General features: G+C 47.4%; 1 protein-coding gene across 1 annotated transcript; it reads right to left on the bottom strand.

The window, feature by feature from the left end:
• Window positions 1-23,517: 23,517 nt before the first annotated feature.
• On the bottom strand, window positions 23,518-38,486 carry PRDM14 (PR/SET domain 14). The gene is made up of 7 exons (XM_004602578.2): window positions 37,793-38,486; window positions 36,787-36,840; window positions 36,542-36,699; window positions 35,085-35,355; window positions 28,328-28,530; window positions 25,816-25,917; window positions 23,518-23,778 (listed from the first exon to the last, which is right to left on the bottom strand). Exons 1-7 carry the CDS (start codon window positions 38,484-38,486, stop codon window positions 23,518-23,520), a joined length of 1,743 nt encoding a protein of 580 aa, XP_004602635.1.
• Between the last annotated feature and the right edge of the window lie 16,085 nt (window positions 38,487-54,571).

Below are 54,571 nucleotides of genomic sequence, written 5' to 3'. Positions count from 1 at the left end.
TGACGGCGAAGCACCACACAGGCTGCAGTGCCCAGTCCTGGTGATGTCAATCATAGATATTGCTTCTTTTTTCCAATATGAAGTGTAATGGGGATTCTTATTCTAAGGACATTTTAAAAATCAACAAATCAATTTCTAGTAAGAAGGCTTTAGCAAGAGTTAAATGTTCCATTAGCACCCACCATTGGCTCCGACGCACCAGAGGGAGACATAACGCAAAATACAGACCAGACTGATGAAAAATGGTCACGATTATATTTATTGTGTCTCAAATTCATGTAGCGCTCAAATTTATGTACTGCTCAAAAAAAATTTAACATAATCTCCACCAAACTACCTCAAACGTTAGATCAGCAACTCTACCTGAAATTCTTTGGGGGGGGTTTCAGTGGGAGGACAGCTCAGCAATGCTCGGGGTTTATTCCTGGCAGTCTCTGGGGGCTCAAAGTGGTGCTGGATATCGAACCCCACTAGACTGTGCACAGGCAGTTTCTTACCAGCTATTATACTATATGTCCAGCCCCTGGAATTATTTTGTTTTTGTTTTTGTTTGGGGGCCACACCCAGAAATGCTCAGAGCTGACTCCTTGCTCTGCCCAGGGATCACTCCTGAAAGTGTTCACTGGATCATACGGGGTGCTGGAGACTGAATCTGGGTAAACTGCATGCAAAGCATGTGCTCTACCTGCGGTACTGAATCTCCAGACCCAGAAATTTGTGATTTTATTTATGTACTTACTTATCCATTTATTTATTTTTGCACTGCCAGAGATGGAAACTATGGCCTTATTTATTTATTTGGCTCTTTGGGTCACACACCCAGTGATGATCAGGGGTTACTTTTGGCTCTGCACTCAGGAATGACTCCTGGTGGTCCTGGGGGTAGGAGTGGGGGGAATATATGGAATGCTGGAGGTCTCTCTGGACTCTAGGACCTCTTTTATACAAGGCTAGTATCTCTGAGCAACATCCCTGGGCCCCAAGCCTATAATCTTGCTTTGTTTTATTTTGTTTGCAGAGGTTGGGGATTGGATCATATCATGTGGTTCTTGGGACTACTCCAAGCTCTGTGCTTGGGAATTGCTCCTGGCATGAGATGCCAGGAATAATAACACAGTTTGGCCATATGCAGGGCAAGAACCTTAAATCCTGTAGTGTCTCCCTCGCTGCAGAGTTGAAATTTTTTTTTTCTAATTGAACCACCACAAGATGCAGTTACAAAGCTTTCGTGTCTGAGTTTCAGTCATACCATGATTAAACACCCATCCCTCCACCAGTGTACATTTTCCACCCCCAATGCCCCTAGTATTCCTCCCACCCCTCATCCCTCCGCACCCGCCACCACCACCCCTCTTCCTGCCTCTGTAGCAGACAATTTCCTTCTTAATCTCTCTCTATTTTGCATTATGATTTGCAATACAGATACCAAGAGGCCATCGTGTTTGGTCCTTTATCTACTTTCAGCACACATCTCCCATCCTGAGCGATCCCTCCAAGCAGCAATTTTTTAAAAAGGAAAAATAAAAGAAAAAAATCTAAAATCTAAGATGAAGGAATAGTGCCCCAAACAAATTAAAAGAGAAATACTGGGCTGGAGCGATAGTATAGCAGGCAGGGCATTTGCCTTGCATGTGGCCAACCCGGGTTCGATTCCCAGCATCCCAAATGGTCCCCCAAGCACCGCCAGGAGTAATTCCTGAGTGCAGAGCCAGGAGTAACCCCTGAGCATCTCTGGGTGTGACCCAAAAAGAAAAAAAAAGAAGAAAAAGAAAAATGCTATGTGGAATTTGAATGAATAAACTGAAAATTGCATGGCAAATAATTAAAAGTAAAATTACTTAAAAGTAATTTTAAGGACTGACTGTAAACACAGGACACAAAACCCCTCTTCTTAAAAAACAGGCAAGTAGATTAGTCTTGGTCAGAGAGATAGAGAAGTTAAGGCCCTGGCCTGGCATGTGGCTGAGGCCATTTCAGTTCCAGGCACCACATATGTTCCCCTGAGCACCTTCAGGAATGTTCCCTGAACAGAGGAGCGAGTCTTGAGCACCCTGGGTATTGCCCAAAAACCAAAACCAGGAGCCGGACAGCCAAGCACTGCCTGGAGTGAAACCTGAGTGCAGAGCCAGGAGTAACTCCTAAACATTGCTGGGTATGGCCCCCAAAACAAAATAATAATAATAAAAATAAAAATAAAATAAAACAACACCAACAAAAATCAAACTGGGAATAGCCATGAATAAAGGCAAAATAAAAATCATTTACATAAGAAGTGAAAAAGCCACTGGTGGTGAATGAAAGAGAGAACTTTGGTATGTGAGTGGACTGGAGGCTACGGTAGAGCGGTAGGGTGCTCGCCTATGGTCTCTCAGCCCCCAGGGTGATCCTTGTAGAGGGACTCAGACCGTCTTCCCACAATCCCTGTGCACAGCTGGGTGAGTGGCCCCCAAACAAAGTGGGGGGCACAGAAAGAACTAAACCTATTACTAACTGTTTTGTAAATCATGGTGCTTAAATTTTTAAGCCATTTTTGTTGTTGTTGTTTTTTCTTTTTGGGTCACACCCGATGATGCACAGGAGTTACTCCTGGCTTTGCACTCAGGAATTACTCCTGGCGGTGCTCAGAGGACCATATGGGATGCTGGGGATCAAACCCCGGTTGGCAAACACCCTCCCGCTGTGCTATTGCTCCAGCCCCTAAGCCATTTATTTTAAAGAGAGAGAGAGGATTTGGGGCGAGGGTGTGTTTCAGTGGTGGAGCTCCTTCTGTGTGTGAGTCCCTGGGTTTGATCCGTGGCTGCCAAAGGAAAGAGAGTGAGAACGAAAGCGAGAATGACGGAGGAACAGACTACCATTAGTAATAGGAAAAATCAGCCAGGGGCCAGAGTGGTAGGACAGCAGGTAGGGAGCTTGCCTTGCATGAAGCCTACCTGGGGCCCATCCCCGGCACCCCACACAGTCCCCCTGAGCATCACAGGAGTGATCCCTGAGTGCAGTCAGGAGTCAGCCCCTGAGCACCACTGGGTGTGACCCAAAGCCAAAACAGAACAAAGTGAGAAAATAGCCCAGCTCCCCTGCCACTTCCTTCATTGGAAGAGAATGGTGCATACAAGTTCTATCAATACGAAGTAAAGCAGGCCCTAGAGCTTCCTGTATTTTTGTTTGTTTTCTTTGCTTGTTCTTTTTCTGGTTTGGGGATCACAAAGCAGCAGGGATTCCCAGCTCTATGTTTAGGGGTCCCTACTGGAGGGTACTCAGGGATCACAGTGGTTTCAGGGATCAAACCCATGCCTTCTTTCTGCAAAACATGAGCTCAACCTGTCGAACTTTCTCTGTCTCTGGCCTCAAAACAAGGTTTTCAGGGGTTGGAGTGCTAGCACAGCAGGTAGGGCATTTGCCTTGCATGCGACCGACCCAGGTTCGATTCCCAGCATCCCATATGGTCCCCTGAGCACTGCCAGGAGTAGTTCTTGAGTGCAGAGCCAGGAGTAATCCCTGTGCATCGCTGGGTGTGACCCCCCCCCAAAAAAAAGAAGGATCTAAGACAAGGTTTTCAGACCCGCCACCCCACACACCTTTTATTTCAATACTATTCTAAACAAATCAAATCAAAAATATTTGTGCGGATGGGGCACATCTGGTTCTTCTCAGGGGCTGTACTTGGAGCTGGGGATTGAACCTAGGGTTCTCACATATGCAACTCTGCTCAGTTGACAACAATTTTGGGGACCAGAGTGAGTGATAGTAGAATGGAGAAGATGTTTGCTTTGCACAAGGCTGACTCAGGTTGCATCCCTAGCACCCCCTATGTCCCCAGAGCCCACCAGGGGTGACCCCTTAGTGCAGAACCAGGAGTAAGTCCTGAACACCACTGGGTGTGGTCAAAAAACAAACATATACTTATACATATGAACATATATATAGCACTGTCGTCCTGTTGTTCATTGATTTGCTCGAGCGGGCACCAGTAACGTCTCCATTGTGAGGCTTGTTGGCTTGTTGTTACTGTTTTTGGCATATTGAATACGCCACGGGGAGCTTGCCAGGCTCTGCCATGCGGGCAGGATACGCTCGGTAGCTTGCCAGGCTCTCCGAGAGGGACAGAGGAATCGACCCATGTTGGCCGCATGCAAGGCAGATGCCCTACCCACTGTCTGAACACACACACACACACACACACACACACACACACACACAAATATATACACACATATACATTTACACACAAATATATGATTAGATACTTAATAGCATTATAAAAGTTTCAGCTGCCTGTTTGGGTTTTTTTTTTTTTCTGTTGTATTTGTTTGATTTGGGGGCTACCCCTGGTGGTGTTCAGGACTTACTCCTAGCTCTGTGCTCAGAGGCCATTCCTGAGGTACTCTGGGGGTCACGTGTGGTGCTGGGGATGGAACCTGGCCTGGCCTGGTGCAGAGCAAGTGCTTAAACCCTGTACAGTCTCTCTAGCCCCTGGTTTTTGTTTAAAGAGCTCCACACCAGGAATGCTTGGGGGGGTGGGTGGGAGCAAGACAGTGCTCGATTTCAGTTGGCAGCCCTGGGGGCCAATCGCTTGCTTCTGGTAAGTTCTGTAAGATGTTGCTGTTGGCAGAAATGGAATGGATTTACATGGGAACTCTCGTATTTTAGCGCCTCCTCATTAAGACTTGACTATTCCAAAATTAAAAAAAGTATTTTGAAACTCACACTGTTTTGCAAAATTAACCACAGGTCATCATTACTTTAGCCCTCCACACCTTCTCTCTAAAAGGAAATTATGCACAATTGCCACCCCCTCTTCTATTAAGATGCCTCCATTGCCAGTTCTTTCCCTTTATTTTATTTTATTTTATTTTATTTTATGTTTGCTTTTTGGGTCACACTGGCAATGCACACGGATTCCTCCTGGCTCGTGCACTCAGGAATTACTCCTGGCGGTGCTCAGGGGATCATATGGGATGCTGGGAATCCAACCCGGGTCGGCCACGTGCAAGGCAGACGCCTTACCCGCTGTGCTATCGCTCCAGCCCCCCAGTTCTTTCCCTTTAATGTTAAGTAGAAACTACTGTCTCCCTGCTGTGGATGACCATCATCTCTCCTGTCTGGTGTGTGCCTTGGATGGGTCAAACCCAGGCCCTCACACGTGCATGGCAAACGCTCTGAAACATGACAGTTGCTCCTCTCCTTTATTTCCCTTCTCTCCACCTTACAGTCTGTTCACATTGTCCCTTCAGCTTCATGAATATTGTTCATTATTGGGGCTGCAAGTGCAAGTCCCAGCTGAGTTGAATGGTGGACAGGGGGTGGTGGACATGTTCTTCCTTGCAACCTTTTCTTTCTTTCCTTATTCCTTAGCCGAGGAGCGGGTGTCAGAGTGACTCCAGACAGGGCTCAGTCAAGCTGTGTGGTGCCAGGGACGAACCCAGAGACTGACACGTGGAGGCACGTGCTCTACTCCTGAACTGTCTCCCCAGCACTCACACCATTTCTTTTCATACTTGGAGTTCATAATTTTTAGTCATTCGCTTGCATGTCTTTTCCACTCCCACCCAATGAACACTGCTTGGGTACTCCTGAGCACAGGTATAGACTCTAACACTAGAGGGTGTGGCCCCGCCCTCTCTCCCCCAGTGCATTTTAAAGGCTACTAAAATTTGTGTGGAACTATAAAGCTCCCTGATGAGCCAAAGCAATTTTGAGATAAAAAGAAGATGAGCTGCTCTTCATTTTCTGACTTTAAATGATACTGAAAAAAACTATAGTAGGGGGGCTAAAGCGATAGCACAGCGGGTAGGGCATTTGCCTTGCACGCAGCCGACCCAAGTTCGATTCCCAGCATCCCATATGGTCCCCCAAGCACCACCAGGAGTAATTCCTGAGTGCAGAGCCAGGAGTAACCCCTGTGCATTGCTAGGTGTGATCTTTTTAAATCTTTTTAATCTTTTTTTTCTTTTTAAAAAAGAAAAAAAAACTATAGTAATCTAAACTATATGTAATACTGGAATAAAATTCTCTCAGATCAATGAGACAGAATTAAGAGCTGATACAAACCTCAGGTTTTTGGACAATGATAAAGAAATTGGGCGCATGAAGTAGAGCAAGGAGAGATTCTGGAATAAACTATGCTGGGAAAACTAGAGACCACATGCCAAAAACTGGGGCCATAACTCACATCATTCACAAGGTCAATTCAATGGAGTTTAAAGACCTCCTAATGAAACAAGCATCCATAAAAACACATTGAGGAAAACAGAGAAAAAATTTCAGGATATGGGCCTGGGGGTATCTTCCTTGATTTGACACCAGAGGGAATGACAACAAAACCAACAATAAACAAATGGGACTAAGGCTGAACTAAAAAGCTTTTAGCTTTTGCATTGCAAAAAAGATACTCTACTGATAGAGAAAAAATATCTGCAAACAACATCTCAGATAAAGGGCCAAAACCCAAGTTATAACAAAGTACTCACAAAGCTCAACAACAAAAAAACTACTTTTGGTGGTGGTTGGGGGGGCACACCCAGCAATTCTCAGAGCTTACTCCTAGCTCTGTGCTCAGGGCTTACTCCTGGTGGTGCTCAGGGAACCATATGGAGTGCCAAGGATTGAACCTGAGTTAGTCTCATGCAAGGCAAGCACTTTACTTCTGTACTATCTCTTTGAAGGTTTTTTTTTTTGGGGGGGGGGTCACACCTGGCAATGCACAGGGGTTACTCCTTGGCTCTGCACTCAGGAATCTCTCCTGGTGGTGCTCGGGGGACCACATGGGATGCTGGGAATCGAACCGAGTCAGCTGCGTGCAAGGCAAACGCCCTACCCGCTGTGCTATTGCTCCAGCCCCCAGTACTATCTCTTTGACACCACAAAACACACACACACACACACACACACAAACCCCTATTAACCCATAAAAAAAATCAGGAAAACTAGATGAACAGACATTTACCCAAAGAAGACATATAAATAGTCTATAAGTATATAAATAGTCATAAAATATAAATAACTCATTACCAGGGAAATGAAAATCAACACAAAGTGTTATCACCTCACACCAGTGAAAAGGGTATTTATGAAAAAGACTAAAAACAACTAGGATTGGTAGAGATGTGGTGAAATAGGAGTCCTGAACCCTCTTCCAATACTGGTGAGAAGAATGTCATCTGGCTTAGCCTCTGTGAAAGAAGTATGGAGATTTTTCATGAAAGTAAGGCCAGAATGCCCATATAACCTAGAGTTACACCTGACATCTACCACCAACACACAAAAACATTAATTTGAAAAGACACATGCTCACCTAAATACTAAATACAAAAGCAAGGGTATGAAAACCTCCCAAACTGATGAATGGATAAGGAAGCTGTGGCATATATACACCCAGAGGAGTACCTGCAGTTGTAAGAAAAGGTAAAATCATACCATTCTCTTTTGAAGATATCTTTTTGGGAGATGGGGGCTCATTTTCCCCAATGCTCAGGGGTTACTTTTGGCTCTGTGTTCAGGGATCACTCCTGGTAATGCTTAGGGATCACTTCTGGTAGTTCAATGTCAAGGATTGGCACTCAAATTGGCCACATGCAAGGTAAATGCCCTACCAGTGTACTATCCCTCTAGCTCCATGAAGGGCATCTTGTTAAAATAAGTCAGGAGAGAAGAACAATTACCACATTATCTCACTCATCTGTGGACTAGAGTGACAGACTAAGGGAACAGGTAGTAGCAAACAATGACAAACTTTTGGCCTTGGATTATAAAACTGATCATCAAACAAAAACTGATCAAGTGAGGGGAGGCTGTGGGGGATGAAGATCCAGAGGTGACACAAGGATGGGCTAGAGGGACACATTGGCAGTGCTGATGTGTGCAGTAACCTTGTACATCAATATTATAAGGTTTCATGTTAGTGTAACTTCATTACCTCGCAATGATCATTTTAAAAAATGAAATGAAAATGTGTTCTCTGCATATCCCTCTATCAAGGAACCAAGTTGTGAATGCCCCTTGCGTTCAGTAGTTTACAGAGTAGTGAAGTCCAACCTTGGTAGAGTGACTAAGGGAGGGAAATGTTCAGAAAATTCCATGGAACCGTCTGTTGTTAAGGGCAGTGGGGCAAAACCAAAAGCCTTCCCTCTAAGATCAGGCACGAGACAAGGTCGTCTGGTTTAGCCCTGTGGAATTGTTCGATATTATTATTAGTCATAATAGTATTACTATGTTTGGGTTTGCACTCCACCGCTTCTATTCAACAGAGTCCTGCGAGTCGGGGGCCAGTGGCTGCAGAGAGGAGAGCCCATTAGCGGGTCAGTCCTTCCCGGGGCTCCGTGGAGAGCCCTAACTCCACTGGGGTTAGACCCTTTTCCCCAAGGCTGGTCTCTAGGTGCAGTCCCAATAGCTCCCCGGGTTCGCCGGTCGAGTAGAGGGTTGGGTGGCCGCCGCGCGCTCTGGGAGCGGTCTCGGTCTCGGTGCTGCAGGACGCTGGGGGTGGGGGGTGTGGGGGTGTGCGGGGTGGGACAGAATCCGTGTCCCAGGCGCAGAAGGCGCGTCCGCAGCACTGACCTCGTCGGGCGCGGGGGTGCCGCAGCCCCTGGCTGGGGACAGGGCTGGGGAAAGGCGCGGGTGCGAAGCAGGGGACAAAGAGTGGTCTTGGCAGCGGACCGCACAGGGATGACATGGGGACAGGGACCGGGTCCCCGGCACGGGACAACGAGCCGGACCGCCGCTGCCTCTTCCCCGCGGAACCCGGGGACTCCGGCTCATCTTCCCTCTCGGGAAACTTCCGGGGTGGTGCAGGTGATCCGGGGTACAGCGCGCGGCAGGCTAGATGCAGGGAAAGGCTGGATACGAACGAGAGTGGAGAGGGGCTCAGACGGTGAGTCTGAGCTACTCGCCAAGTCTGTCCCGGGGTGTCGTGCACACCTATTCCCCACACCTTCCCGTTCCCGCGCGCCCAAATGCGGATTAGGGGGCTGGAACGATAGCACAGCGGGTAGGACGTTTGCCTTGCACGCGATCGACCCGGGTTCAATTCCCAGCATCCCACATGGTCCCCTGAGCACCGCCAGGAGTGATTCCTGATGCAAAGCCAGGAGTAACCCCTGAGCATCTCTGGGTGTGACCCAAAAAGCAAAAAACAACAACAACAACAACAACAAACCACCAAATGCGGATTAGAATGAAAAGCAATTTGGGATGTAGGCAGAAATATTCATCCACTCAAAATAAAATTAAAAAAATTAAAATTTTAATAAATTCATCCTTTAAGATCTTTAGCACAGCGATCCGCAGTAGTGCCACTGCGAGGCTGAGAGCCTGCCCGCCGGCGGCAATCTCTGAATGACATCCAGTTTGTGTTTGTTCGTTTTTTGAAGAATTCTTGCAATCGACAGAAAGTGCTCACTGTATTTAGGGAGGATGGAGGGCGCAATTTACAAGAGTTTCTGTCCATTTAATTTTTTTCGTTTCAGGCACCGTGATTTACAGTATTGTTAACGATAGGGTTTCATAACACGAAGTTCCCGTACCACACCCTCCACCAGCGGGTGTCCCCTTGTTTAATAAAGTACAGTCTTACAATCTGAATAGACAGAATGTTCGATATTATTAGTAGTGGAATTAGTATTGTGTTTCGGTTTGCAGAGGCCACACCCAGTGGTGCTTCGGGGCTATTCTTGCTCATTGTTCCTGAGAGCCTTCAGCCCCTGCACTCCAGCCCTTAATTACCCTCCACCACGTGCAACGCAAGCACCCTACCTGCTTTACTACCGTTCTGGTCCATGTTAATGTTATTATTTTTTTATTTTAGAATTTTTTTTCTTTTTTGGTCACATCCAGCGATGCACAGGTGTTACTCCTGGCTCTGCACTCAGGAATTACTCTTGGTGGTGATCAGGGGACCATATGGGATGCTGGGACTCGAACCCGGGTCAGCTGCATGCAAGGCAAACATCTTACCCGCTGTACAATCACTCCAGCCCCATGTTAATGTTATTTTAAAAACAAACAAACAAAAACACAAAACACCTCCCTTCTGGGCGCCCGAGAGATAGTACGCGGGTAAGGCTCTTGCCTTGCGCGCGGACACCCCTTATGGTCTCCCCCAGGACCTTCGGAGTGATGCCTGAGCACAGATGCAGGAGTAAACTCAGAACAGAGCCAGGTATGGCCCAAAAAACCAAGAGAGAGAAGGAAAAAAATCCGTTTTACTCCTCTGCAAATTCTTTCTCTGGGGTGTAGGTTTCCAAGGTGTAGCGGGGGCTCAGGAAAGGCGCTCGCCTGAGATCCCGGCCCCACCCCCAGTGAACTCTCCGCGCACCCCTGCAGTGTCCACTGACAACGGGCGGTGGGTGGCCGGCTGTGTACACACCACACACACACACACACACACACACACACGCACGCACGCACACACGCATACACGCACACACGCACACACGGCCCTTCCCCAAAGTCCGTTGAATTCGGGAATCGATTGGAAATTACAAGGCCAATTAAATGCCCTCCGGATTTAGAGCTCTGATTATGCCTGAGAGGTTTCAAACAACCCCTCAGTTCCTTGGAGATCTTCGCTGTGACCTTTTTTGCCCCCGGGCCCCCAAATCTTTGCCCCTTCGCCCCAATACCGAGGCGATCGTCGCGCGTGGGCAATGCTTGGCCGTCTCCCCCGGCCGCGCCCCCGGGCCGAGAAGAGCCGCTCAGCCCTGCAGAAACCCGCCCGACTCCCACTGCGGACACTGCGGGGAGGAGGAAGCGAGGCTGAGCGGGGCTCCCGGGGGTGCGGAGCCACGAGCGGGGGTCCCAGCCATCTGCTGGCTATGAGGCATCTGCCAGGGGTCCCTGGGAGCGGCGAGCATTTCCCCTCGGAATCTGCTTAGCTGCTCCCCCCCACCCCTTCCATTCCGCTCTTTTGTTTCTTCGTCAATTGCCCCCTTGGAGGCTAAGGGCCGTTTCTGGAGTTTTCCCATTCAAATGCTTATTAGCTAAAGCACCCTAACCGGGCCTTTTCCTAAGGGGCCGAGAAAGAAAGATAACTGCAAGCTGACGAATCGCACCTAGCTAGTCTGCGGGCTTACCGATGCCTCCCACCTCTTCTTTGGACGTGCAAGGCCCCTGAGGCCAGCGGAGTGCAAAGCTGGGCGCGAAGGTAGCCGGGAAGAATTCCACCCTGAGACGCTCCTGAGGAAGGTTTCCTGCATAATTTGCCTCGTCTGGTTGTTTTGTTGTTGTTGTTGTTTTGTTTTTTTACTGTCAAGCTCAGTTTCTGAGCACTCCACTCAATCTTTTTTAGTTAGCTAATTTGTTGGGGGTTGGGCCACACCTGGTAATTCTCAGAGCTGACTCCTGGAGGGGCTCAGGGAACCATATTTGATAAAGGGGATTAAATCCTAGTCAGCCACGTGCAAGGCAAGTGCCTTTTTATACCCACTGGCCCTCTAGCTTTTCTCCAAACTTAAAGAAGTTTCCAAAAGGAGTCTTAAACTGTTCTTTTTCTTCTTGTGTGGGGGGAGGGTCACATCCAACAATATTCAGGGATTACTCCTGGCTCTTCACTCAGGAATCACTGCTAGGTAATTTGGGGGACCCTATGGGGTGCACACCCTACCCGCTGTACTATGGCTCTAGCCATTCTTAGGCCATTCTTAAAAAAAAAAATAGGAAACTGTTTAAGTGTATACCCACCCCTAAACCCATATTAAAATATATTATTCTTCTTGGCCATGAACATTTTCAAGATAAGACCTTTTATTTTGCTCAAGTAGCTCATATTTATCATTTAAAAAACATAGTTGCGGGGTCGGAGAGATAGTATCTCGGTGGGCCACTTGCCTTGCATGCGGCCAACCTGAGTTTGATCCCCAGCAGCCCATATGGTCCCCTTGGTCCTGCCATGAGTGAGCCCTGAGCACAGAGCCAGAAGTAAGTAAGCTCTCCCTCCCTCCCCAAACCGGTATCTCATTAAATGAGGGCAGTGTGCTTGTTTCCCAAGAAGGTGGCTGAAAAGAAATCTTTATGTGCTCTAGCTCAAATACATATGCAGATATATAAAATGTTATCTGAGATGAATGACTTTTTTCTTTTTCCTATAGCGCTGGGAATTGAATCCAGACTTACATACGTTCAAGGCGTGTGCTCTACCACCGAGCTACATCCCCAGCCTGAAATGAACCATTTTAAATAAAGTATAAAGACAGAGGCTATAAGTTCGAAATGAAAATAAATAAATAAATAAATACTCAGCCGGATAGCAATGCATCTTGAACATTGCATGAGAGCATGAAAACCAATTTCCACATCTCTGCTTTTTAGCAGTTTATCAGCCAATCATTAAGTGAGTTAACTCTACACCCAGGGAATGCTGATGGCAGCATCAGCCATAAATAAATAAGCTAATATGTACAATCGCTAAATGAATAGTCTGCTCCTTGGTGTTTTATGGCCTGAAAAGAATGCAGCTTTTCATTAAAGGGATCTTTCGAAAATGTGGAAACTGATATGGCCGCAGTTCAGTGCTCCCGGCCCATTGATAATGGCTTCTGTATTAGTCGTGGGGGCGGGAGACTGATGTCCATTTACTTTAGCTAAGATTGTTATTGAATGGAACCTTTAATGGGGGCGTTTATGATCCCACTCAGCTAAGAGCTCAGGGCAGCCTTAGAATAGTCTTTCCCTCCACCTTGACAGCTCTTAGGGAATCAATACAGGTAATATGTCAGCTGGTGGCCAGCAGCCCTGTAAGTAGGAAGGTAGAGCTGAAATGGAAACTGACAGGTAGCCACTTAGAGAGAGCGCGTGGAGTAAACACTCTGAAAGTGAAGCTCCTCTCGGGAGCGCGGGGCTGTCCAGTGCTCACATTACAGTTAGTGCTGGGATCAGAGAGGAAGCGATTAGGAACAAAGATGAGATAATGAACCCTTCGGAGTTTAGGAAAGAGTTTCCTTCTGGGAGGTACTTTCAGTAGCCCAGAATTCCTATGGCCTGTGCATTTACAGCCTCTATAATGGTTATCTCCTTCTCTGTCTTTTAAAACTTGTGGTAAAATCATATAAAATTTACATCTTGGGGTCAGAGTGGTAATACAGTGGCTAGAACGCTTGCCTTGTACATGCCTGACCCGGGTTCAAATCTCTGGCATCCCGTATGGTCCTCCAAGCCCCACCGGGAATGATCCCTGAGCACAGAGCCAAGAGTAAATCCTGGGCACTGTTGGGTGTGGTCCCAAAACAATAACAAAAATAACAACAATTTAATAGCTTAATCATCCTTAAGCATCATTTAGTGGTACTACGTATATCACATGGTTATGCAGATACTATCCCATTCAGTTTTTCTTTTTTTGGGGGGGGGTCACACCCAGCAATGCTCAGGGGTTACTCCTGGCTTTGCACTCAGGAATTATTCCTGGCAGTGCTTGGGGGACCATATGGGATGCCGGGGATCGAACCCGGGTCGGCCACGTGCAAGGCAAACGCCCTACCCGCTGTGCTATCGCTCCGGCCCCTCCCATTCAGTTTTTCACCTTGCCCAGTGGAAATGTACCTATGGAGGCCAAAGAGATAGTACATTAGGGAAGGCACTTTCCTTGCACATTGCTACTGACATAGGTTAGATCCAAGGCATCCCAGGCAGTCACCTGAGCCCTGCCAGGAGTGGCCCCTGAGCATCACTGGGTGTGGCCCCCAAATGAAGCCAACAAACAAAAGACTGTTTTGAATGACTAGCAGCCAGTCAGATCTGTGCCAGAGTTTGGATCTGGTGGTTGGGAGGGTGTGTAGCTCTCAGCAAAGGATTTGAAGACTGATAAGTTATCATTTCCCCAGCCACATTTTATCTTTGTGTTTTCAGTCAAGTTTATAAACCTAGCTGTTATCATTCACTTTTTTAACTGCTGTATAGTGACCGTGGCCCCAGTGGAGTCTAAGTTGATGAAAGATAAAAGTGGGAATACTGTAGCAGTTGAAACCAAGCTGGCGGTCAGCTATCTCCACTAGCAAACTATGCCAAGAGCCAATTAGTTACAGCAGCAAAACTGCCTGTGGCAAAGAACTCACAGCATCCTACTTCAAACTTTAAATAACAAACATTCCATTGTATGTATTTACCCCATTTTTGTTTATCCATGATGAACCTTCAGTTCATTTTCTCCTTTGCTATTGTATTAGTCTAATTTTAGAACCTTCAATTCATTTTGTTTTGGGTTGTGTGGGTGGTTTTGTTGCTGCTAACGCTGATTTTTGGTGTTTAAGGCTTACTCTTGGCTCTGGGAACATATGCCATTCAGGGGATCTGAACTGTAGCTTAGTATAGTACCTTAACTCCTGTACTAGCTCTCCTCCCCTCATTTATTTTCTTCCTCAGACAGAAGTTTGCAAAACTCTGAGACCTGGGGCTGGAGTGATAGCATAGCGGGTAGGGCGTTTGCCTTACACGCAGCGACCCAGGTTTGATTCCCAGCATACCATATCTTCCCCCAAGCACTGGCAGGAATAATTCCTGAGTGCAGAGCCAGGAGTAACCCTGGGAATTGCCGGGTGTGACCCAAAAAGCAAACAAACAAACAAAACCCCAAACTCTGAGACCCAAAAAACCGTTCTGAGCTGCCAAGAAAAATTAGTTTAGAGCCTTCTAATCCTCTTGCCTTTCCCCACTCTTGTCCCTCAGACATTTGGAAATTAGAGTACATAGAAATTAGAGTACATAGCACAGAGAAAGCCAAACTTCCGCTGAAAGTTGATAGAAAAGCAGATACTGTACTAGTTGATAGTAGAGTGATAGTACAGCAGGTAAGGCACTTGCCTTGCAGGCAGCTAACCTGGGTTCGGTCCCCAGCATCCCATATGGTTCCCTTGAGCCCTACCAGGAGTGGTCCCTGAATGCAGAGCCAGGAGTAAGCCCTGAGCCCTGGGTGGGTCCTCAAAACAAAACAACAATGAAAGATGACCAGCATTTCTCAAATGTTTATGAGTTGTTTGGTCCTTATTAAAATGTCAGATTCTTGGTCTTTTAATTCAGGGATTAGGCATTTGGGAGGCTGGTCCTGCACATCTGAAGTTTAGGCGTCCGGGTGACTTAAGTATAGGTAAGTTTGAGGGACCTGGGCATTACTGGGACAGAGGCCCCTTGCTAACTCCACTTGGCAGTTGAAACATGAATGAAACCTGATAAATGAATGATGGGCAGTTAATTTTTTCCCCCTCCAAAATGTGAATTATCCAGTCCTGCAGTATGTTATCATCTCCAGGAGTAATTCCTGAGTGCAGAGCCAGGTGAGACCCAAGCAGCCAAATAAATAGATAAAAACTGATTTCAGATGAAAAAGAAGAGATGAGAGACTGGGCTGTGAGACTCTGTGGTAGTGTCAGACCCTAATTTTCTTTTTTCATTTTAATTTTGGGCTGCCTACCTGGTGATGCTCAGAGGTTACTCCTGGATCGGGGACCACATGGAGTGCCAGGGCTTGAACCAGGCTCAGCCATGTGCAAGGCAAGCACCCTGCCCACTGTACTCTTACCTGGCTCTGTGACCCCTAATTTTCTATTAGTTTTTTTTGCGGGGGTGGGGAATACAACATCTGGCAGTTTGATCACTGCTATCACATTGGCCCCCAGAACATAGTTAAGCATCACCAGGTGATGATGCCCATCCCCTCATTTATATTAACATTTAAAAAGTTGCTGATATAGTGATGGCAAACACAATATACCATGGGAGCAAATAGAATACTTTGTTTTTTACATTTGTTAAAAGTTAACAGTTGAATTCCAATCCTTTGATACATATCTTTATACCTATATCATCTATATCTATACCTACATATGTTCGGGGCCAAACCCAGCAGTACTCAGACTCAGTCCTGGCTCTGCACTCAGGGATCACTCCTGGTTGGGCTCCTGTGAGATCCTGTCTGGGGCTGGGGATTGAGCCTGGGTCAGCTGCATGCAAGACAAGTGCACTTTACTATATTTCTGAATATATATTACACATAATTCTTTATCTTTTTTTTTCTTTTTGGGTCGCACCCAGTGATGCACAGGAGTTATTCCTGACAGTACTTGGGGGACCAAATGGAATGCCAGGAATTGAACCCAGGTCGGATGCGTGCAAGGCAAACGCCGTACCCACTGTGCTATCACTCCGGCCCCTCTTTATCTTTTTTTTTCTTTCTTTTTGGTTTTTGGGTCACAACCGGCGATGTGCAAGGGCTACTCCTGGCTCTGCACTCAGGAATTACTTCTGGCGGTGCTGGGGGACCATATGGGATGCTGGGAATCGAACCTGGGTCAGCCGTGTGTAAGGCAAATGTCCTACCTGCTGTGCTATCACTCCGGCCTCTCTTTATCTGTTTTTAATACAAAATATATACTAGAAATTAAAAATTGTAATAATTTTATCAATTTTAATTTGTGAGGGTTCTTTTTTGTTTTTTGGCCATACCCTGAGTTCAATATTAAATTGAGGGACTGGAGAGATCTTGTAGCAGGTACATGATGCAAAACATTGGCTGTTTTGCATGCAGCCAATGCCTGACACTCTATATGGTCTCCCAAGCCCTGTCAAGAATGATTCCCAAAAAAAAAAAAAAAAGAATGAAAGAAAAGATTCCCAAGCTCAGAGCCAGGAATAAGCTTTGAGAATTGCTGGGTATGACCACAAATTAAAAAAAAAAAAAAAAAGTCTCCCCTTCCCAAAAAGAAAAAAATCCACCACAGGAAAAAACAAGAGATTTATGCCACTCTTTTTTTTTTAATTACTTTGGGGGGGGCAGGGAGGCTTGGGGGTGTTACTCTGCAATGCTCAGGACTTACTCCTGGCTCTGCACTCAGGGATGGGGGTGCTCAGAGGACCATATGGGATGCTGGGACTGAACTCAAGTTGGACATGTTCAAGGCAAACATCCTCCTACCCTGTACTATGGCTCTGGTACCAATTGTTTCATTTTTGGGCTCTCCCTGGCAATGCTCAGGGGTTTCTCCTGGCTCTGCACTCAGGAATCAGGGGAATATTCATTCAGGGGACCATATGGGATCCTGAAGATCAAACCTGGGTCAGCCGTGTGAAAGGCAAGTGCCTTTACCACTATATTATCTCTCTGGCCTTGATTTATGCCACTTTTAAATATATGAAGATAAAGATTCTGAGATAATTTGTTTTTTTAAAGTAACAATGACAAAAAAATTGTATTTTGGTTATACATAAAAAATAAAATAAAATGATAATTTTTTTCTCAACCACTGTCTACCCTAGTTTTACTTAGGGCTAAACATCTCAACTCAGGGACTGGAAATATATTGTACAGTAGTAGGGCAGATGCCTTGCACATGGCTGACCTGGGTTTATCCCTGGCACCCATATAGTCTCCCATGTACTGCCTAGAGCAATTCCTGAGTGCAGAGCTAGAAGTAACCCCTGAGTATCACCAAGTCTGCCTCTCTGACTCCCCCCTAAAATTTTCTCTTCAAAATACTATAGGTGTTGGGGTTGGAGCAATGGTTGGGCAGTTTGGGCAGTTTCTCTGCACGGGCTGACTCAAGTTGGATCTTTGGCATCCCCTATGGTCCCCCAAGCACAGCCAGGAGTAATTCCTGAGTCCAGTGCCAGATGTAACCCCTGAACATTGGAGGGTCTACTCCCTGCAAAAAATTAGTATAGGTTTTTTGTTTTGGGGCCACACCCAGCTGTGCTCAGGGAACCCTGTGGGGTACTGGGGATGAGTCTAGGTTGGACCTGTAAGATCATTGCTTTTTAACTCTATTATAGGTTTTTTTTTTTCACTAAAGTTACTTGAAGCCATCAAAGCAATAAAGTGAAAATTGTTTCCTGCAATAGGAGCATTGTGGCATTTTAGTCTCTCCCCAAACAAAAAGTTTCTTATAATATATAGAAACTACTGTTTTGAGTATCCTATACTTTCTCAGATTGTTATTAATGAGAGAGATTTGTCTCTATTTTCAAGCACTATTTTCCTCCAAAATGAAGGTAACTGTATTTTGATGTATGCCAGTCAGCAGAAAAATACTGTGATACAATATTCTAGTTAAATGTTTCTACTGAAAAAAGAATTCAATGCATAAATCCATTCTCAAGTTTGGATTAGGTCCAAAAAACTGACAGTTCAGTGCAATTACTGCCTCAGAGAAGTCATAAAACAAGACCAAAAACCAGTCATAAAGCACTTAAAAGTACTTAAAACTGCCATGGATAAATGATGGTGCAACCTGTCATGTTAAAATTAGGCCCTCCTTGGGGCCAGGGAGACAGTTCAAAGGACAGAAGGGCTGCTGTGCATTTGTGAGGCTGGGTTCACTTCCAGAACCTTGAGGATCCTAATGAAGGCTGGGGGTGATTCCGAGCAATATGGCAGACCACCAAGGTGTGACAAATAGTCTTGGGTAGGACCTGTGGCTTTCTATCAGATTGTGGTTTTCTTTCTTTGTTTTGTTTTGGTTTTGGGTCACCTACCTGGTGATGCTCAGGGGTTACGCCTGGCTTTGTACTCAGGGATCACTCCTGGCAAGCTCAGACCATATGAATACGGGGGATCAAATCTGGTTAGCAAGTATCCTACTACTACCTGTACTCTCTCCAGCCCCATCATTTTTTTAAATTAGCTTTAAAATATATATATATATATATATATTTTTTTTTTATCATATTGTGCATGGTAGTTTGCATGCCCCAACCTCCCTGCATCCAACGACAAACTGAACCATGAGTTTGTGGTCATCGTGGAAGCCCCAAGCATCTGTCTACTCAATTGCTTTGTTCAATGCAACTGGAAATTTTCCCAAGTACTAGGACACCCTGAAGACCTATTAAAGGCTCCATCAATATTGCAGATACCACTTTAAGCCTAGTTATTTTTCCAGGGTTCAGATGTACCCCCATACAAATTTGCATGAAGACTCTAAAGAGTGAATGAATATGTATCATTAGAGACACTTAGGTTAAAAAAAAAATGAGCAAAATATGCCATTTGAAGTCATCTATATTCTGTGACCCGGGCTTTTAGCAGTGGAGTCTGGTATTCCCAGCACAATGATGAAACTCGGCTACTGATATCCATTATTCCCGAAAAGAACACCGTTCTGTCTGTAACCTGCCTTCTAATAAACGGCTTGGTGATTCTGCGAAGTCACTGAGCAGAGGTTTGCCTGCCACACTGTTACAGGGACAGGAAGGATAAATAAAGCAGTGCAGTGGTTCTCAAGCTTGAATGCAGGTTGTTGTGCCCACCCTGAGCATTTTTGATCCATGTACATAAGAGTCAGAGTAGGGAATCAGGGGCCAAAGGATAGTGCAGAAGGTAGGGTGTCTGCCCAGCACTTGGCTGCCCCAGGTACAATCTCTGGCATCCCATATGATCCTCTAGCCAACCAGGACTGATCTCTGAGCTCAGAACCAGGAGTAAGCCCTGGTTACTGAGAGGGATCCAAAATTCAACTCTACACTCCACCAGCTCCCCCGCACCTCCCCCTCCCTTCAAAAAAAGATTAAGAAATCTGAGCAGTGTGGTGCTTCTGGTCCAGGAATCACTCTGAGAATCACTGATAGCACTGCCAATAATAAAACTGGAATTAAAACTGAAATTTTCCTCCTTTGCCACGAAAGTACAAGTTAAGAGAAAGAAAGTAACTTTCTTTCTTTTTTTTTTGCTTTTTGGGTCACACCTGGCGATGCACAGGGGACCATATGGGATGCTGGGAATCGAACCCTGGTTGGCCGAGTGCAAGGCAAATGCCCTACCCGCTGTGCTATTGCTCCAGCCCCCAAAGTAGCTTTCTTAAGATTCATCCAGAACACATTTTATTTCATTCTCATAAACTCCTACAATAAAATCACTATATCATTCTATGGATGGGGGATGTTCAACCTGAAAAATTAAAATTAAATGACTTGCTTTAATATAAAATAAGGAAATGGTGTACAAATATAATGTAGGATATAATGTAGGTGGGTTTTTGGATAATGGTGCTACACCCGGTGATGCTCAGGGGTTATTTCTGGATCTGTTCTCACGGATTATTCCTAGTGGTGCTCAGGGGACCACAAGGAGTGCCATGAATTGAACCTGGGTTGCCCACGTGCAAGGCAGGCATACTGTTGTACTCTCTCTCCAGCCCTTAAAATTTAACAAACTCAGTGGCTTATACTGTGAATTTTATTTCTAAGTTTTGTTAGATTTGAATATAATTTTCATTCTTTTCAATGTGGTAGTTTCTCTCCTAAACTTTGAAGTCTTAGCCTGTTTTTAAAAAATCACTCTTATAAAAAAGTTATTCTTATAAACTGGCTCCAAATATCTTCAGAAATACTTAAGATATGTATCTTAACTAATTTTTTTTCAGGTCACACCTGGTGATGCACAAGGGTTACTCCTGGCTCTGCATTCAGGAATCACCACTGGTGGTGCTCAGGGGACCATATGGGATGCTGGGAATCGAACCCCGGTTGGCCACGTGCAAGGCAAATGCCCTACCCGCTGTGCTATCACTCCAGCCCCATTAACTTTATTTTTTTTTCCAACCACACAAGATTAATATTCTGTCAGAGCAAGAACACTTTGTTTTGGATTTCTCCTTTCCCTTCAGCCCCATTAACTTTAAGAAATCTTAAATAAGCTTAAGATGGGGCCAGGGTAATAGTACACTGGGTAAAGCACTTGCCTTGCATGTAGCTGACTCAGGTTTGATCCCTGGCATCACATACTGTCTCCCAAGCACTGGAAGGAGTGATCCCATAGCAGAGCCAGGAGTAAGCCCTGAGCACTGCCCGCTGGGGATCCCTCCCCCTAAATCTCCTGCCATCCTCTTCCCCAAAAAGCTTAAAATGATTATTAAAAAAAGATGTAACGGACTGGCTAACTTTATTTTCCAAAGGATATATAGCCTATCAATGTTAACTTCATGGAAAAGGGGTTGGGGGACTGGAGCGATAGCACAGCGGGTGGGGCGTTTGCCTTTCAAGAGGTCGACCTGGGTTCGATTCCCAGCATCCCACATGGTCCCCTGAGCACTGCCAGGAGTTAATTCTTGAGTGCATGAGCCAGGAGTAACCCCTGTGCATGGCTGGGTGTGATGTGACCCAAAAAGCAAAAAAAAAGAAATACAAAAAACAGAAATAAAAACAGGATTGGATTAAGTAGTTACCCAACTCTTCTAGTTAGTGTGGGTATATACATGTTCCAGGAAAACTCTACTGATCATGCATTTTGGGGAAAAAGAGAAAAGCCAAAAGAAAAAAAAAAGGTTTATTGTTCTTTGCTGCTATTCTAGTTTAAAGAACAAAGTAGTTGGTTGCAATTATTAAATTTGTGGAAAAATTGGCATCTCAGCAGTTTCTGGTGTCTTGCTTTACTGTTTGATTTTAAAATAACATTCAAACCCATAAGCAGTAAGACATATAGTTGAACTAGCAGTCAAAGAAAGATGGCTTAATTACAGGAGTCCCCAATCTTTAAAAAAAAAAAAAAATCATTGTCTGACTTAATTAACATGAACTAAGGCAGTCCTAAAACAACAGGGCACATTCCCATTAGGATAAATTACTCCGACCCAGTCAGGGCAGCAAAGAGTTCCCTGGAGGAAGATCGGTCACTTCTTTTCCACCTGCACTACATCTGTCTCCGAGGCCCCTGCAGCTGCGAGCCTCTCTGGAAGGGACATCTGTTCCAGAACGAAACTGCTCCATTCAGAGAGGCGGACCATGGATAACGGGAGGGAAAATTCTAAACAGTCAACAGAACTATGGCTTAGTCACGAAGGTCGCTCAGTGCTGCATATACAGTCCCCAAGCCCCAGAAGTGATCTCTGAGCATGGAGTCAGGAGTCTGGGGGCACAACCAGGAGGGGTTCAAAAACTAAAAAGAAAAAAAAACTCTTTCCTTAGCAAGATTTGTCAATCAAAACCACAAGTCCATTAAAAGGCTGGTCTTGAGTTAGCACCTGACCTTCCAAATCTCCCGATACTCAGCTTCCATTTTCCTATCTGAAAATTTTTGTTTGTCTGAGGGATCATTCCTAAAGGCCTCGGGACCACAGGGGATCAGAATCAATCCAGGTGGGCCACCTGCACGACAAACACCCTGCCCACTGTACCATCACTCCAGCCCCTTTGTGTAAACTGGTGAACTCAGTAAGTACCACCTCGTTGGTTAAAGCTTGATTTTTCACTCACACATTAAGTATAGATCACTCTCCACATGTTTTCATCAACCTTGTGTAAATTAAAGTAAAAGACGCATTCCTCGTACAAACACATATTCCATATAGGTATAAAACTAAAGCAATATACATAATTTACCAATTAGCCTGTTTGTAATATTTTTGCCACCCTTGATAGTTTTCACAGCTCTCTCCTGGCTCTGTGCTCAGGGACCATGCCTAGTAGATTGGGCCCACATCAGTTGCACGCAGAGCAAGCCACTTACCCCTTGTACTATCTAGCCAGTTGGTTTTTTGGGTGTGTATGTAGGGGGCACTTTTGGTGGTGCCTGGGGGATTATATAGTGCCTGGGATCAAACACAGGTCATCCACGTGCAAGGCAAGTGCTCCCTAGTTGCTATATCACTTTTCTGTCCCCTCTTGCCATTTTGTTTGGGGACAATGCCCAGTGGTGCTCAGGGCTTACTACTGGCTCTGTATTCAGGGATCACTCCTGTCAGTGCTGAGGGCCAGATGGGCTCCAGGGATCAAACCTGGGTGATCTGCACCCTCCCTCGCTGGTCCACACGTGCTGTCTGCTATGCTATCTCTCTGGCCTCTATTGCCATTTTTCAAAGCCTTTCTTTAATATTTTTCTCCCTTATCAGACCTGGTCGCAAACAATGAGAAAATAGCTAATTTTTGTGTTCCTGAGGTAGTTTTGTTTGATGTTAAACAAGTTATTAACAAACATTTGTCATGTGACAAGGAAAGAATGGGAAGTCAAAAAAAAATGATGGTAGATTAGGGGCAATAGCGCAGTGGGTAGGGGGTTTGTCTTGCATGCCACTGTCCTGGGTTGATTCCCGGCATCCCGTAGGGTCCCCTGGGCACTGCCAGGAATAACTCATGAGTACAAAGCCAGGAGGAACTCCTGAACATCCCCCGAGTAGTGTGGCCCCCAAATTCAAAACAAAACAAAACAAAGATGGTAGATTATAGGTTAATTCACATGAATACTTAGTTATAATACTGATAAAGCAATGACTGGCTTGAAAAAAAATTTTTTTAATTTATCCTACAAAGAAATATTAACAAGCGATGGTCACAGACAAATTACAACTGGGAGCCCAAGGCAGAGGAGCGAGAACGTCATCTTCATCATCTTCTTCCGGCCCTGAAATAAAACATCGCAGCTCGTGGAGGGTGGAGACCTCGGCCCGGCAGCACGGGGAAAGCAGCTTTTACGAGAGCCGGGCCAGGCACCGGGGTGGTGCAGCTCTCTGCTCAGGCCATGCTCGACTCTCTCAGCTCAAGATAAATTCTCATTTGCTCCTACAATGTGGCAATGGACACGGAAAGGGGGGGGGAAAGTCAGAATCCCGGTCCTCAGCTTTCACCGCAGGCCACGGGGTCGGAGGGCGAGCAGTCTTCATGCGACTTCATGTGGGCGCAGAAGGCGTCTGCCTCCAGGAAGGTCTTTCCGCACACGCCACACGGGCTGGGCTCCTCGTCCTTGTGCGAGCGGCGGACGTGGCTGTCGTGCGCGGCGTGGGAGGCGAAGGATTTCCCGCAGAACTTGCACTTGAACGGCTTCTCCCCGGAGTGCTGCCTGATATGTGTGCGGAGGATACTGGAGGCAGTGAATTTCTGTGGCCGGCGGAAGGCGGAAGAGAAAGGAAAGGTCCCTTAGCCCGAGACAACCCACTAATAAAGGGGTCACTCTTATTGTTTCTGAGAAGTAATATGGGATTATAAAAGTGACATCTAAGCGTGGGAGACCTTGATGGACTTAGTAAAGCCTTGGCTCTCCCGCAGCTAAGATTACCTAAGGGTCTGTCCAAAATGCAGGTTGAGGGGCAGCGAGGTAATACAGCTCCTAGAGCACTTCTCGTGCACGCGGCTGACCTAGGTTCTATCACCAGCACCACGTATGGCCCTCGGAGCACTGCCAAAATGGATTCCTGTGCAGAGCCAGGAAGAAACCCTGGGCACGGCAGGGGGTGGCCCAAACCCCACAAAATGCAGACTAGGAAACTGAGCAAGCAATTCCACTGGAAGAAAGACCACATTCCAAGATAAAGTGCATTGCCATTATTACTGGCCAAAATCTTTGCCTAAGTTAGAATCTTACTGGTTTCTCCCGTTTTTAGTTTAAGACACTTGGAGAGATAATCACATACACTGTAGTTTGCGGGCGGCGTAACAGGCAGTGCTGGGGCAGATGATGACTCCCAGTTTGGTGCCTGCAGATGTGCTCGAGGGGCACACAGATGAACTCACATGCACAAGTGCTGAGACACTTTAAGCCATTCTCCCTGCCCTTCATATGCAGTTAAGAGATAAAAAGGGCTGGAGATATAGGTGAGTGGTAAAGATTTGCACGTGTGAGCCCCTGGGTTTAATACCTGTTACAGAAAAAAAACAAAGTAACAAAAACACTGTGTCCCCTTTATTCATTCTGCCAAACAGTTACATCTTACAAAAACTACAGCAGAATATCACAAAGGGGATTACATTGTTGACAGTTCAGATACAGAACTTTGGGGGGAGGGGCCACATCAGTGGAGACCTAGAAATCACTCCCAGGGGTGTTGAGTTGACCATTGTGGTGATGGGGATTAAACCAGAGTCGGCCACATGCAAGGTGAGCTCCTTAACCCCTTGTGCTAACTCTCTGACCCAAGACACAGAACATTTTATTTATCAAAAGGATGATGGAATGATGACTCCACCCTTAGCTTGAGGAATCACATGGCTGCAATTAAGAGTCCCTGTTATTTTGTTGCTGCTGTTGTTTGTTTTTCAGACCATACCCAGCAGTGCTTGGGATTAGTAACAGCTCTGTTCTCAGGGCCACTCCTAGGATTGAACCTGGGTAGACCTCATACTAGGCAAGTGTTCTACCTACTGTTCTATCACTCCAGCCCCAAGAGTCAGTGTTTAATTCCTCATAACCATGCCAACAGCTCCTGGTACATTTGGTTACATGTCTTAAATGGCAGTTTGGCAGTAGAAGGTATATCTGGCCATCATAAGCAAATGAACAAATATGGAAGTAGAAATGAGGGCTGAATTATGATATGAAATAATTTACTGAGACCTAAGCTTCAAGTTCTTTTTGGGGGTAGGAAGTAGGTAGGTGGGCCGCACCCCAAAGTGCATAGGGGTTAATTCTTGGCTGGGCTCAAGGGGGCCCTCAGGGAATCAAAGTTTACTGTTCAAGGCAAGTGTGTTACCTGCTGTATTACTTCTCCAGTACTGGCTTCCAGTTCTTAACTGTAGAAACCAAGCAGGATTTCCAAAAGCCTTTTAGGATTTCTTTGTGGGTTGGACATTTATTTGCCTTGTACGTTGCTGACCCAGATTCTATCCCTGGCATTCCATATGGTCCTCCAAGACCACCAAGAGTGATTCCTCAGTGCGGAGGCAGGAGTAACCCCAAAGCACCACCAGGTGTGGCCCCCAAAACAAACAAAAATTTCATTTGTGGGCTGAAGCAACAGCACAGTGGATAGGGCGTTTGCCTTGCATGCAGCCGACCCGAGTTTATCCCCAGCACCCCATATGGTCCCCTCAGCACCGCCAGGGGTAATTCCTGAGTGCAGAGCCAGGAACAACCCCTGTGCATCGCTGGGTGTGACCCAAAAAGCAAAAAAAAAAAAATGTTTTTTTATTTGTTTTTACCTTTGTACAATATACACACTGGTAGGGTCTATCTCCAGAGTGGACTCGCATGTGTTTGTTTAAGCTGGAAGACTGAGAAAAACATTTTCCACATGTAGAACACTAAGATCAAAAAGAAAAATATGATTAAAATCATTTTCCTTAACAAGTTCATGTCACCATTATGCTTATCTGGGCTTGAGGGAACTTAGTTCTGTGTGTGTATTTGTCTGTGAGCGCAAGTAGGTGCTGGAGAGGCACTCCCTGAGGTGATGTCGACTTCCTTGTCTTTGCTCAAGAACCACGAACAGCTTCTCCTGCAGTGACATTAGGCAACTCACTGAATGAAAATTGAATAGGATCAGTCGCTTTTTACTAAGAGTCTGAATTAGTCCTGGTTTGTCAACAAGCTGCTACCTGACAAGTACAATCCACTTCATTCTGGACTTTCATTTTCAGTTTTTCCTCATCTGCAAAATACCTGACCTGCCTTCCACACAGAGCAGTATGTCGCAAGCACGGCACAAGTGAAAAAAAAATTAAGAGGAAAATTTATGTTGCGAAAATATGAACTGATAAGCCACAAGATAAACACAAAATGCTAATATAAAGTATGTTTTGAGCCCGGGTTCAATCCTGGCATCCCATATGGTCCCAAGTGACTCCTGCATGCAGAGCCAGAAGTAACTGCTAAGTAGTGCTGACTGTGGGCCCCAACCCCCCACCCTAAAAACCACATTTTAAAAACTTAAGTCTCACTAATAATGCAGAGGGTAATTCAATCAGAAATCTTTTTTTTAGCTTTAAATTGGGGGCTATACCTGTCAATGTTCAGGGCTTACTCCTCCAAGGACTTGGGGACTATATGGGGTACCAGGGATTGAACCAGGTTGGTCACGTGCAAGGCAAGCCCTCTGCCTGCTATTCTATGATTACATCCCCAATGAGAAATCCATTTTTTGGTTTTTTTTTTTTGGGGGGGGCCACACCAGCAGTGCTCAAGGCTTATTTTTGGCTCTGTGCTTAGGGATCACTTCTGGCAGGCTCAGGGAACTCTACGAAATGCCAGGTATTGAATCCCGGTCAGTCACATACAAGGTAAGGGCCTGACCCACTGTACCTTTTCATCTATCAATAAATGGAAATAATTAAAGCCTTGAGCACTGCCTGGTGTGGCCTAAGAATAACAACAAAAAAATTTTTTTAATCAAATAAAAAGGCGCTATTAGGGGCCAGAGCAATAGTACAATGGGTACTGCATTTGCCTTGCATGTAGCTGGCCCTGGTTCAATTCCCACATCCCATATGGTCCTGGAGAGTGTAGAACCAGAGTAACTCCTGATCACAGCCAGGTGTGGCCCCCAAATAAAAACCAACCAAACAAAAAGGAGTTATTACAAGAGATGTGGTACAGCTTACTCTTGGAAACCCAGCATTTAAAAAAGAGTCCACCTGACACTTCATCTGGAAAATATTTGGAATCTTAATTCAAACTCCTTAACGTGATTGTCTGTGAAAACACAAAAACTTGCTCTCATTTCCAAACCTACTTACTCCTAGAATAATAGCACTGGAATATGTGAGTTTTCCATGTACAGGTCAGCCTCACACATGGCAATCATATGCTAGTATTATACTGACAACCTGGTTCCACCTATTAGGCCATAATCTATGCAACCAATGTATGATTTATCTGACCAACTGATACATAAAATGCCTTCTCTAACTTGGCACCCTCAGTTTATATAAACTTTCCACCTTTCTCCTGTCTGATCAGTAGAAAGAAGTCATGTCACTATCTTAATGGTAAAATGATCTTAGAATTACAAAACTAATATATGATAACTATCAAGACGCTAATGGACATCTTACAACATGTGAGTGAAGGAACAGGGTAGCTGTGAGGTGAGGGCTGGCTTAGGCAGTTAGCTTTAAAGCATACTTTGGGGCTGGAGCAATAGCACAGCGGGTAGGGCATTTGCCATGCATGCGGCCAACCCGGGTTCGATTCTCAGCATCCCATATGGTTCCCTGAGCACCACCAGGGGTAATTCCTGAGTGCAGAGCCAGGAGTGACCCCTGAGCATCGCTGGGTGTGACCCAAAAAGAAAAAAAAAAAAAGCAAAACATACTTCGACAAGGCCGGGAGTCAAACCTGAATCTCCACGTGCCCAAGTTCTGCCCTCTTTCCAGTGACTCTGGTACTTTCTGGCCAAGATTTTTCCTGTGTGGAAATGTCTCAAGCCTGCCCTGCTGTCACCCTCCACTATAAATCAGATATGCCGTTGCCTTTCCACACTCAGCTCCAGATCACCTCTGGGACACGTACGTTCGTCGTGGCTGTCCATCTCGCCTACCGTGTGGCCAGCACCAGGCCTGCCACGCCGAGTGGCCTTCCTTCTTCAGAGCCCATCTCAGGAGCACTGATCCCCAGCAGCCAGGCCCTCAAAGGCCATTACTGTGTGCCCAGGGTTTGGGGGAAGAAGCATGAAAGCAGAGCGTGAGGGCAAAGAAACGTCACTGCTCGCCTTACCTTGTGAGGTCGGTGCTTCTCGTGGACATGGAGAATGTGGATGCGGAGCCGATCCCTCTTCTCAAAGGAGCGGTTGCAGAGCGAGCAGGGAAATTTTCGATCCCCCTTGTCCACACAGGGAGTGTACTTGAGATGCTTATCTCGGTAGTATTTGTAGGTAAATACTTTTCCGCACCTTTCGCATCTGTAACCTTCAGCAGATTCTGTCAAACACAAGGGGATTAAGCGCCAAGGGCCCTAGAATTTTCTTTCCTCATTTTACTTCCTCATGATGATTTTTTTTTCCTTTAAGATGATTTTGTTTGTTTGTTTGTTTTGGTTGCTAGGCAGCATGCAAGGTAAGTACTCTACCTGCTGTACTATGGCTCTGGCCCCTCCCTAAGATGATTTTTAGAAAGCCTTATATTACAGAAAATTCTAGACAAACAACCAAGATATAATAATAGAATGACATGGGGCTGGAGTGATAGCACAGTGGGTTGGGCGTTTGCCTTGCACGAGGCTGACCCAGATTCGATTCCCAGCATCCCATATGGTCCCCTGAGCACTGCCAGGGGTAATTCCTGAGTGCAGAGTCAGGAATAACCCCTGTGCATTGCTGGGTATGATTCAAAAAGCAAAAATAATAATAGTAATAATAAAAATAATAATAGAATGACAGGGGCTAGAGAAATAGCACAGAACTGAGGCGCCTGCCTTACATGTGATGAGCCCAGTTTAATCCCCAACCCAGAATATGATCCTGAGCATCACCCCCCTCAAAGTAAGAAACCCTCACCTGTCCATTAGCAGGGTTTTTCACAAAGAATAATGCATAGCCAGTTTTATTTTCATCTTCCTTGACTTCCTTCCATAATTATTTCAAAACTGATTTAATCATTTGATCCATAAGTTCCTCAAACTCCTCTTTAACAGATAACATCTATATCACCCTATTTAAAATTTTGGAATTCCTGGAGAGACATCTCATACTCTATACCTCTACCAAGAGTAGCACACCACATTTGATGGGGTATAAAGTAGAAGGCAACCAATCTCAATTTGAAAAATAAATTAAATATACATATAATATATATGTATTGTATATATATATATATGTATATATATGTGCACAAGGCTCAATCTGTAAAGATATATTAGTAATCTCTTTTACATACATACACAAATAATGGCTCCAGGGTGAGATACAACAGTCTTCACACAATTAGCTCTAAGGAAAAATTTTAGATTATTTTTAGCGGATTATTCACAACAAACAATACAAAATAAATTATTTAGGTTCCGCTTTGGGAGCAGGCTCTGGGGTGCAGGTGAAGTTTGAAATATGGTGGTGGGAAGGCATAATGCTAGTGGGATTAGTATTGGAATAGTGAGTGTAATAAATTATTATGAACAATTTTATAAAAATAAAATTAATTTAAAAAAAAGATAACATTTAGGTCAGAAAGATAGCACAGGGGTCAACTGCCTTGCATGCAGCATACCCTGGTATGATACCCAGAACAATAAATAGTCACCAGAAGAAATGACTCCTGAGCACTGCTGGGTGTGGCCCCAAACCAAGCCAGATTCTAAGACACTTTAGAATAAGCATACCAGGGGCTGGAGCGATAGCACAGTGGGTAGGGCATTTGCCTTGCATGCGGCCAACCTGGGTTCGAATCCCAGCATCCCATATAGTCCCCTGAGCACCGCCAGGAGTAATTCCTGAGTGCAGAGATAGGAGTAACCCCTGTGCATCACCGGGTGGTGTGACCCAAAAAAGCAAAATAATAATAAAAATAATAATAGAATAAGCATACCATAAGACTAGTGTCAGCCTATACAATGAATAAATCCCTTAATAGAATTGCACATGTGTACACATATACAAATATACAAATACACATTTAATGACTTTAGTCAGAAATTAAAATCATTTAAATTAATAAGCAAAAAAACCTAAAATACATGAAATTTATTTAAATTATTCAATTTAGGATACAAAGTCTCCAGACCCTTTCTGGCTGCTCTGTCTCTTCTATCTCTTTCAGAAGATTCTCCTCTTTTTTTTCTGAATGTTGAAAGAACCCTTGCTCCAGCCCAGTGTAAGAAACATTCAAAAATAAACTTTTTAAGACTAAACAGATAGCACTTGCCTTATATAGCCCACAGATGACCTGGGTATAATTTCCAGCCCTCCCAGGAGCAATGCCTGAGCACAGCTGGGTGTGGACCCATGCCCCTCCTCTCCCCAGCACTTGTTACAAGGTTAATATAAAGAAACATGCCTCATCTTGGTTCTTTTGATCAGCCTGACTTAAGAGAGTGGAAGCACCTTATGCAGAACAATGAAGGATGCTCCCAGCATCCTACCCAGGCATCCCAAGAGCTATCCCACTCGACCCCATATGAGCCAGGAGTTTATACTTCACTTTTCTGAATCAGGGGGGCAGATTACAGAGCTAAAATCTTTAAGGACCTAGTAGGGATGGCAACATTCGGCCTTCCCTAAAACATAGGGTTATTCACTCCAACACCAACAGTGGGTGACGCAGTGACAGAGGTAATTCTGATCTTATCAGAGGAGATGGAAGCAGGAGAAGCCAAGTTAGAGAAGGTGCAGCCGACTCTAGCAAAGGAGGCCCCCAGGTCCAGGGGTGTCTATGCATTGGAGGAAGGGGGGGAGGATGGGGAGAAGGCAGGGACCCCTATAAAAGCATCCCTGCTGAGAGCACTCAGGATTCCAGAGGATCAAGCGGCATTGACTGTGAAAGCATCCCTCCCAAGGCCTCATTGTCTGGTCCTGCCAAGGAGAATAGAGCCAAGAGAGAGTGTGTAGATGGAAATCTTTAGCATCAGACAGCAGGGAGGCGTTCCAGTGGTTTGTGAGCAGACGGGATTGTCCCAGCCACATTTAACAGGTGGCTAAGGAAAAAAACAGACGTTAAGTAAATAACCCAGGGAGGGAACTACCGACCTCAGGACAAGGCAAGGCCCGGGCCAGTCTATCACTTTCATTGAGGTGCTAATGCTCTCCCAATTCCCCTGCCGGGATGGTTTGGGCTCCAAACTAGAATTTCCACTGACCAGAATAAAATGACAAATACCTAATTTTCCTGCTTCCTGAGGAAGAGAGTCACGAGGCAAATCAATAATTAAAGTAAGAACAAATACTTGGGCTGAAATGACACTCTGCCCTTACTCACAGGTTTAAGACTCGGACTTCCACTCGGGTCTTTGGAACTATGTCCAAACCAAATTCTGTCTCACTCCCTTTCGCTCTCTCCCCAAACCCCTTCATGTCAATGGACTCACTTTAGTCCAAGGGTTTCTAAAAACAACAGGGAAATCAGGTCTCACTAATACAGTCTTGGCTAACAATTGAGAATGCTCTTCCCATTCCACACCTCTACACCACCCCCACATACTGGGGGGCTTGCATACTCGAAATCCTGCCTGCATATGGTCTGCTCCTTCCTTCCCACTCCATCTCGAAGAAAGCTTTTAAGACAAAGACAATTCCAAGAAGATAGATGAATTTTTCTTCTTATTCTATCCAAAAACATCCTGATTGACAGAAAACATAGATTTATCCATGTCTCTCCCACAAATTAAGCTACTGATTTATCCATGTCTCCCCCACAAATTAAGCTACTTACAGGCTCCCTTCTGTCTAGTGTCCAAAACATCTGTCTACCCCTCCACTATCACATGGTTCAGAATTACAGCCCAGGTGAACATGCCATCAGTCAGCCCTTAACCCTGCTCCACTTACATGACTGATCTTCAACATCTGCCTATTATTCGATGTTAATGTAATTATTGACTTTGCTACAAAAAAGTACAACTTTACACACCGCACAAAGGCGTTTCCTGTAGGACCATTTCCTGGAGACAGGTTTTTTTTTTTCTGTCTCTTTATTTTGGTGGTGGTGGGGGGGCGCTCAGAGAACCCTATGAGGTTGGGGGAAAGCAAAACTACGGTGGCCACGTGCAAGGCACAGATCTTTCCCTTTGGATTATATCTCTGGCCCCAAAGATGTATTTTCCAGAAGACATTTACTAAGAAGTCAAAAGCTTATACACATCTACAAACATTTAAATGGTTTGATACAAAGTACTAAACAATATTTCAAAGGATGTATGGTTAATTTTATATTTGGTGTTATGCAGTGAGCATATTTTTGAAATGATCAAAAAAACCTTAGTTACTTGGCTTTTATGAGACAACTGTTAGTTCCATAAACTCGAAAATCTCACCATATTGCTCAATACAGTGGAAATATGTTTCTAGATAGCTCATGAAAAGAATTATTTCTAACAGACCTTCATTACCTGGGCTCTTCCAGGAGACTACTCATTATTCACCTTCGAATCCCTGAGGAACAAAGTCTTATCTTTGGCTTCACTATCCCACACCTCCATAAGCATCCTTCATTTCAGCTTAGTCCTATAAAAAGTTGCCCAAGTTAGTCCTAAAGTTTTCTTCCATTTCACATATAGTGTGGTCTGAAAACAGGGGATATTAATAAATTTATTTCCTGCCCTAGAAGGGTCTCAGTCAGGCAAGGACACAGCATATAAGCCAATCAGAGTGCATACTTTCTTTTTTACCTTGTTAAGCTTATTTTTCATAATAACACCATACCGTGGGATCCCACATGATTCCACATATATGTATAAAAAAGTACATGAGGATCAGAGAAATAGTGTAGGCAGCCGGCCCCAGTCTGATTCCCAGAATCACATTTGATTCCTCACCCAGCTCTGGGAGTGCTCCCTGAGCACAAAGCACTGGCCCAGAGCTTCCATCTTAATCCCACCGTTAATATCTGCAGTTCCCAAACCTTTGTGTGGATAAGATCATGTGGAAAGTTTATTTAAAATCCAAATCCAGGAAGCTCTCTCCTGCAGAGTGGCTTAGTAGTCCAGGGGCCAGCGGGATGGAAAGGCACTCTCTAGGGGCAGACAGAGAATACAGTAGGGACGGTGTTTGCCTTCAACACCACCGGGTATCCCCTGTGGTCCCCTGAGCACTGCCAGGAGTAATTCCTGAATGCAGGGCTAGGAGTAAATCCTGAATGCAGAGCCAGGAGTAAATCCTGAATGCAGAGCCAGGAGTAAATCCTGAGCATTGCTGGGTGTGACCCCCCCTAAAAAAAAGAAAAGAAAAGAAAGAAAAAGAAAAAGAAACGCACTCTCCAGGGTAAGGGAGATAGCTTGCAAGGTAGGAGTATCCCCCAACACTGCTAGGTGAAACCCAAAATTGAAAGAAAGGAAGAATGCACAATTTTCAGTATCAGTTCTGAATGAGAATTTCCATCTTCTCAAAATCCTGAGGAATTCACATTTACGTTAAAATTTGGTATTCTAGTGGCTAGCGAGAGAGTACAAAGGTTAAGGTTCTTGCCTTGCGCATGGCCAACCTTGGTCAATCTCCTGACACCCCGTATGGTCCCCTGAGCACCAAGAGTTACTCCTGAGCCCAAAGCTAGGAATAAGTCCTGAGCAAAGCTGGATATATCACAAAAATCAAATAAATAAATCACTTGAGATGCTAGTAGGGCTGAGGTACAGCTCAGTGCCAGGTCTTGCAAACATGAGTCTAAGAGCTCGACCCCAGTATCACCCACAGGCACTGAGCACATGCCTAATAGCTCAGCAGTCTGGGCACTCGGTCCCTGAAGAGTATGCAGTTCCAGCATTGCAAGCTGGTGAGCAAGCACTGAAACTCAAGTGTGTGATTCCCACCAGCAGGATAACAACTAACGATGTGAGTGCTGTGATCAGGTACACAACCTCTGTGACACAGAGTGAACATCACAAGTAAAGTGTGAGATTCTGGCAAATGCTGCAACCAAAACATCCCTGCCCCAGGACCACTCACGTGACCCTGCATGTGACTCTCGGCCACTGAAACAAGAGGAAAGGGAAAACATAGCCCTGTTCGATCCCCAATGCTACAAATGGTCCCTGAGCGCTGCCAGGAATAAAGCACTACATTTGGTTCCCTTGAACACTGCCAGGAATCAGCCCTGAGCAGCCAGGGCTTAACCCCCTAAGCCCCTACACCTCCAGCCCCCGCCAAATAATTGGGATCACATGCTTTGCATGCAGGAGCCCCATGTTCTATCTCTAGTACCACACAGTTCTCTAAGCACTGTTGGGCGTTGTGTAGAAAATAAAAAATTTCAGTCTAGCCTGATGTTTCTCAAACTTGACCAAGACCCATACTTAGAACAAGAGTAGGCATTGAGACCTACCTCAAAATGTTCTATTCTCTTATTTTACTTTATTCTTAGTGTCTCTTTTTTCTCTAATGCTGGTCTTGACCACTAAATTGATTTCCCACCCCATTAAGACACTGCAGACCACCATCAGAAAGACACGGTGTGCCCGCCTTGACTTGGCTGTGTTAGCCTGAGCAGAGATGAATCAGAAACTGGCTCACCTAAGGTTTCAATCCATTTATTTTTTTATTCTTGGGGGGTTGGGAGGGTGGTGGGTGATCAAGGGAGAGAAGAAACGGTTTCCTGGTCACTAGAAGGAGCTTCAGTAGCTTTGCACATGTGAGGGTGTTTTCCTCCAGCTGGGTACTGCCCCCCTGGTAAAGATACCCTTAGTTTAGGTTCCTGCATTGGCCTCTAGGGGAATTCCACAGGCACATAGAGAGGCTGCAGGCAAGCTTCAGGAGGGGGTTCGTCTGGGGAAATCAGTCCCCCTCTTCCACAAGGAAGGGCTCATTCGCTGCCAGGAGGAAGAGATGCGCACTCACCTTCCGAGGGCCCCGGCATCTGCTTCCCCTGCTCCATCACCTGAAGGCTCATGGGAATGTCCAGAAACTTCTCGTAGCAGTCTCCGTACCACACCAGGAGCTCTTGGTTCTGATAGATCTCCTTGCAGCTCTCATAGTAAATTTGCCCTTGACACTGCACCGCGACAAGGTTCTGCTCCTTGGGGAATCGGGCGCAGTTGACATAGGACATCCAGTTCCCAGCGCTGCCTTTGCCATCTATGAAGTGGCTCAGACGGCCATCTTCAAAGATCTGGAGAAAACAAGAAGACATTTGGCATGTACTTTTGATTTTGGTTTTGCTTACACTGTAAATTTACTTATTAAAAAAAAAAATCTTATAACCCAAATCTCATAATAGTGTTCATTAAATATATTACTGCCGCCACTATCATAAACAATCTTGGGATTAATAATTCCCAAGTAATCTCAATTTTGAAGTATTTTTTTTCTCTTTGTGTGTGTCTGTGTGTGTGAGAGAGGTAAGAGGACAGAGAGAAAGAGAGAGAGAGAGAGCAAGAGAGAGAGAGATTTGTGGGCTACACTATGAGGTGCTGGGGGACTATTCTAGTTTTGTGCTTTGTGCTGGGATGGGGGTGAGAGATTCCAGGGACCATGCAGTATTGGGGGATCAAACCTTGGGCTACTGCATGCAAAGAATGCACTCAGGTTGCTGACCTATTTCTCCAGCTCCTTGGGCTAATTTTTAAGTATATATTTCTAGAAGTAGAACTTCAGGGTCAAGAGTCAGTATCTGATAAAGCCTAACTACAGTCCTAGCAACAATCTCCTTATACAGTCAAAAGCATCCCCCTCCTTTTAAATTTAAATAATTTGGGGGGGGATGGGGTGGGCTGTACCCAGTAGTGCTCAGGGCTTACTTTTGGCTCTGTGCTTAGGGATTATTCCTAGTGGTGCTCAGGGTTCATGTGTGCTGGGGATCAAACCCAGGAAGACCTCGTACAAGGCAAGCAAGTGCCTTCCCTGCAGTACTTTCTCCATCACCCCATCCCCATTTAGCTAATTTCATAGGCATGCATATAAAAATGTATTGTAAGCATATGATCTGATACATATATACATGCATAAATACATACAACACATTTTGCATATATAATATGCATTGCACATACAGTATGTTCATTCTTTAAGTGCAAGTTCTTTAAATCCATATTCCCTGCTAACCTTCAGACTGAGCTGACTAAAACAGCATGTAATCCATATTATCCGTGCAAAGTTGTTGCATCTCCTAGGGTAAATACCTGCTTTTCCTTCCCTTTATATTGCAAAAGAGGCAGCACCAACAGCCTTCAACAGCCCAGCCAGGGTGCAAACACAGGCTCAGAGGCCAAGGATCCCCCACACCAGCCTCCCTTCCCACCCCCGCCCCCCCAGCCAACCCAGCAGAAGCAAATACGTTTGGGTGACCCAAGTCTCACCTCCCACATCAGAGAGTTGTCTCCGTAGGTCTTAACTTCACTGGCATTGACCACTTTCCCCTGGAAGGGCCCAAACCTGACTCCTTTGGCCATGATACTTGTGCAGAACACACCAAAGTGTGGCACTTCACCAAAGTTTGTCTGCCTCAGGCAGAGGCCTAAAAGGAGAGGCAGGGCAGAAAAATTAAAAGGGACACTGACAAATCATTTGTGAAATCTAAGCCTGGATGCCCCAGAGACATTACCTTCTGGTATCTGCAGAGAGTGTTTGTCCAGAGCTTGAGGAAGAGAATCAGACCCTAGAAAAAACAGGATTTTAAGTGCTTCATTAAAATGTCTTATGAGGGGCTGAAGCGATAGCACAGTGGGTAGGGCGTTTGCCTTGCACGCGGCCAACCCTGGATCGAATCCCAGCATCCCAGCATCCCATATGGTCCCCTGAGCACCGCCAGGGGTAATTTCTGAGTGCAGAGCCAGGAGTAAACCCTGTGCATCACCAGGTGTGACCCAAAAAGCAAAAAAAAAAAAAAATGTCTTATGAAAGTCTGGAGAGATGGTACAACAGCAGGCAGGGCTCTTGCCTTGCATATGGTTGGCCCAGGTTTAATCCCTGGCACCCCACATGGTTCCCACTATCTTTTCTGGTGTGGTGTGTGTGTGTGTGTGTGTGTGTGTGTGTGTGTGTATGTGGGTGTGTGTGTGTGTTTTGTGTGAGACACACATCACCAGTGCTTAGGGATTACGGTTACTCCAAGGTTGCTTGCTCCGGGCAGTGCTGGGGACCTTGTGCTGGAGATTTAACCCTGTAGCATGAGGCCAGCACCATAAGCCCTGTACTAGCTCCGCAGCCTTAGTCCACACCTTACCCCCTTTACATGTACAATTTCACATGGGACAAGGAACAACTCTTGCAAGATTATGTAATATGCCCCAGTTGGCACATTTAAAGAACAGGAGATCATTCTGATTTGACGAGGGTCAAGGATGAGCCTCTGACTCCTAAGAATGAACTGGAGGAAGTTCTCTCCTAGCTACTTCGAATTATGCCGGGAGAATATGACACATTCAGCGTTTCTCTCCTGACCCTCAGCTCCAGCTGCAACTAACATCAGGAGCCTTGCAGTTAAGTGAGGGACTAAAGCCAGGTCTCCCCAGGGCCCACCCATCGGCAGGTGCAAGCACACACCCCCAACTGCCCTGCAGGGCCCCTTACCGGCTGCCAACCATGCAACCCTGCTCCCTGACACTTACCAGGGCCGTTGGTGGGTACAAAGAGGCCGGAAATGGCGTGGTGCAGCTGAGCACTCTGCTCAGGGCTGGGGACCACCCCGTAGAGAACTAGGTGCAGGTCCTCCTGTGTGAAGTGATAACGATGAACGGGCGGCCCCTCAGGGTTCCGGAGCCTGGGGGCTTCCTCAGCCCGCTGGCTGGGGGGCTGGCTGGGGGCGCAAGACGCTAAGTGGGAGGCTGCCTTCTTCCCTTCGGTTACCAGGGGGGCCTCCACAGGGGGCGGCGGTGGAAGGCAAGCGTCGGGGGCCCAACACTGGCTGCCGTCGTCGCGGCCACCGGGGTGACCGAAGTCTTCGCTGCCGAAGAAGTGCGGCACGTCCCTGGGGAGCGGGGGCATTGGGTACCACGCCGGCAGCTTGTTGTACCAGGACACATCGTAGAGCGGCTCCCTCGGGAGGCCCAGGCCGGGGCTCAGCAGCGGGGGCGCGTTGCGGAAAACGAAGGGGGATAGAACCTGGGAGGCGGGCACGACGGCCTCCAGCTGCTGGAAGGGCTGCGCATCCTGCCCGGCCACAGCGAGGCCGTTGGCGTAGTGACCGTAGGGCGGGAAGGGCGCGTAGTAGGCGGCCAGCTCTTCGGGGCTGACCTGCAGCTTCTCCGGCGGGTAGCACACCTGGTTCTGGGGCCCGGTCTCACCTGGCGGCTGCAGAGCCATCGGTGGGGCGATGCCAGGGAGTGCGCTCGGTCTGCGGAAGAGCAAGCGCCGCTGAGGACCTGGGACACGGCTGGCGTGCCACTCCCCGACCTCTCCCCGCCAGTCTAGCCGCCCGCACCAGAGAGAGCCCCAGCCGGGAGCTGCAGGAGTGAATCCCGGCGCATCCCGCACGCCCGACCCTCCAAAACCAAATCAAACGCAGTACAAGCAGCATCACCCTCCCACACTTCCCAAACACAAGGCAACTCTGCTAAGATCCAGCTGAAGCCCAATTCCCGCTAAGCATTGCTTCTGCTTCCCCTCTCAGAATAAGCCGGGACCCCGCACGCATGGTTTCCAACACTCCCGTCTCCACATCCGGCCCAAACCCGGCTCCTGCAAAATCTGTGGTCCAGTTCCCTTCCCTTCCCCCATCCTTCAAAACTCCTTCCCAGGTTGGATCGGGCTTGCCTGAACCCTCTCACTCCCGGCCGGGCCGTCCTGAGAGCTGGGGGCAGCCGTCAGCACCCGACCTTCCCGGGTGCCCGGGTCCCAGCCTAGGAGACACACCCCCGGGGCAGGCGTGGGGGTCCGGTCGCAAATCCGCGTCCAGACCCCACGGACTCGGGCGATCCGGGCTCTTGGGGTGAGAGCTGAAGCGCCTCTTTGGGGGCCTGCGGCCCGCGCCCGATTTCCCACGAGATGCACGAGTCTGGCCACCTCCACCCAGAAACGCCAAGTCCCCTGGCAGCGTCGGGGGTGTGGGATCAGCTCTGGGGAGCTGGAGAGGACGGACGCGGTCATCCAGGTGCGAGAGGCGAGCTCCCCACCTGCAACCGCCCCCCCAACCGAAGCGACGCAAATCCTCCCCCAGGCTCCCCGACCCACCTCCCTTCGGGGCGGGCAGGGCTGGAGGGCGCGATCAATGAGTCCAATAAGGAAACCGAGCGGGGTCGTGACTCAAATTAAAGAACGGGGGTCAGCCGAAGAGGTCAGCCACGACCCCGGCATCTGCCCGCCTCCGCCTCGAGCGCCTGCAGAGGCGGGGTCCGCTCCTGCCTCTCGGGGCGCCCCGCAACTCGGAGAGGGGACCCGAGGGCCGTTTAAGGAGGAAGGGCCCCCCAAAGGATAAAGCCACTGGCCCCGAGGGAGTAAGGGCAGCCCCACGACTACAGTCCCGGGCCACCGCCGCGTTCCCGGCCGGCACCCACCTTCGAGAGCGCCACCGAGCGGGAGCGTGCAGGGAGCCTGCGGGCGGCGCGGGTTTGAGGAGGGCGGGCGGCGCGCGGGTTTAAGAAGGCGGCGGCCGGGGTGGCGGGGCTTAGAGAGGTCGAGGGTGGGGAAAGGGACGCGGCCCGAGCGGGTCGCGGGGTCGGTGTCCTCCCCGCCCACCGCAGTCATTGGCCCGCGTTGGACTCGCCCCCAGACCCCACCCCGGGCCCCTGGGGAGGGGGGGGTCGGACTCTTAACTCTGCTCTAAAGCTCGCCGGGACCCGGACCAGGCTGCTAGTCGCTGGCTTCCCGAGACGGTCACCAGGCGTCTCCCGACTCGGGAGGGGTGGGGGTCCTGTTTGCCAGGGTCCCCGTATTCCGCTGCGCGCTCGCACCCACCCCGGCCGGCGCCCCTCAATCCTGCCCTTTGGGCTTCTAATTCCCTTGAACCGATTTGGCCGACGGCAGCAGCGTCAAAGCCCCGGGTCCAGGAGGACGTTAGTCCCGGACACCTCGCTGGGGCGCTGTGTGGCGCGTGCGGGGTGCAGCCACCCAGACGCCGTGGGTTCGCGGCCAGGGCACTCCGAGACTCAGGGTTGGCGGGGGGGAGTGGCGAGAGGGGTGTCCGCTTTATCTTAGGCGCTTGGCCGCCGCCGGGATAGTCTCTCCGCGCTGCCACTGCTGTTCCCTCCCGGGGGAAGGCTTGCAGCCTGGGCCAAAGACCGCATTAAAAAAAAAATTCTCTAGGCCGGCCGTTGAGGCAAAGAAAGGAATACTTAGGTGCATTCACATTCACCTGGGGACGCTGCACGGGGAAGGGGAAGCGCTGGCGAAGCCGGTGACCTTGGCCGGGGCGCGCACCACTTGGGCCTCAGCTTCGTCTTGGCAAAACGGGGCGCACGCCGCGGGCGTGTGCGCGTCGCGGGGCACGGGGGCGGGACGGGGGCTGGGGGGGGGGTCCCGGGGTTCCTAAAGGAGGAGGAGAAGGGCCCGCGACGACTCCGAGACGCCGCCCCCGAGGCCCTCCGGCCGGCGGCACTGGGGGGCGAGCGACGCTTTCCCCACCCCAGGCCCCGCCTTCGGGGACGCCGCGCGGGGTACGCACCCGCTTCCTCCGCCTCCGACCCGACCTCGCAGCCTTCGCCGACGGCTCGTCCTCGCGGAAGGAGGGCGCAGGACCCCCACCCCCACCCCCCGATCCGGGAGTCCGTGACACTCGTGGCGCTGCCTGCCCGCGCGGGGCCCGGCCCTGGCACCGTGCGGCCGCGCGCCCCGACGCCCGGGATGTTCCCGCGCCGGTCACGGCCGGGGCGCGTCGGGGATGAGGGTGGGGCTCTGCGTGGCGGGGCCGGGCGCTGCTCTCAGCCCGGAGGGGTGCGGCGGGGCCCAGGGAGTGGCTTCCCTTCCCTCTGCTCCAGGTCTTCGTTATCTTGGCGCACCGACAGGAGACGAGACTCGTCGAATCTCGCTCCCGCGCCCCCCGGGAAGGCGCGTGTCGTGGAGCGGTGCTGTCCCGCGGGCCTCCCGGGGGCTGCGCGGCCGCCGGGGCTGTCTTCCTCCCAGACTCCCCCAAGGCTTTACACACTCGATACGCCGATACGGGAGTGGTCCGCGGCCGTCGCGTCCCCAGGAGGCCACTCTGAGTGCACTCATTGGTGGTAGCTCTGTGTTCGCTTTATTTACTTACGGTCGCAGAAGCAGCGCGCACGTTATCTTCGAGCGTTGTTTTGCAAAGAATCTGGAATTTTGCACCATAAATTTAAAAAGTATTAACTTGCCTGTTGAACGAGTTTAGAACATTAGGGCGGGGTGTGTGTGTGTGGCGGGGGGAGGGGGAATGGAAGTCTTTGCTGCCACCATCCCATCCCTATTTTCCAGAGATAATAGTGATAATTTGATTTTTTTTTTCTTTTTGGGTCTCACCCGGCGATGCACAGGGGTTACTCCTGGCTTTGCACTCAGGAGTTACTCCTGGCGGTGCTCAGGGGACCATATGGGATGCTGGGGATCGAACCCAGGTCGGCCGCGTGCAAGGCAAACGCCCTACCCGCTGTGCTATCGCTCCAGCCCCGATAATTTGATTTTTTTCTTACCTCCCTAAAAAAACAAAACTTACTTTTGCTGGAGAAATAGTTCAGGGGATTAAGGTGCTTGCCCTGCGCGTGGCAGCTCTGCCTTCTTGTGTGTACCCCCCACGCCCGCCACCCAGAAGAAACCGTACCCTTTTTGGTTTATTTTTGTTTGGGGGCCACACCCGGAGGTGCTCAGGGCTTACTCCTGACTCTGTGCTCAGGGATCATTTGTGGCAGTGCTGGGAGGAAAAGGGTCCCAGATGGGGTGCTATTTATTAAAATAAAAATTACTTAAAAATCATACATACTTTAATGCAACTCCAATCTGCTAGTAGCATTAGAGCATATCAGTACATTATCCATTACTCTCTCTGTCTCTCTCTTTGTCTCTGTCTCTCTCTTTGTCTCTGTCTCTCTCTGTCTCTGTCTCTGTCTCTCTCTCTCTCTCTCTCACACATACACACACAGTGGTGTTCAGGGCATATTTCTGGTTCTGTGCTCAGGAATCACTCCTGGCGGGAATTGGGGGACCAGATGGGATGCTTGAGATTCCAACTCAGGTCTGTGGCATTCAAGGCAAATTCCCTACTTGCTGCACTACTGCTCTGGTCCCTAGCTTTAAAAAAAAAAATGATAGCTGTATGATACAGAAATTCACTTTTGGGAGCATCCTTAGCCTTTCAGCCTCCTCTTAAAAGTTGCTGCCAGCTTTTCAAGATTTTTGGGAACAGTGTTATATACTTACGTGCCTGTGGCATGAATACCAAGGTGTGAAATTATTCATTCAGTAGGTATCAATAGTGAATGTGTGATAGGTACTTCAGACAGTACCAAGATAATCTATCTAATCTGTCCATTTATATATGTAGATAGGTAGATGGATAGATAGATAGATCACCAGTAATAAATGTAAGTACCCTCTTCTCCTGCCTTAGTCCATCATTGATTTTTGCCATTCTGTTACAGCTGCCTGTCTTAAACATGATGTGTGGTATCATATTTGAAACTGTCTTTTAGTCACTTACCCCCCAAAACTTCCTGAACTCTGGCTGTGACATGCTGGATGTCAGGTCAGATGCAAAGAACACAATTAGTGAATAAAGTATCCTGTCTACTGTCCTAACAGTCAAGAAGACAAGAAGTATTTGGGGTTTTTATGGTTTTTTGGGTTTTTTCTTTTTGGGCCATACCTGGCAATACACAGGGGTTACTCATGGCTCATGCACTCAGGAATCATTCCTGGCAGTGCTTGGGGGACCATATGGGATGATGGGAATCGAACCTGAGTCAGCTGCATGCACGGGAAATGCCCTACCCACTGTGTTATGGCTTCAGCGCCAGTATTTATGTTATTACTAGATGAACATGTAATAGGAACTGTGATGGGTGCAAAGAAGCATTGAAAAGGAAGAATATGTCCTAATCTAGGCTGGGCAAATAGGTAGGTTTGCCTGCCTTAGGAGAGTTGAAAGAATTACTAGATACTTAATAAATGAAGTGATGACAACAATGGAAGTCTGTATCAAGGATTTCTGACAGCAGGAGGGAGCCACGGCTCTGACACCTTGAAGGAACAAGGCTGATTCACAGAACTTAAGGATGGTATGGAGAAGAGGCCGAGAGAGCTTTTAAAGAATCGGCAGAGACCAGGGCCAGATCTTGCCAGGAACTTGCAACCTGGAAAGATCCAAGTAGCCATGTATTCATATTTGCAAGTCTTTATCGAGTAAGAAGAAGTCTTGAAAGGGGTGGAGCTATAGCACAGTGAGTAGGGCAATATATATTGTAGTGACTACTGCCTTGCACGTGGCCAACTTGGGTTCCATCTCTGGGCTCATGGTCTCCATATGGTCCCCCAATCCCCACCAGGAGTGATCAGAAGTAAGTTCCTGAGTGATCAGGAATAAGCTCTAAACACCACCAGATGTGTCTTTTTTTTTTTTTCTTTTTGGGTCACACCTGGTGATGCACAGGTGTTACTCCTAGCTCATGCACTCAGGAATTACTCCTGTTGGTACTCAGGGGACCATATGGGATGCTGGGAATCAAACCCGGGTTGGCCACATGCAAGGCAAATGCCCTACCCACTGTGCTATTGCTCCCGCTCCCAGATGTGTCTTAAAAACCAGGAGCCACCAGTGTGCTTTATTCCTAATTTAATCTCAGCACGAATATCATATCATTGTTTTCCCATTAAGATAAAATTTATATGTGATAAAATGCAGACATCTTTGCAAAACCTGAGTTTGGACAGCCGCATGAGTCAGTTTCTCTGCAGACCCCATCAACCTACAGCCCTAGAAAGTCCTGAGCACCATCCTCAGTGCGCCTGTGCCCGGCCAGCAGAGTCAGGTGCCTTTCCTTCGGCTGGGCTGTGTCTGTTGTACAGCACTCCATCCATGGGATTGCAGGGAATGCAGTGTTGGGTGGACTTTCAGAGCAGTGGCTGCCTGCCAGGAAAAGCGTTAATGCTTCTTGAAAAAAAAAAAACATGCAAGGAATAGAACACATTCATATCCCATTGCAGGTGACTGTTACAAGAGGCTCATTTGAAAGAGTCCGTGGCCTTGAAGTCTGACTCTCCCCCTCCCCCTTCCCACCCACCCACCCCCGCCCCGCCGGTGTCCCTGACCACCTTTCATGGTTTCCTTTTGCCCGGACTTGATTTGTTGTGGGTGACTCATCCTCCTAGGCCACAGGGGTCAGAACTGCAGCTTTGCACCTTTCCTTCGGGGGCTGCAGTCTCGGCATCTCTGGGAGAGGCTCTGGTGCTTCCCCGGACACAGGCTTTTGTTGGTTCGGTTTGGTTTGGGGGGGCCACACTAACCCAGGCTCAAGGCTTACTCCTCGTTTGGTTCTCAGGGGTCACTCCTGGCAGTGTTTGGGGGACCCCTGGGGTGCTGCAGATTGAACCATCATCCATTGCATGCAAGCCAAGTGCTTTAACCACTGCATTATCTCTCCTGAAAACACAATTTTTTACCAAAAAAATGTAATTTCACATCTGTCTCATGACTTCTTTGATATTGGAGCTACTTTTGCACATTCTGTGATGGCTGCTCTGAACTTCCCCAAAGTCCCAGGGTTTTTGCTTATCCTAAGAGTACTCTACTCAAGGTAAATGATCAAATAGGGCATTTCTCCTAAATGCCGCTTCTCTCTCTCTCTCTCTCTCTCTCTCTCTCTCTCTCTCTCTCTCTCTCTCTCTCTTCCCCCTACCCCAAACCCCTGCTTTTTTTTGTGCCAGGGATTGAACTTGGGGGTTGTTTCCTACATCTGAAGCATGTGGAAATGTGTTCTACCATGGAACCACATTTCTGGTCCAGCACTAGTTTCTTGGGTGTCTTAAGAATAACTTGAAGAGGGCTGGAGCGATAGCACAGTGGGTAGGGCGTTTGCCTTGCACGCGGCCGACCCAGATTCGATTCCCAGCATCCCATATGGTCCCCCAAGCATCTCCAGGAGTAATTCCTGAGTGAAGAGCCAGGAGTAACCCCTGTGCATCACCAGGTGTGACCCAAAAAAAAAAAGAAAAAAAGAGTAACTTGAAGTTCCTTGACCTTGACAGGCATTAGAAAACTTTCATGTTTCTTTGTTCTTCCTTCCTTTTTTTTTTTTTTCTTTTTTGGGTCACACCCAGCGATACTCAGGGGTTACTCCTGGCTCTGCACTCAGGAATCACCCCTGGCAGTGCTCAGGGGACCATATGGGATGCTGGGAATCGAACCCGGGTCGGCAGCGTGCAAGGCAAACGCCCTACCCGCTGTGCTATTGCTCCAGCCCCCCTTCCTTTTTTTTTTTTTTGGTTAAGAAGCAGAGTGTATTGTGGTGGGTGGGCTGGGGTAGGGAGCAGGGTCTGGAGGGGGCAGGTATGCAGTGCCCTCCCTGTGTCCAGTGCCCACAATTCGGGATGCATTTGCTCCCACAGCCATCTGGAACGAGCTGCTTCTCGGGCACCATGTCTTCCAGCTCATCTGCACTTAACTTGGTAAGGCCCCTCTCTTTGGAGATGTGATCTTCTGGTGACCGGGAAACTTGAATTTGGCCCAGCACAGAGCCTCAGTCAGCCTTAGTCACATGTTCCTTGTTCTGCAGTTTGGTGAGAATGGACATGGTGATTCGGCCAATTCTGGTTGTTTCTATTCTTGTGTGTGTGTGTGTGTGTGTGTGTGTGTGTGTGTGTGTGTCTGTGTGTCTGTGTGTCTATACCTTGTAATAATGCTCATGGGTTCCTCCTGGCTCTGCACTCAGGAATTACTCCATGCAGTGCTGGGGGGGCCCTATGAGATGCCAGGGATCAAACCTGGCTTGGCCGAATATAAGGCAAATTCTCTCCCCCCAGTACTCTGGTCCTGGCTGTTTCTTGTGATATGTGCCCCTCTCACCATTGTGAGATGATATCTCGTTGCTTTGATTTGCACTCATGAACACTTTTTTATATGCCATTAGCCATTTCTATTTCTTTTTTTGGGAAGTATCTATTCATCTCCTCTCCCCATTTTGTTTATTATTTTATTTGTTTGTTGTTTGATTTTGGGCCACACCTGTTGCTGCACAGGGCTTACTCCTGGCCCTGCATTCAGAGTTCACTCCTAGTGGTGCTCAGGGGACGATATGGTATACCAGGGTTAGGATCCAGTTTAGTCGTGTGCAAGGCAAATGCCCTACCTGCTGTGCTATCACTCTGCCCCCATCCTCTCCCCATTTTTTTTTTGTTTGTTTGTTTTTGTGCCACACCTGGAGAGGCTCAGTGTAACTCCTGGCTCTGCAGTCAGGATTTGCTCCTGGCAGGGCTCAGTGGAGCATATGGGATGCTGGGGATCAAATCCGGGCCAGTTGCCTGCAAGGCAAGTGCCTTACCCACTGTACTATCTCTCTAGGTCCCTCTCGCCATTTTTGGATGGGGTTTATATCTTAGATGCTAGTCCTTAATCTGATGCATTGTGTGTCAATATTTTCTCCCATTGAGAAGGATATCTTTTTTATCATATATATATATATGTATGTAATTTTATTTGTTTGTTTTGGACCACACATGGCAGTACTCAGGGCTTACTCTTGCTTCTGTGCTCTGGTATCACTCCTGGTGGGCTTCGGGGACCATATGGGGTGCCAGGGAATAAACCCGGGTCAGCTGTGCGCAAGGCAAGCATCCTATCCTCTCTAGCTGTACTATTGCTCCAGCCCCTCTTTTCTTTCTTTTAGCCAGACTTTCTTCTGCCATGCCAGAACTCGTTTCAGGATTCAGACCAGGAGATAGGCCCTCCGCTGTACAGACAGTTGATGTGACAAAGAAGCTGGGTGCATACGGTGGAGGAAGAGACGTCAGGCAAAAGAACCCTATGCTGCCAACTGTTTTTTTTTCTTTAAAAAAGAAAAAGAAAGAAACTGGATCTAGATTCAACAGTCATGAAGTTAATTCCCAGGGGATTAAAGAGAGGAATGTCTCAAATACATTGAAGAAAACTGGAGGAACTTTCTGGGATGGGTCTCAGAGGTGTCTTCAATGATTTTACTCTATTGGTAAAGAGAACAAATCCAAAAATAAACAAAGGGGCTACAGCAAATTTTAAAGGTCTTCCTTCCTTCCTTCCTTCCTTCCTTCCTTCCTTCCTTCCTTCCTTCCTTCCTTCCTTCCTTCCTTCCTTCCTTCCTTCCTTCCTTCCTTCCTTCCTTCCTTCCTTCCTTCCTTCCTTCCTTCCTTCCTTCCTTCCTTCCTGTTTAATACCATGGCAAGATTTCTGGGAGCATTTCCCTTAGAACCTTTGCCCCAGGATTATCTTCTTAGAGGACCTTCTTCTTTGGGGGCTTTGGAGCTGGGGACACACCTGGGGTGCTCAGGGCTTACTCCTGGCTCTGAACTCAGCAATACTTCTACAGTGGCCAGGTAAGATGCTGGCGCTGGAAACTGGGCCCTCCCCTTTGTACTATCGCTCCTGCCCCTCAGAGAACCTTCTGTCTTGTGTTCATCTCATGATTGCAGGAGGGAAGCAGCTGAGGGAGTGCCCATTTGCCCAGATGAAAGTTTTCTACTTTATTTACGTTTTAAACTTTAAGTGCATCTGTTTATTTATTTATTTAAATTTTAGGCCGTTTTGACTGTTCCCAATGTTGCTAGGGGGCCATCATTGGCTTTGTGCTCAGAGTGACCCCTCGTGGTCCTCAGGGTCATACCTGGGATTTGAACCATGGCTGGCCTCACCTCCTGCACTTCGTTTCTCCAGCATTTGCATTTTATTCATTTGCATTTATTTTATGACAAATTTATTCTTGGCCCCTAAACATTTTTTCCCCTTTAGCCTCTTCTAGGATTTTTTTTTACATCTGGGCAACTTCTTCTAGCTTAGGAACAATCTGCCTTTTTCGGTTTTTGTTTTGGGGGCCATATTTGGTCTTACTCAGGGCTTATTCCTGGCTTTCCGCTCACAGATCACTCCTGGAGGGGTGTGAGGGACCATACTGGGTGCCAGAGATTGAACTGGGGTAGGCCGTGTGCCAGGCAAGTGCCTTAACCCTGCGCTTCCTCTCTGACCCCACAACTTACTCTTTCCTAGGAAATACCATGACAACACAGCAGGGAGGGATTAATATTTATATAAATTAAATTCTGCAGTATTTATTATTATTTTGATCAGTGTACCCTGTTGGGCAATTTGGTTTAATTGCCCCTTATATTGAAGAAATTAAAAAAATATTGAAGAAATTAAAAGACTGAATGCACTAGCACAGTTGGTAGGGTGTTTGCCTTGCACGCAGTCAACCCGGTTTCAATTCCTCCATCCCTCTCTGAGAGCCCGGCAAGCTACCAAGAATATCTCACCCGCATGGCAGAGCCTGGCAAACTACCCGTGGCATATTTGATACGCCAAAAACAGTAACAAGTCTCACAATGGAGACGTTACTGGTGTCCACTCAGGCAAATCTATGGACAATGGGATAACAGTGCTACCGTGCTACTTATTGGGTTGCTTTCTTAGATATGCTTAAATGTGGCAAGAGAATCTACACCTCAGCCCTTAAGTTCAGCATTACTCTGCATTTGGGAGTGGGGGTAGGGTCACACCCAGCTATGCTTAGGGCTTACTGCTGGGTCTGTACTCCGGAATTACTCCTAGCAGTGCTCAGGGAAGCATATGGGATGCCGGAGATCAAATCTGAGTCAGCCACGTGCAAGGCAAGTGCCTTATCCACTGTACTGTTGCTGTAGCCCCTATTATTCTGCCTTTTCAAGCAGGTGAGTAAAAGGTCAGCACTCGAGAGCAGGAGAGATAGTCCAGGAGGTAAGGCACTTGCCTTGGATGTACCTACAGTGGCTGCAAATCTAGTCTGATCCCTGGTTCCCGGAATGTTCCCTTGAGCACTGCAAAGAGTGATCCCTGAGCACAGTGCCAGGAGTAAGCCCTGAGCAATCCCAGGTATGGTCTCAAAAACCAACATATACCAACAAACAAAAAGTAGCTTTATATTTGGACCACTGGCCCTCAGTTTAGCCTCTCAGTTTAGGGTGCGCCTACCAACTCTGCCATTCTAACAACAGAATGGCACACGCTTGGGCCAGAGGGAGTGTGCTGGTGACTGGTCTTGCCTTGCATGAGGCCAGCTCAGGTTTGACCCCCAGTACTGCATCTGGCAGAGCCAGGAATAGCTCTCAATACTACTAGGTACAGTCCCCAAGCAAAACAGCAAAGCAAAAAAAAAAAAAAAAAAAAAAAGGTGGCAGCTCTCAGATGCTTTGTGACTTTTTTTTTTTTCTTTTTGGGTCACACCTGTTGAAGCACAGGGATTACTCCTGGCTCTGCACTCAGGAATTGAGCCCCGGTCAGCCACATGCAAAGCAAACCCCCTATCTGCTGTGATATCGCTCCAGCCCCCTCATCGTCATGTTTTGGATGTGTGGTTTCACGAGAGTTTTTTTGGCCAAGTCTGTGCTCAGGGCTTACTCCTGACTCTGTGATCAGTGGTCACTCCTGGAGGGCTCAGGGGAATACTTTGGGGTGCCGGGGTGCTGGGGATGAAACCTGGGTCAGCTGTGTGCAAGGCAAGTGTCCTACCCACTGTACTACCACTCTAGCCCCTCATGAAAGTTAGTAAAATGGACATGAGGCTGGAAACATCTTGATTTGCACGCTTTTGTTGGGAGTGTGTAATCATTATGGGATCACGAAAGTCTCTCCCAAGAAGAGCCTATTCTAGCTTTTTATTTTCCAAGTCCTTGTTTCCCACCTTTATGGTTTATCAATAATAAAGGGTAACATGGCAAAGCCATATCTATCTTCGCAGCTCAGACGGGGTCTGCATCACTACTTGACACAGACAAGGTGTCTCTGTAAAGGCTGCACTACCGTCTGTGCTTTTCTTCTCTCTGGTGGGCCTCTGGGAACAGAGATGTTTTCCAGATCCTTCCAATCAACTCTTCCAAACCCTGAATCATCTCTTCTATGGCACAGCTTGATGTCATTCAGGAGCCTGAAATCACATTTATGCTAGGTCAGGGAGGTTGAACTTGTGGCTTCTCTGGTCTATCCTAAGTTCTTTTATTTTTTTGGGTCACACCCAGCTGTGCTCTGGACTTCCTCCCGATGCTGTGTTGCAAGGGATCACTTGGAGTGGGACTTGGGGACCAATTGGGTCGCCAGGGATTTAACCCTGGTCATTTGCATCCAAGACAAGCTCCCTACCTGCTGTATTATCTCGCCAGCCCAAGAAAATAATTTTTTGCCCACGGAGGTGTAGGCGTGGCTGAGTTGACTCCAAGAGAACTGATAAGTCAAATCCTTGCTGTGTGCCTCCCACACAGCCCCCAGAGATCTGTGGGTCTCTGTTCATAGACCTAACAACCACAGCCCCGCTGTTGAACGTTTTTTTAGTTATCTTTCTCCTAAAACTAGTACTTATGCACTTAAAGTTAGAGGAATAAAAAACTTCAGACGGCAAATATCATCTCGAGGGACGCTGGCCAAGCCAGATCTTAGTCGTGTCAGGCCTCGTGGCAGAGGGGCTCAGGGTTCTGCTGACCATGTTTTGTTTCTTCTCCAGGTTGAGCCAATTGTAGAATGCAGAAGATGAAAAGTTAGCACAAAGGTTAGCTACGACCATGGTCTCACCAAAAAAATTTTAAAAATTAGGAGTAATCCAAAACACAGATTTGGGGGCTAGGAAGATGGCTTGGTGGAAAGCAGCATTAGAGGGGTTCCCCTTCAGTGTCCTGAAGGTGGGGGGTCAGAACCATGCAAGACCCCCTGCTCCCCTAGAGCAGCCTGGAGATTGTTTACAGGAGTCCCCAGACAAGACCTGCAAGAGAGCTCAGCTGCAGGAGCCCCGGGCTCCCGCCCCGAGACCGTGTGCTCACCAGCACTGTGAGTGCTGACTTATGTACAAAACTGTTACCTTCCAGAGAGATGGTGCAGCCCGCAGTGTGCTTGCTTCGCACGCAGCAGGCCCCCTAGCCAAGGCCTAGGCTGCCCAAGCATCTCCAGGAGTGACCCCTCAGGGCAGAGCTAGGGGCTCATCCAGGAGCACTGCCAGATGTGGTCCCAACAAAACAGAGCAGTGGCGTTCCTGGCCCTCTCACTCTGCACAGTTACACTAGGGAAGCAGCAGGAATTAAAATTCTGTGTCGGGAGGTGTGGTGGGGGTTGGGGTGGGGGGTGCATGGGGCTGGGTGTGGTGCAGAGGTAGAACAATCTATGGTGCCACAAACTTTGTTTATGTCTATGTCTTCGTGTGTGTGCATATAAAAATCCCTGGCAAACACCAATTAAAGTGTCTGACCAATGCAACCTAGTACGTGGCCTGTGGCTACATCTAAAACTGGGTGACCTCTGTGAGCATGGAAACTAAACAACAACAAAAAAATTCCACCTGCTTTATAGCCAAGTGTGTGTACCCCCTGGTCATTGAAACAACAATAAAAACAAATTGTTTTTTTATTTTTTAAAATTTTTAATTTTTTATTAGTGAATCACCGTGAAGTACAGTTACAGGCTTACAAACTTTCATGCTTGCATTTCAGTCATACAATGATGGACTGCCCATCCCTCCACCAGTGCCCATTTTCCACCACCAATGATCCCAGCATCCCTCCTACCACCACCACTCCATCCCCTCCACCCCACCCCACATCTGTGGCAGGGCATTCCCTTTTGCTCTCTCTCTCTCTTTTTGGGTGTTGTGGTTTGCAGTACAGGTATTAAGTGACCATCATGTTTGGTCTATGGTCTACTTTCAGCCTGCATCTCCCATTCCAAGTGGGCCCTCCTAGCACCCTTTACTTGGTGTTCCCTTCTCTATCTGAGCTGCCTTTTCCCCCAGCATGTGAGGCCAGCTTCTAAGCAGCGGAGTGATCCTTCTGGTACTTATCTCTTCTATTCTTGGGTGTTAGTCTCCCGTTCTGTTACTTTATATTCAACAAGTGAGTGCAATCTCTCTATGTCTGTCCCTCTCTTTCTGACTCATTTCACTTAACATGATACTCTCCATGTAAAAACAAACTCTTTGTCAGCTTGGGTCATTAGAAGAGAGAAACTACATACTGTGAGCAGAGAAACAGTATTAAATACTATGCAGGGTGGGAGGAGAGTTCGTACAGCGGGTATGGCATTTGCTTTGCACACTGGCTGACCCAGGTCAATCCCAGCACCACCAGGAGTGGCCCCTGAGCACAGGGCCAGAAAGTAAGTCTTGACACTACATACAGTAAATAATTAAAGACAGTTCATTTTGAGAAAACTGAAAAGTGTGTGTGTGTGTATGTATGTGTATGTGTATATATGTGTGTGTGTGTGTGTTCATTTCCCTCTCTCCGTTATCGTTACTGGCATCTAATTTGCAAAGCATAGGGTAAGATAAAGATGGTGTTGCTGGCATGTGTTACAGGCAAGGCCAACTTCTCATCTAAACTAATTATGACCATCACATCTACAAATAGTTTGTGATAGTATAAACCTTTTGTCTTTTTTTTTTTTTTCTTTTTGGGTCACACCTGGCGATGCACAGGGGTTACTCCTGGCTCTGCACTCAGGAATTACCCCTGGCCATGCTCAGGGGACCATATGGGATGCTGGGATTTGAACCCGGGTCGGCCGCGTGCAAGGCGAACGCCCTGCCCGCTGTGCTATCTCTCCAGCCCCAAACCTTTTGTCTTCTAAGATGAAAAGTAATAACATTCTCGTTCATAACCCTGGATCCTTTTTTTTTTTTTTTTTGCTTTTTGGGTCACACCCGGCGATGTACAGGGGTTACTCCTGGTTCATGCACTCAGGAATTACTCCTGGCAGTGCTCAGAGGACCATATGGGAAGCTGGGAATCGAACCCACATCTGCTGCATTCAAGGCAAACACTCTACCGGCTGTGCTATTGCTCCAGCCCCCACCCTTGATCTTTTTTTTTTTTTTTTTTTTTTTTTTTTTTTTTTTTTGCTTTTTGGGTCACACCTGGCGATGCACAGGGGTTACTCCTGGCTTTGCACTCAGGAATTACCCCTGGCCGTGCTCAGGGGACCATATGGGATGCTGGGATTTGAACCCGGGTCGGCCGCGTGCAAGGCAAACGCCCTACCCGCTGTGCTATCTCTCCAGCCCCACCCTTGATCTTTTTTATTTTGTATTCATCCCCTACTCTTAATGTCCCCTTATCCTTATAATCAAAGGCATCAAAGATACTATAGTTCAGGATGAAAATACCTTCCCAATTCATTTGAAAATACCTTCCCAATTCATTAAACTCCAATGCATATATTCCAAGCTCATTAATTCACTTTACATTCATAAAATATTCTTTGCTTTTTTGTTTTGTTTTGGCTTTATTTGGCTACTATTATTCAGGTAATGGGCCCAGCAGAGGAACTGGAGAATAAGAAACATACAAAGTTTGTATTCTGGGGCTGGAGTGATAGCACAGCGGGTAGGGCGTTTGCCTTGCACGCGGCCGACCCGGGTTCGATCCCCAGCATCCCATATGGTCCCCTGAGCACCGCCAGGGGTAATTCCTGAGTGCATGAGCCAGGAATGACCCCTGTGCATTGCCGGATGTGACCCAAAAAGTAAAAAAAACAAAAACAAAACAAAACAAAAACACAAAGTTTGTATTCTAGGAGCAAAAATAGATAATTACTGTATCATTTGTACAATGTTATATACTTTATAAATGTTATGAAGAAGGAAATAAATATCTGGTTTAAGAAAAAAAAAAGTAAGTCTTGAGCACTACTGGGTATAGCTCCCACACAAAACAAAACGAAAATAGTATGCAAGGCCAGGGAGATAGCTCAGTGGCTTTGCCCGTTTGATCCCCAGCCCTTTAGTTTGTTGCCTCCAAACACCATCCCCCTCACAAATTAATATTACTGTCACCCACAGCAGGGGATCCAAGTGACCGGTGTTAGTGGGATGTGTGATAGGGGTTATAACAGCGCACACTCCTGTCTTTCCCCGCGGGCTGAGATGCGTTCCTTTGCGCAGGGCTCACCCACAGAGCTGGAGCGTGCAGGGGGGTCTCCCGGGCGGGGGAAACTCGCTTACACCGTCATAGCACGAGGGCGCTGAGCAACGGACCAAAGCACCGGGACACCGGGGGAAGCCCCCCCACCACACACACACCGCATGCGGGTCCCGCTGAGACTGTTATAACCACGAAGGGAAACTCTTTCTCCCGCAAGGTCTCTGCAGCGCCCTCTGGTGTCACGGCTTCGAGGCCAGCTGGCAACGATTAAAGGGCTCAGGCTTAGCTTGCCCCACGCAGAGAGGAGGAATTTGGGGCGCAGAGAAAATATGTCGACAACTGGCATAAACTGCAACAGGCAAATGTAGGCCTTTTATTTATTC

This window comes from Sorex araneus, chromosome 2, assembly GCF_027595985.1.
Source record: "Sorex araneus isolate mSorAra2 chromosome 2, mSorAra2.pri, whole genome shotgun sequence".
NCBI lineage: Eukaryota > Metazoa > Chordata > Mammalia > Eulipotyphla > Soricidae > Sorex > Sorex araneus.
The sequence above is the reverse complement of the archived record's forward strand: the minus strand, read 5'-3'. Positions and strand labels throughout refer to the sequence as shown.

Excerpts from the sequence above, each read along its gene's own strand:
- PRDM14 (XM_004602578.2), bottom strand. The coding sequence starts at position 38,486 with ATGGCTCTGCAGCCGCCAGGTGAGACCGGGCCCCAGAACCAGGTGTGC. Across the intron at positions 35,356-36,541 it reads ACAACTCTCTGATGTGGGAG|ATCTTTGAAGATGGCCGTCT; the intron begins GTGAGACTTGGG and ends TGTTTTCTCCAG. Across the intron at positions 28,531-35,084 it reads GATGCCGGGGCCCTCGGAAG|AATCTGCTGAAGGTTACAGA; the intron begins GTGAGTGCGCAT and ends TGTGTTTGACAG.